Below are 72089 nucleotides of genomic sequence, written 5' to 3'. Positions count from 1 at the left end.
CGAAGTCTCTGAAGAACCATACGGACATGCTGGCGGTGTTCTTCTAGATTGGCAGAAAAAATTAGGATATCGTCCAGATATACAACAACACAGGAGTATAACAGATCACGAAAAATTTCATTGACAAAGTCTTGGAAGACGGCAGGGGCATTGCACAGTCCAAAGGGCATGACCAGATACTCAAAGTGTCCATCTCTGGTGTTAAATGCCGTTTTCCACTCGTCCCCCTCTCTGATGCGGATGAGGTTATAGGCGCCTCTTAAGTCCAATTTAGTGAAGATGTGGGCACCTTGGAGGCGATCAAAGAGTTCAGAGATGAGGGGTAAGGGGTAGCGGTTCTTAACCGTGATTTTATTAAGACCGCGGTAGTCAATGCAAGGACGTAGGGAGCCATCTTTTTTGGACACAAAGAAAAATCCGGCTCCGGCAGGAGAGGAGGATTTACGGATAAAGCCCTTTTTTAGATTCTCCTGGACGTATTCGGACATGGCAAGAGTCTCTGGGGCAGAGAGAGGATAAATTCTGCCCCGGGGTGGAGTAGTACCCGGGAGGAGGTCGATAGGGCAATCATAAGGCCTGTGAGGAGGTAGAGTCTCAGCTTGTTTTTTGCAGAAAACATCCGCGAAGTCCATATAGGCCTTAGGGAGACCGGTTACTGGAGGAACCACAGAGTTACGGCAAGGGTTACTGGGAACCGGTTTTAGACAGTTCTTGGAACAAGAGGACCCCCAACTCTTGATCTCCCCAGTGGACCAATCCAGGGTTGGGGAATGAAGTTGAAGCCAGGGAAGTCCAAGGAGAATCTCCGAGGTGCAATTGGGGAGGACCAAAAGTTCAATCCTCTCATGATGAGATCCGATGCTCATAAGAAGGGGCTCCGTGCGGAAACGTATGGTACAGTCCAATCTTTCATTATTTACACAATTGATGTAGAGGGGTCTGGCGAGACTGGTCACCGGGATGTTGAACCTGTTGACGAGAGAGGCCAAAATAAAATTTCCTGCAGATCCAGAGTCCAAGAAGGCCACTGTAGAGAAGGAGAAGGCAGAGGCAGACATCCGCACAGGCACAGTAAGACGTGGAGAAGCAGAGTAGACATCAAGGACTGTCTCACCTTTGTGCGGAGTCAGCGTACGTCTTTCCAGGCGGGGAGGACGGATAGGACAATCCCTCAGGAAGTGTTCGGTACTAGCACAGTACAGGCAGAGGTTCTCCATACGGCGTCGTGTCCTCTCTTGAGGTGTCAGGCGAGACCGGTCGACCTGCATAGCCTCCACGGCGGGAGGCACAGGAACAGATTGCAGGGGACCAGAGGAGAGAGGAGCCGAGGAGACGAAACGCCTCGTGCGAACAGAGTCCATATCTTGGCGGAGTTCCTGACGCCTTTCAGAAAAACGCATGTCAATGCGAGTGGCTAGGTGAATAAGTTCATGTAGATTAGCAGGAATTTCTCGTGCGGCCAGAACATCTTTAATGTTGCTGGATAGGCCTTTTTTGAAGGTCGCGCAGAGGGCCTCATTATTCCAGGACAATTCTGAAGCAAGTGTACGGAATTGTACGGCATACTCGCCAACGGAAGAATTACCCTGGACCAGGTTCAACAGGGCAGTCTCAGCAGAAGAGGCTCGGGCAGGTTCCTCAAAGACACTTCGGATTTCCGAGAAGAAGGAGTGTACAGAGGCAGTGACGGGGTCATTGCGGTCCCAGAGCGGTGTGGCCCATGACAGGGCTTTTCCGGACAGAAGACTGACTACGAAAGCCACCTTAGACCTTTCAGTGGGAAACAGGTCCGACATCATCTCCAGATGCAGGGAACATTGGGAAAGAAAGCCACGGCAAAACTTAGAGTCCCCATCAAATTTATCCGGCAAGGATAAGCGTATCCCAGGAGCGGCCACTCGCTGCGGAGGAGGTGCAGGAGCTGGCGGAGGAGATGACTGCTGAAGCTGTGGTAGCAACTGTTGTAGCATAACGGTCAGTTGAGACAGCTGTTGGCCTTGTTGCGCTATCTGTTGTGACTGCTGGGCGACCACCGTGGTGAGGTCAGCGACAACTGGCAGAGGAACTTCAGCGGGATCCATGGCCGGATCTACTGTCACGATGCCGGCTGGCAGGTAGTGGACCCTCTGTGCCAGAGAGGGATTGGCGTGGACCGTGCTAGTGGACCGGTTCTAAGCCACTACTGGTTTTCACCAGAGCCCGCCGCAAAGCGGGATGGTCTTGCTGCGGCGGTAGTGACCAGGTCGTATCCACTAGCAACGGCTCACCTCTCTGGCTGCTGAAGATAGGCGCGGTACAAGGGAGTAGGCAGAAGCAAGGTCGGACGTAGCAGAAGGTCGGGGCAGGCAGCAAGGATCGTAGTCAGGGGCAACGGCAGAAGGTCTGGAAACACAGGCAAGGAACACACAAGGAACGCTTTCACTGGCACTAAGGCAACAAGATCCGGCAAGGGAGTGCAAGGGAAGTGAGGTAATATAGGGAAGTGCACAGGTGAAAACCCTAATTGGAACCACTGCGCCAATCAGCGGCGCAGTGGCCCTTTAAATCGCAGAGACCCGGCGCGCGCGCGCCCTAGGGAGCGGGGCCGCGCGCGCCGGGACAGAACAGACGGGGAGCGAGTCAGGTAGGGGAGCCGGGGTGCGCATCGCGAGCGGGCGCTACCCGCATCGCGAATCGCATCCCGGCTGGCAGCGGGATCGCAGCGCCCCGGGTCAGAGGACGTGACCGGAGCGCTGCAGCGGAGGGAGTGAAGCGAGCGCTCCGGGGAGGAGCGGGGACCCGGAGCGCTCGGCGTAACAGCTGGTACTGCCTTCTTCGCAAAGAAATGACGGCTTGGGACTCTCCACCTCGGCTCGGCACAAGCCATCAGTTCTCTGAAAGGTGCAGAGTCCACCACTTGAAAAGGGAGGGACTGCAGCACCAGCAACATGGACAGGAGAACATTCAGCTTCTGCGCCATTGGATGAGTGGGCGAATACTGGGATCTCTTGGACATGGCTTCGCCGATGGATTGTTGATGGAATGACTGACTTGAAGTAGGAGGAGCAGGAGCATCTGGAGCGACAGAAGATGGGTACAACACACAGCTCCCTCCAGCTGAGGTGGTGGAGCCTTGGCTGGCTGAAACAGGGAGCAGCGTGCCACTGGATGATGCAGCAGACTGGACCACCACATCAGAGTCACGGTTCTCCCAGGCCGCTTTATGGTGGCGCATCATATGTTGACGTAGGGCTGTGGTGCCAACATTGGGACCCTGGCCACGCTTCACCTTCTGCCGACACATCTTGCATGTGGCAAGGTTAACATCCTCCGGATGATTGATGAAAAACTGCCACATCGCCGAGTAGCTGATCTGCCACCAACAGTTGTCACTGATTGACTGCTACTGCCGCCAACTACAGGAACCCCTGTTTCACTACCTCCTGTGAGGGTAGGCTGCCAGCTGGCTCAGCTGCTTCCTCACAAGCAACCTGAAACCCTCTTCTACTGATGATGATAAAGCCCCTTCTGCACTCGGCTCCCAAGTGCGATCGGCTTCATCATCATCGAGTTGACATCATCACGCCACTGATGTCCTCCTCAGCAGTGTCTGCTTCAGGAGCCTGAACGTTCACAACACCAATTCCCACGTCACTCTCCTCATCACTACTTATTTAACAACCGCCTAGTGGAGGAAGTGGCAGATATTTCCTCCACTTCTTGGCTGTGAAGTAGCTGCTGACTGTCCTCTAGATCGTCCTCAGTGAATAGTGGAGCTGAACCCAAAGCATAAGATACTTCTGTGGGGGAGGGAACAGCATAGGACAGAGGCAATGGGAGGACAGGGACTGCTTCCGGGCCATGACAACTGAGGGTTGTGTCTGAGGAACCCACCGACTGTTGACTGGGGGTATCAGATGTCACTTGTAATTAAGTGAATGACCGTGTTAACCAATTGATGACGGAAGATGGGTTGCTGGTCGAGACATGACCACTAGCTGATATCGGGAGCTCAGGCCTCTCGCTGCAACTCCTGCTGACACTCGCCCCCAGTCTGCTGCGACCTCTGCCTGATGAATTTAGGCCCATGCCACTCCTCTGCGCAAGTCCTGGCACTTCTCTGCCTGACATACTTAGTGCGTATATGAGGGGAGTACAATACGCTCTACTATGCTTAAAACAGTATTTGTGTACAACACCAGCAGGTGTGTACTTTTGGCTGGCCTTTCACAGTATCTAGGCCCTTATGACTTTAACAGGAACAAAATGGTACACCACTTAGATGTACGTATGTGGTATGCACTTATGAGGGGAGTACAATACGCTCCACTATGTTTAATCCCTTAAGGACTCAGCCCATTTTGGCCTTAAGGACTCATATAATTTTATTTTTATGTTTTCGTTTTCCTCCTCGCCTTCAAAAAACCAAAACTCTTTTATATTTTCATCCACAGGCTAGTATGAGAGCTTGTTCTTTTGTGTGACCAGTTGTCCGTTGTAATGCCATCAGTCACTTTACCATAAAATGTATGGCGCAACCAAAAAAATACTATTTGTGTGGGAAAATTAAAAAGAAAACCGTTCACTCCGTTCACCGTACAGTATAATTATGATATTTATGCATGCGGCGATACCAAATATGTTTATTACATTATTTATTTACACTTTTTGGGAGAGAAATGGGGAAAATGGGACAATTTACATTTTTATTGGGGGAGGGGATTTTTCATATTTTTTTAAACTTTTTTTTAAAACTATTTTTACTTTTATTTTTACACTTTAATAGTCCCTATAGGGGACTATTTATAGCAATCATTCAATTGCTAATACTGTTCAGTGCTATGCATAGGGCATAGCACTGATCAGTGTTATCAGTAATCTTCTGCTCTGGTCTGCTTGATCTCAGACCAGAGCAGAAGACCCATGGAAGCCAGCAGAGGCAGGTGAGGGGACCTCCATCTGCCGTTCTGGATGATCAGATCTCCGCGTCAGCGCTGCGGGCGATCCGATCATCCATTTTAGTGACCGCAGCGCTGCAGATGCCATGATGTGTATTGATCACGGCATCTGAGGGGTTAATGGCGGACATCCGCATGATTGCGGATGTTGGCCATTACGGCAGGTCCCTGGCTGCTGTCAGCAGCAGGGACCAGCCGCGCATGATCCGAGCATCACTCCTATGCTCGCGGTCATGTATAGGACGTAAATGTATGTCCTGGTGCGTTAAGTACCACTGCTCCAGGACGTACATTTACGTCCTGCATTGCAAAGGGGTTAAAACGGTATTTGTGTACAACACCAGCAGGTGTGTACTTTTGGTTGGCCTTTCACAGTATCTATGCCCTTAACATTTTAACAGGAACAAAGTAGTACGTGTCACGATGCCGGCTGGCAGAAGGTGGATCCTCTGTGCCAGAGAGGGATTGGCGTGGACCGTGCTAGTGGACCGGTTCTAAGTCACTACTGGTGTTCACCAGAGCCCGCCGCAAAGCGGGATGGTCTTGCTGCGGCGGTAGTGACCAGGTCGTATCCACTAGCAACGGCTCAACCTCTCTGACTGCTGAAGATAGGCGCGGTACAAGGGAGTAGACAGAAGCAAGGTCGGACGTAGCAGAAGGTCGGGGCAGGCAGCAAGGATCGTAGTCAGGGGCAACGGCAGGAGGTCTGGAACACAGGCTAGGAACACACAAAGAAACGATTTCACTGGCACTATGGCAACAAGATCCGGCGAGGGAGTGCAGGGGAAGTGAGGTATACATAGGGAGTGCACAGGTGAACACACTGATTAGAACCACTGCGCCAATCAGCGGCGCAGTGGCCCTTTAAATCGCAGAGACCCGGCGCGCGCGCGCCCTAGGGAGCGGGGCCGCGCGCCGGGACAGGACCGACGGAGAGCGAGTCAGGTACGGAAGCCGGGGTGTGCATCGCGATCGGGCGCCACCCGCATCGCGAATCGCATCCCGGCTGGAGGCAGGATCGCAGCGCACCGGGTCAGTGGATCTGACCGGAGCGCTGCGATAGCGAGAGTGTAGCGAGAGTGTAGCGAGCGCTCCGGGGAGGAGCGGGGACCCGGAGCGCTCGGCGTAACAGTACCCCCCCCCCCCTTGGGTCTCCCCCTCTTCTTGGAGCCTGAGAACCTGAGGACCAGACTTTTGTCTAGGATATTGTCCTCAGGTTCCCAGGATCTCTCTTCAGGACCACAGCCCTCCCAATCGACCAAAATAAAGGTTTTCCCTCTGACCTTCTTGGAGGCCAGTATCTCCTTTACGGAGAAGATGTCCGAGGAGCCGGAAACAGGAGTGGGAGAAACAAGTTTGGGAGAGAAACGGTTGATGATGAGTGGTTTAAGAAGAGAAACGTGAAAGGCATTAGGAATACGAAGAGAAGGAGGAAGAAGAAGTTTGTAAGAGACAGGATTAATCTGGCACAAAATTTTGAAAGGACCAAGATAGCGTGGTCCCAATTTGTAGCTGGGAACACGGAAGCGGACATATTTAGCGGAGAGCCATACCTTGTCTCCGGGAGAAAAAATGGGGGGAGCTCTTCTTTTCTTATCAGCAAACTTCTTCATGCGTGATGAAGCCTGTAAGAGAGAATTTTGGGTCTCTTTCCATATGGTGGAAAGATCACGAGTTATTTCATCCACAGCGGGCAAACCAGAGGGCAAGGGAGTAGGGAGGGGGGGAAGAGGGTGACGGCCGTACACCACGAAAAATGGGGATTTGGAAGAAGACTCAGAGACTCTGAAGTTATACGAGAATTCGGCCCATGGTAGAAGATCTGCCCAGTCATCCTGGCGGGAGGAAACAAAATGCCGTAAATAATCACCCAGGACCTGGTTAACTCTTTCTACTTGCCCATTGGACTGAGGATGATAAGCAGAAGAAAAGTTTAATTTAATCTTGAGTTGTTTACAGAGAGCCCTCCAGAATTTTGACACGAATTGGACGCCTCTATCCGAGACGATCTGCGTGGGCAACCCGTGAAGACGAAAAATGTGTACAAAAAATTGTTTTTCCAACTGAGGCGCTGAAGGAAGACCAGGAAGAGGAATAAAATGTGCCATCTTGGAAAATCGATCAACAACCACCCAAACAACAGTGTTGCCACGGGATGGAGGTAAGTCTGTAATAAAGTCCATACCAATCAGAGACCAAGGCTGTTCGGGGACAGGCAGAGGATGAAGAAGACCAGCGGGCTTCTGGCGAGGAATCTTATCCCGGGCACAGACAGTGCAGGCCCGCACAAAATCAACAACATCCGTCTCCAGAGTCGGCCACCAATAGAAACGAGAGATGAGTTGCACGGATTTCTTGATGCCCGCATGGCCTGCGAGATGGGAGGAGTGACCCCATTTGAGGATTCCGAGGCGTTGGCGTGGAGAGACGAAGGTCTTCCCTGGAGGAGTTTGCCTGATGGAGGCTGGAGAAGTGGAGATCAGTCAGTCAGGAGGAATGATGTGTTGCGGAGAGAGCTCTACTTCCGAGGCGTCCGAGGAACGAGAGAGAGCATCGGCCCTAATGTTCTTATCGGCAGGGCGAAAGTGAATTTCAAAATTAAACCGGGCAAAGAACAGAGACCACCTGGCCTGGCGAGGATTCAGCCGTTGGGCAGACTGGAGATAGGAGAGATTCTTGTGATCGGTGTAAATAATAACTGGAAATTTTGATCCCTCCAGCAGATGCCTCCATTCCTCAAGTGCTAATTTAATGGCCAGTAGCTCTCGATCCCCAATGGAGTAGTTCCTCTCCGCCGGAGAGAAGGTCCTAGAAAAAAAACACAAGTAACAGCATGCCCGGAAGAATTTTTTTGTAGAAGAACCGCTCCAGCTCCTACTGAGGAGGCATCAACCTCCAATAGGAAGGGTTTAGATGGGTCAGGTCTGGAGAGCACGGGAGCAGAAGAAAAGGCAGCCTTGAGCCGTTTAAAGGCGTCTTCCGCTTGAGGAGGCCATGACTTAGGATTGGCATTCTTTTTGGTTAAAGCCACGATAGGGGCCACAATGGTGGAAAAATGAGGAATAAATTGTCTGTAATAATTGGCGAACCCCAAAAAACGTTGGATAGCACGGAGTCCGGAGGGGCGTGGCCAATCTAAGACGGCAGAGAGTTTGTCTGGATCCATTTGTAGTCCCCGGCCAGAGACCAAGTATCTTAGGAAAGGAAGAGATTGACATTCAAACAGACATTTCTCCATTTTGGCATAAAGTTGATTGTCACGAAGTCTCTGAAGAACCATGCGGACATGTTGGCGGTGTTCTTCTAGGTTGGCAGAAAAAATCAGAATATCGTCCAGATACACAACAACACAGGAATATAAGAGATCACGAAAAATTTCATTAACAAAGTCTTGGAAGACGGCAGGGGCGTTGCACAGGCCAAAGGGCATGACCAGATACTCAAAGTGTCCATCTCTAGTGTTAAATGCCGTTTTCCATTCATCCCCCTCCCTGATGCGGATGAGATTATAAGCACCTCTTAAGTCCAGTTTGGTAAAGATGTGGGCACCTTGGAGGCGATCAAAGAGTTCAGAGATAAGAGGTAGAGGATAGCGGTTCTTTACCGTGATTTTATTAAGACCGCGGTAGTCAATGCAAGGACGTAGGGAGCCATCTTTTTTGGACACAAAGAAAAATCCAGCTCCGGCAGGAGAGGAGGATTTGTGGATAAAGCCCTTTTTTAAATTTTCCTGGATGTACTCAGACATAGCAAGAGTCTCTGGGGCGGACAGAGGATAAATTCTGCCCCGGGGTGGAGTAGTGCCCGGGAGGAGGTCAATAGGACAGTCATAAGGCCTGTGAGGAGGTAGAGTCTCAGCTTGTTTTTTGCAAAATACATCAGCAAAGTCCATATAGGCCTTAGGGAGACCGGTTACAGGGGGAACCACAGGGTCACGGCAGGGAGTACTGGGAACCGGTTTAAGGCAGTCCTTGAAACAAGAGGTACCCCAACTCTTGATCTCCCCTGTGGACCAATCCAGGGTTGGGGAATGGTGTTGAAGCCAGGGTAGTCCAAGGAGAATTTCAGAAGTGCAATTGGGGAGGACCAAAAACTCAATTTTTTCGTGATGAGGTCCGATGCACATTAGGAGGGGCTCCGTGCGAAAACGTATGGTACAGTCCAATCTTTCATTGTTAACACAATTGATGTAGAGGGGTCTGGCGAGACTGGTCACCGGGATGTTGAACCTGTTGATGAGAGAGGCCAAGATAAAATTTCCTGCAGATCCGGAATCCAAGAAGGCCATAGTAGAGAAGGAGAAGGTAGAGGCAGATATCCGCACAGGCACAGTAAGACGTGGAGAAGCAGAGTTGACATCAAGGACTGTCTCACCTTTGTGCGGAGTCAGCGTACGTCTTTCCAGGCGGGGAGGACGGATAGGACAATCCTTCAGGAAGTGTTCGGTACCGGCACAGTACAGGCAGAGATTCTCCATGCGGCGTCGTGTCCTCTCTTGAGGTGTCAGGCGAGACCGGTCAACTTGCATAGCCTCCACGGCGGGAGGCACAGGAACGGATTGCAGGGGACCAGAGGAGAGAGGAGCCGGGGAGAAAAAACGCCTCGTGCGAACAAAGTCCATATCCTGGCGGAGCTCCTGACGCCTTTCGGAAAAACGCATGTCAATGCGAGTGGCTAGATGAATGAGTTCATGTAGGTTAGCAGGGATTTCTCGTGCGGCCAGAACATCTTTAATGTTGCTGGATAGGCCTTTTTTAAAGGTCGCGCAGAGGGCCTCATTATTCCAGGATAGTTCTGAAGCAAGAGTACGGAATTGTACGGCGTACTCGCCAACGGAAGAATTACCCTGGACCAGGTTCAACAGGGCAGTCTCAGCAGAAGAGGCTCGGGCAGGTTCCTCAAAGACACTTCGAATTTCCGAGAAGAAGGAGTGTACGGAGGCAGTGACGGGGTCATTGCGGTCCCAGAGCGGTGTGGCCCATGACAGAGCTTTTCCGGACAGAAGGCTGACTACGAAAGCCACCTTAGACCTTTCAGTAGGAAACTGGTCCGACATCATCTCCAAGTGCAGGGAACATTGAGAAAGAAAGCCACGGCAAAATTTAGAGTCCCCATCAAATTTATCCGGCAAGGATAGTCGTAGGCCTGAAGCGGCCACTCGCTGCGGAGGAGGTGCAGGAGCTGGCGGAGGAGATGATTGCTGAAGCTGAGGTAGTAGCTGCTGTAGCATCACGGTCAGTTGAGACAGCTGGTGGCCTTGTTGCGCTATCTGTTGTGACTGCTGGGCAACCACCGTGGTGAGGTCGGTGACAACTGGCAGAGGAACTTCAGCGGGATCCATGGCCGGATCTACTGTCACGATGCCGGCTGGCAGAAGGTGGATCCTCTGTGCCAGAGAGGGATTGGCGTGGACCGTGCTAGTGGACCGGTTCTAAGTCACTACTGGTGTTCACCAGAGCCCGCCGCAAAGCGGGATGGTCTTGCTGCGGCGGTAGTGACCAGGTCGTATCCACTAGCAACGGCTCAACCACTCTGACTGCTGAAGATAGGCGCGGTACAAGGGAGTAGACAGAAGCAAGGTCGGACGTAGCAGAAGGTCGGGGCAGGCAGCAAGGATCGTAGTCAGGGGCAACGGCAGGAGGTCTGGAACACAGGCTAGGAACACACAAGGAAACGCTTTCACTGGCACTATGGCAACAAGATCCGGCGAGGGAGTGCAGGGGAAGTGAGGTATACATAGGGAGTGCACAGGTGAACACACTGATTAGAACCACTGCGCCAATCAACGGCGCAGTGGCCCTTTAAATCGCAGAGACCCGGCGCGCGCGCGCCCTAGGGAGCGGGGCCGCGCGCGCCGGGACAGGACCGACGGAGAGCGAGTCAGGTACGGAAGCCAGGGTGCGCATCGCGATCGGGCGCCACCCGCATCGCGAATCGCATCCCGGCTGGAGGCAGGATCGCAGCGCACCGGGTCAGTGGATCTGACCGGAGCGCTGCGATTGCGAGAGTGTAGCGAGCGCTCCGGGGAGGAGCGGGGACCCGGAGCGCTCGGCGTAACAGTATGCCACTTAGATGTACATATTTGGTATGCCCTTATGAGGGGAGGACAATGTGCTCCTGTACATTTAAAACAGTATTTGTGCACAAGACCAGCAGGTACGTACTTTTGGCTGGCCTTTCACAGTTTCTAGACCCTTAAGACTTTAACAGGAGCAAAATAGTACACCACTTAGATGTACGTATGTGGTATGCACTTATGAGGGGAGAAAAATGCGCTCCAATATACTTAAACCAGTATTTGTGTACACCAGCAGTACACACAAGTGCAGCAGCACACAGTCACTGTGTACTACACCCAAAATTGTACTTCCTCTCAATCTCAATCTCACTCTGTTCCCTATCAGTGCTTCTAGGCAGGATTTGGGCTTGAGGTGAATCACTGCTGTTCTGTGCAACACACTGTGCAATACACTGCTCTCTGTCCCTCTCTGTAATAGAACGCTGATGTGACTGGTAGGTGAATCGCTGCTCAAAAAATACTTTTCTGTGCAACAGACAGCACTGTCTGTCCCTCTCTATCTCTCTGCTACAAAAGGCTGAAGTGACTGGCTGCAAGATGGCTACCGATTATATATTAACCCTATGTAATATCTAATACGGGAGGGGGGACAGTTAAAAAAAAAAAACCCTCTCTAAAATTCATCGCTTTTACACTGCCACTGAAATGACGGAATTCTGTTCCTGAAATCTGGCACTTTTGTTTAGGTGACGTGACGTCACATGGCCAGCCATCCAATCAGGGCCTGAGGCTGGACATTGCTTCGGACTGAAATTGAATAAGCAGCTGTGGGAGATCAGGTAACCTAACCCAGAAGTGCTGGACACTGGGAACTGAGAGAGGGTTGCTTTCATGTTTATTTTTTTTACTGTTTTCCCCAAGTGGATTTTACATAGCGTGGTAGGAAGGATGAAAACTCCAGCACTGCGGGACTAAGCTGGGCAAGTGGAGGTGGACATATGGCAACTGAATTATGTCCTGGTAGCCTGTAGCGGTGGTGCTCAGCCTTAACACGGGAGTACAGTGTAGCAAAAAGATAAGAGACAACAGACTGCACTCACCATGCAGGTAACTTCTTTATTCAGCCACGCATCGGGTGTAATACACAGGCGGGGGAGGAATGGGGAAGGGAGGACGCCGGGACAATTGTTTTGTGCACCTTGCGCACTTCCTCAAATCCGGTTTGAGAAAGTGCGCAAGGCACACAAAACAATTCCGCTACAGGCTACATATACAATAATACAACATCAAGCAGGATTAGAAGCAGTAAGATATTTTTTAACAAATGACAATATGCCACTTGAACAAATAGATTTCATCATAAATTCCATTTCTTTTATTTTGACCCATAATTATTTTTATTCTGAAGGCAAATTTTATCTACAACGGACGGGTACCGCCATGGGCACCATATTCGCGCCTAGCTATGCCAATCTGTTTATGGCAGCCTGGGAGGACTATACCATCGCCCCAAGGATAGGCGCGGATATCATGCTCTGGCGACGATACATTGATGATATTTTATTTATATGGAAGGGACCTAGGGATGTTTTAGAAGATTTTATCAAAGACTTAAACACGAATTCACTTAATTTAAAATTTACACCACACATTAGTACAAATTCTTTGGTATATCTAGATCTCTGGGTGTCCATACAACCACCAAAACTAATATGCAGTACCTATCATAAGCCGGTATCTAAAAATAGTTTCATTCGTTTCAACAGCTGTCACTTACCCAGATGGCTCCTGAATGTACCAACCAGTCAGTTTCGGAGACTGAAAAGGAATTGTACTTTAGAATCTCAATTTGAGAAAGAGGCACATCTCCTAACTAATCAATTCCTAGAAAAAGGCTATCCGCAATCAGCGCTGACTAATTCTATGAATAAAATAAGGACACTTGATAGACAATGTTTTTTTATGGACACCGAGAGAACAGAAACCATTGAACAAGATCCCAAACTTATTATACCATTCAACAAAGATCACAAACAATTAGAGAAAATGTTTAAGAAACACTGGCACCTTATAAAAATGACAGAACAATAGGACAATGCCTTCCCAATAATCCACCTATAGTCTATTCTAAAGCACCTAATTTAAACATTCAAATAGCACCATCAATAAAGTCACCTCTTAACCCACCAACCAGTTGGTTATCCACAAAAAGGTTCCATAGGTGTGGAACCTGCATTGGTTGTAGAACTACCAAGTTTCCCAAAAAAAAACACAGAAGTTATTTCCACATCCAATCATTTTTCTTTTAAAATAAAAGAATGTATGCAATCCTTGAACAACAGTTTGAGGGTGCATATTGTTGTGCGAGATGTGTGCTAGTTGTCCGTTTGGAAGCCCAGATCCTGCATCTAGAGGGGCGACTGGCAACAATGAGAAGCATTAACAACATGGAGAAGAGTCTCGTGCTCACTGAGCAGGCACTCTCGGGAATAGAGGTGGGGGAGGACAGTGGGACGGAGTTGCAGGACAGTCAGGCAGTTAGCTGGGTTACAGTTAGAAAGAGGGGTAGGGGAAAAAGTGTCAGGGATGCTAGTCCTGAACTGGCACACCCCAACAAGTTTGCCCGCTTGGCAGATGAGGGGGATGCCATTACAGAGCTAGCAGAACTGCAGCAGGATACCGCCTCTGACCGCCAGGGGGGTGTCTGCTCCAGTAAGGAGGGAGGGAGGAGTACAGGGCAGGCCAGACAGGTACTAGTGGTGGGGGACTCAATTATTAGGGGGACAGACAGGGCAATCTGTCACAAAGACCGGGATCGCCGAACAATGTGTTGTCTGCCTGGCGCACGAGTTCGGCACATCGCGGATCAGGTTGACAGGTTGCTGGGCGGGGCTGGAGAGGACCCAGCAGTCATGGTACATATTGGCACCAATGACAAAGTAAGAGGTAGGTGGAGTGTCCTTAAAAATGATTTAAGGGACTTAGGCCGCAAGCTTAAGGCAAGGACCTCCAAGGTAGTATTTTCTGAAATACTACCAGTACCACGAGCCACACCAGAGAGGCAGCGGGAGATCAGGGAGGTAAACAAGTGGCTCAGAAGCTGGTGTAGGAAGGAAGGGTTTGGGTTCATGCAGAACTGGGCTGACTTCGCTTTCGGTTACCGGCTCTACCGTAGGGACGGGCTGCACCTCAATGGGGAGGGTGCAGCTTTGCTTGGGGAGAAGATGGCTAGAAGGGTGGAGGAGTGTTTAAACTAGGGACTTGGGGGGAGGGAACCTACAGCAAAGAGGGGGAAGATAGTGTAGATAGAGAGGTGGGAATTATAATTGTACCTGGGGGTGGAGCGGAGGGAGGGGTTAGAATAGTTAATAGGAATAGGCTTCATAGGAAAATAAAACTTACACCCTTGAATCCCATAAACCCCAATAACATGAAGGATGGAAATGTAAAGTGTATGTTCACAAATGCCAGAAGCCTAGCAAATAAAATGGGGGAGCTTGAGGCCTTGATACTGGAGGAACATATTGATATAGTTGGGATCACTGAGACATGGCTGGACTCCTCGCATGACTGGGCTGTCAATCTGCAGGGGTTTACATTGTTTCGCAAGCATAGAATGAACAGAAAAGGTCTGTCTGTATGTAAGAAGTGGTATGAAAGTCAGTGTGAACGATGCCATAGTGTGTGATGATTTTGAGGAGGTGGAAACACTGTGGGTAGAATTACAAAAGGAGGGAAATACTGAAAAAATTATATTTGGGGTAATCTACAGACCCCCTAATATCACTGAAGAGATAGAAGTTCGGCTTCATAAACAAATAGAGAGGGCCGCCCGGGCAGGTACAGTAGTAATAATGGGAGATTTTAACTATCCAGATATAGATTGGGGTCCGGGGGTGGCTAAAACTACAAAGGGGCGTCAATTCCTAAATTTATTGCAGGATAATTTTATGGGCCAGTTTGTGGAGGACCCAACAAGAAGTGATGCCTTGTTGGATCTGATCATTTCCAGCAACGCAGAGCTGGTTGGTAATGTAACTGTGCGGGAAAACCTTGGTAATAGCGACCACAATATAGTTACTTTTGACTTAAAATGTAGAAAACAAAGACAGGCGGGGAAGGCAAAAGCATATAACTTTAAAAAGGCAAACTTCCCTGGGCTGAGGGCTGCACTACAGGACATAGACTGGGGGGAGGTGTTGTCAAATACTGATACAGAAGGTAAATGGGACATCTTTAAATCAACTCTAAATAACTATACAGCTAAATATATACCAAAGGGGAACAAATATAAACGATTAAAACTAAATCCTACATGGCTGACAAATGATGTTAAAAGAGCAATAAACAACAAAAAAAATAGCCTTCAAAAAATACAAATCTGATGGGTCAGCGATAACATTTAAACAGTACAAAGAGCTTAATAAAATCTGTAAAAATGTAATAAAAACAGCAAAAATTCAAAACGAGGGACAGGTGGCCAAAGAAAGCAAAACTAATCCTAAATATTTTTTTAGATATATAAATGCAAAAAAACCAAGGACAGAGCATGTAGGACCCCTTAATAATGATAATGGGGAGGTTGTCACAGGCGATCAAGAGAAGGCGGAGCTACTGAATGGGTTCTTTAGTTCTGTATACACTATGGAAAAAGGAGCTGACATTGGCCAGGTCAGTGCTGGTAACACATCATGTAATGTACTGAACTGGCTTAATGTAGAGATGGTACAAGGTAAGTTTAGTGATATAAATGTAAGCAAATCTCCAGAGCCAGATGGATTGCACCCAAGAGTTCTTAGAGAGGTAAGTTCAGTAATATCTGTACCCCTGTTCATGATATTTAGAGATTCTCTGGTGTCTGGTATTGTGCCAAGGGACTGGCGCAAGGCGAATGTGGTGCCAATCTTCAAAAAGGGCTCTAGGTCTTCCCCAGGAAACTATAGACCGGTAAGTTTAACGTGCATTGTGGGTAAATTGTTTGAAGGACTTATAAGGGATTACATACAGGAATACATAGGGGATAATAGTATTATAAGTGATAGCCAGCATGGGTTTACTAAGGATAGAAGTTGTCAAACCAATCTAATTTGCTTTTATGAAGAGGTGAGTAGAAGCCTTGACAGAGGAATGGCTGTGGATATAGAGGGGGGCTCTGTATATAGAGGAATGGCTGTGGATATAGTGTTTCTGGATTTTGCTAAAGCATTTGATACTGTCCCTCATAGACGTCTGACAGGTAAGTTAAGGTCTTTGGGTTTGGAAATTTTAGTTTGTAACTGGATTGAACACTGGCTCATGGATCGTACCCAGAGAGTGGTGGTCAATGATTCGTACTCTGATTGGTCCCCGGTTATTAGTTGTGTACCCCAAGGTTCAGTACTGGGCCCACTGTTGTTTAATTTATTTATCAATGATATAGAGGATCGTATTAACAGCTCTGTTTCTATCTTTGCAGATGACACCAAGCTTTGTAGCACAGTACAGTCTATAGAGGATGTGTATAGGTTACAGGATGACTTGGATAGACTAAGTGTCTGGGCATCCACTTGGCAAATGAGGTTCAATGTGGATAAATGTAAAGTTATACATCTGGGTACTAATAACCTGCATGCATCGTATGTCTTAGGGGGGATTAAACTGGCAGAGTCACTGGTAGAGAAGGATCTGGGTGTACTTGTAGATCACAGACTACAGAATAGCATGCAATGTCAGGCTGCTGCTTCCAAAGCCGGCAGGATATTGTCATGTATCAAAAGAGGCATGGACTCGAGCGACAGGGACATAATACTCCCCCTTTATAAAGCATTGGTACGGCCTCACCTGGAATATGCTGTTCAGTTTTGGGCACCTGTCCATAAAAGGGACACTGCGGAGTTGGAAAGGGTGCAGAGACGCGCGACTAAACTAATATGGGGCATGGAACATCTTAGCTATGAGGAGCGATTAAAGGAGTTACAATTGTTTAGTCTTGAGAAGAGACGTTTAAGGGGGGATATGATAAACGTATATAAGTATATTAATGGCCCATACAAAAAATATAGAGAAAAACTGTTCCAGGTTAAACCCCCCCAAAGGACGAGGGGGCACTCCCTCCGTCTGGAGAAGAAAAAGTTTAGTCTCAAGGGGCGACACGCCTTCTTTACCGTGAGGACTGTGAATTTATGGAACGGTCTACCTCAGGAACTGATCACAGCAGGAAAAATTAACAGCTTTAAAACAGGATTAGATACATTCCTGGAACAAAATAACATTAATGCTTATGAAGAAATATAAAATCCCATCCCTTCCCCAATATCGCGCCACACCCCTACCCCTTAATTCCCTGGTTGAACTTGATGGACATATGCCTTTTTTCGACCGTACTAACTATGTAACTATGTAACTATGTAACGTGCCATACCAAAGGTGTCATCTATCTAATACAGTGTCAGTGTGGAAAACAGTATATTGGCCGGACGAAAAGCCAATTTAAGATCCGTATATCTAAACATATTTATAATATTAAAAAAAGGTATGAAAACACACCCCTTATCCCTCCATTTTAACAAAGTCCACAACAACAACCCATCTGACCTTACATTTAAGGCTCTACATACAGTCAAGAGATGTTGGCGAGGTAGTGTTTATATCACTCTTATGTCTCGAGCAGAGGCACGCAAAATCTTTGAATTTGATTCTATAACCCCTAAGGGCCTTAATGCAGAATTGGAGCTTTTTGAATTTCTCTGAAGTTCGCATCATCGGGGTTCTCTTCCACGAGGCGTCACTGGCTGGCCATATTATTGACCCAGTGACAGCTCCCGGGATCAGATCCCGATCATGCCTTATCTATATGACCAAGAACCATTATATTTCTTTTTCACATTTATTTTCATCCATATTTATTTTTATTTATATCTCCATTATTAATTTTATTTTCATATGTTTTCAATTCTCATTATCATTTATTTTCATTTTTATGTTTATTTTCATTTTATTTCAATCATGTTTATTTTTTATTTTTATTTAAAATTTTTAATTATTATTATTTTTATTTTTATATTTATTTTTATTACTACCATGTTCATTTTTACTTTGAATTTCATTCTATTTCATCTTTATCATTTTCATTTTTTGTTATTTTTTGTCGTTTTCTATTATCAATTTTTTATTAATTTTTTTTGTCTATTGTCCATTACCATCTTGACCACCATATTCATATACAACCCACATTCATTTTTTTCATATACAATTTTATATTCTTATACACTTTACTGCTACCTAACTATTATTTATTGTTTATTTTTTATAATTCCTACTACAAACTTTCTTACTATATTTCTCACAACAAATTTGCAATATATATATATATATATATGTATGTATATATATATATATATATATATATATATATATATATATAATTTCATTGCGATGTATATCACACTACTACACATCGCTATCTCTTACTACTATTTTTGGATATATTCTTTATATACATATATTTGTATAATTTTCTTTTTCATTTTATATATATATCCTATTTAGTAATGCATACTCTGTCTCTTTTTTCATGAAGTTATCTTTTTCTCTGTCTCTTTTCCCCTATTTTCTATATATGTATCTATGGATCAGTTTTCCAGGTTTTTTGTCCCTCCTAGAACTGTGACATCACAACCCTTGCACTATTTAAACCCGAATTTTGTGTTGGCTTACCATTATGCAATTCTGGCTACTGAAGAATGAGACCATTGTCTTGAAACGCGTATAGCCCTGTTTGCCATCCTCATCTACTTCTATCAGCACCTTTATTATTATCGGATACCCACGATACAGCCCTCTGCAGCGCTGCAGTACCCTCATCTTGGATTACTATTGGGATCGCGCGCGCGATCCAGCACGAGGACGCCAGCTCACTTACCTGTTTATACCATCCAGCAAACGCTACGACCGGACGCAGATCCGTGCCCACCTGTACCCCGCCGGGACCGCTGGAGCAACCACCTCTGGGCCAGACGCAGCTCTGTGCCAGCTCCGAGTGTCATCACTACCACAAGACAGCGTGAACTATATCCCGTTGCGGACTACAGGTACCACACTGTATGTACAGCATTTTCTAAAACTCCTTTATAACATTGTGAACAAGTCTGGCACTCTATATACCATTACCTGCTGCACGGACATCACTTTATCATAGACTATTTATCTAGCAAATTGACATTCATTTAAAGGTGGCTGATCGTGAAATATAATTTTGCATATTATCAATCTATATATACATTTTTTATTAGTATATGTTTTTTAACAGTTGTAATACATCTCGTGAAAGGGCCCTGCACTGATGTATATTACATTATGAATTAATGTGTTATATCTTTTTCATGTTTCCAACTTTAATTCGGGGCTATTAAGGAATATGTCACGATGCCGGCTGGCAGGAGGTGGATCCTCTGTGCCAGAGAGGGATTGGCGTGGACCGTGCTAGTGGACCGGTTCTAAGTTACTACTGGTGTTCACCAGAGCCCGCCGCAAAGCGGGATGGTCTTGCTGCGGCGGTAGTAACCAGGTCGTATCCACTAGCAACGGCTCAACCTCTCTGACTGCTGAAGATAGGCGCGGTACAAGGGAGTAGACAAAAGCAAGGTCGGACGTAGCAGAAGGTCGGGGCAGGCAGCAAGGATCGTAGTCAGGGGCAACGGCAGGAGGTCTGGAACACAGGCTAGGAACACACAAGGGAACGCTTTCACTAGGCACAAGGGCAACAAGATCCGGCGAGGGAGTGCAGGGGAAGTGAGGTATACATAGGGAGTGCACAGGTGAAGACACTAATTGGAACCACTGCGCCAATCAGTGGCGCAGTGGCCCTTTAAATCGCAGAGACCCGGCGCGCGCGCGCCCTAGGGAGCGGGGCCGCGCGCGCCGGGACAGGACCGAGGGAGAGCGAGTCAGGTACGGAAGCCGGGGTGCGCATCGCGAGCGGGCGCCACCCGCATCGCGGATCGCATCCCGGCAGGAGGCGGTATCGCAGCGCACCCGGTCAGTGGATCTGACCGGGGCGCTGCCGTAGCGAGGATGTTGCGAGCGCTCCGGGGAGGAGCGGGGACCCGGAGCGCTCGGCGTAACAGTACCCCCTCCCTTGGGTCTCCCCCTCTTCTTAGAGCCTGAGAACCTGAGGACCAGACTTTTATCTAGGATATTGTCCTCAGGTTCCCAGGATCTCTCTTCAGGACCACAGCCCTCCCAGTCCACTAAAAAAAAAGTTTTTCCTCTGACCTTTTTGGAGGCCAGTATCTCCTTTACGGAGAAGATGTCGGAAGAACCGGAGACAGGAGTAGGAGAAATAAGTTTGGGAGAGAAACGGTTGATGATGAGTGGTTTAAGAAGAGAGACATGAAAGGCATTAGGAATACGAAGAGAAGGAGGAAGAAGAAGTTTGTAAGAGACAGGATTAATTTGGCACAAGATTTTGAAAGGACCAAGATAGCGTGGTCCCAATTTGTAGCTGGGAACACGGAAGCGGACATATTTAGCTGTTACGCCGAGCGCTCCGGGTCCCCGCTCCTCCCCGGAGCGCTCGCTTCACTCTCTCCGCTGCAGCGCTCCGGTCACGTCCTCTGACCCGGGGCGCTGCGATCCCGCTGCCAGCCGGGATGCGATTCGCGATGCGGGTAGCGCCCGCTCGCGATGCGCACCCCGGCTCCCCTACCTGACTCGCTCCCCGTCTGTTCTGTCCCGGCGCGCGCGGCCCCGCTCCCTAGGGCGCGCGCGCGCCGGGTCTCTGCGATTTAAAGGGCCACTGCGCCGCTGATTGGCGCAGTGGTTCCAATTAGGGTAATCACCTGTGCACTTCCCTATATTACCTCACTTCCCTTGCACTCCCTTGCCGGATCTTGTTGCCTTAGTGCCAGTGAAAGCGTTCCTTGTGTGTTCCTTGCCTGTGTTTCCAGACCTTCTGCCGTTGCCCCTGACTACGATCCTTGCTGCCTGCCCCGACCTTCTGCTACGTCCGACCTTGCTTCTGCCTACTCCCCTGTACCGCGCCTATCTTCAGCAGCCAGAGAGGTGAGCCGTTGCTAGTGGATACGACCTGGTCACTACCGCCGCAGCAAGACCATCCCGCTTTGCGGCGGGCTCTGGTGAAAACCAGTAGTGGCTTAGAACCGGTCCACTAGCACGGTCCACGCCAATCCCTCTCTGGCACAGAGGGTCCACTACCTGCCAGCCGGCATCGTGACAGTAGATCCGGCCATGGATCCCGCTGAAGTTCCTCTGCCAGTTGTCGCTGACCTCACCACGGTGGTCGCCCAGCAGTCACAACAGATAGCGCAACAAGGCCAACAGCTGTCTCAACTGACCGTTATGCTACAACAGTTACTACCACAGCTTCAGCAGTCATCTCCTCCGCCAGCTCCTGCACCTCCTCCGCAGCGAGTGGCCGCTCCTGGGATACGCTTATCCTTACCGGATAAATTTGATGGGGACTCTAAGTTTTGCCGTGGCTTTCTTTCCCAATGTTCCCTGCATCTGGAGATGATGTCGGACCTGTTTCCCACTGAAAGGTCTAAGGTGGCTTTCGTAGTCAGTCTTCTGTCCGGAAAAGCCCTGTCATGGGCCACACCGCTCTGGGACCGCAATGACCCCGTCACTGCCTCTGTACACTCCTTCTTCTCGGAAATCCGAAGTGTCTTTGAGGAACCTGCCCGAGCCTCTTCTGCTGAGACTGCCCTGTTGAACCTGGTCCAGGGTAATTCTTCCGTTGGCGAGTATGCCGTACAGTTCCGTACACTTGCTTCAGAATTGTCCTGGAATAATGAGGCCCTCTGCGCGACCTTCAAAAAAGGCCTATCCAGCAACATTAAAGATGTTCTGGCCGCACGAGAAATTCCTGCTAATCTACATGAACTTATTCACCTAGCCACTCGCATTGACATGCGTTTTTCTGAAAGGCGTCAGGAACTCCGCCAAGATATGGACTCTGTTCGCACGAGGCGTTTCGTCTCCTCGGCTCCTCTCTCCTCTGGTCCCCTGCAATCTGTTCCTGTGCCTCCCGCCGTGGAGGCTATGCAGGTCGACCGGTCTCGCCTGACACCTCAAGAGAGGACACGACGCCGTATGGAGAACCTCTGCCTGTACTGTGCTAGTACCGAACACTTCCTGAGGGATTGTCCTATCCGTCCTCCCCGCCTGGAAAGACGTACGCTGACTCCGCACAAAGGTGAGACAGTCCTTGATGTCTTCTCTGCTTCTCCACGTCTTACTGTGCCTGTGCGGATGTCTGCCTCTGCCTTCTCCTTCTCTACGGTGGCCTTCTTGGACTCTGGATCTGCAGGAAATTTTATTTTGGCCTCTCTCGTCTACAGGTTCAACATCCCGGTGACCAGTCTCGCCAGACCCCTCTACATCAATTGTGTAAATAATGAAAGATTGGACTGTACCATACGTTTCTGCACGGAGCCCCTTCTTATGAGCATCGGATCTCATCATGAGAGGATTGAACTTTTGGTCCTCCCCAATTGCACCTCAGAAATTCTCCTTGGACTTCCCTGGCTTCAACTTCATTCCCCAACCCTGGATTGGTCCACTGGGGAGATCAAGAGTTGGGGGTCCTCTTGTTCCAAGAACTGTCTAAAACCGGTTCCCAGTAACCCTTGCCGTAACTCTGTGGTTCCTCCAGTAACCGGTCTCCCTAAGGCCTATATGGACTTCGCGGATGTTTTCTGCAAAAAACAAGCTGAGACTCTACCTCCTCACAGGCCTTATGATTGCCCTATCGACCTCCTCCCGGGCACTACTCCACCCCGGGGCAGAATTTATCCTCTCTCTGCCCCAGAGACTCTTGCCATGTCCGAATACGTCCAGGAGAATCTAAAAAAGGGCTTTATCCGTAAATCCTCCTCTCCTGCCGGAGCCGGATTTTTCTTTGTGTCCAAAAAAGATGGCTCCCTACGTCCTTGCATTGACTACCGCGGTCTTAATAAAATCACGGTTAAGAACCGCTACCCCTTACCCCTCATCTCTGAACTCTTTGATCGCCTCCAAGGTGCCCACATCTTCACTAAATTGGACTTAAGAGGCGCCTATAACCTCATCCGTATCAGAGAGGGGGACGAGTGGAAAACGGCATTTAACACCAGAGATGGACACTTTGAGTATCTGGTCATGCCCTTTGGACTGTGCAATGCCCCTGCCGTCTTCCAAGACTTTGTCAATGAAATTTTTCGTGATCTGTTATACTCCTGTGTTATTGTATATCTGGACGATATCCTAATTTTTTCTGCCAATCTAGAAGAACACCGCCAGCATGTCCGTATGGTTCTTCAGAGACTTCGTGACAACCAACTCTATGCCAAAATTGAGAAATGTCTGTTTGAATGCCAATCTCTTCCTTTTCTAGGATATTTGGTCTCTGGCCAGGGACTACAGATGGATCCAGACAAACTCTCTGCCGTCTTAGATTGGCCACGCCCCTCCGGACTCCGTGCTATCCAACGCTTTTTGGGGTTCGCCAATTATTACAGGCAATTTATTCCACATTTTTCTACCATTGTGGCTCCTATCGTGGCTTTAACCAAAAAAAATGCTGATCCCAAGTCCTGGCCTCCTCAAGCAGAAGACGCCTTTAAACGACTCAAGTCTGCCTTTTCTTCGGCTCCCGTGCTCTCCAGACCTGACCCTTCCAAACCCTTCCTATTGGAGGTTGATGCCTCCTCAGTGGGAGCTGGAGCTGTTCTTCTACAAAAAAATTCTTCCGGGCATGTTGTCACTTGTGGTTTTTTCTCTAGGACCTTCTCTCCAGCGGAGAGGAACTACTCCATCGGGGATCGAGAGCTTCTAGCCATTAAATTAGCACTTGAGGAATGGAGGCATCTGCTGGAGGGATCAAGATTTCCTGTTATTATCTACACCGACCACAAGAACCTCTCCTACCTCCAGTCTGCCCAACGGCTGAATCCTCGCCAGGCCCGGTGGTCTCTGTTCTTTGCCCGATTTAATTTTGAGATTCACTTTCGTCCTGCCGATAAGAACATTAGGGCCGATGCTCTCTCTCGTTCCTCGGATGCCTCAGAAGTTGATCTCCCTCCGCAACACATCATTCCACCTGACTGCCTGATCTCCACTTCTCCTGCCTCCATCAGGCAGACTCCTCCAGGAAAGACCTTTGTTTCTCCACGCCAACGCCTCGGAATCCTCAAATGGGGTCACTCCTCCCATCTCGCAGGTCATGCGGGCATCAAGAAATCTGTGCAACTCATCTCCCGCTTCTATTGGTGGCCGACTCTGGAGACGGATGTTGTGGACTTTGTGCGAGCCTGCACTATCTGTGCCCGGGATAAGACTCCTCGCCAGAAGCCCGCTGGTTTTCTTCATCCTCTGCCTGTCCCCGAACAGCCTTGGTCTCTGATTGGTATGGATTTTATTACTGATTTACCCCCTTCCCGTGGCAACACTGTTATTTGGGTGGTCGTTGATCGATTCTCCAAAATGGCACATTTCATCCCTCTTCCTGGTCTTCCTTCTGCGCCTCAGTTGGCTAAACAATTTTTTGTACACATTTTTCGTCTTCACGGGTTGCCTACGCAGATTGTCTCGGATAGAGGTGTCCAATTCGTGTCTAAATTCTGGAGGGCTCTCTGTAAACAACTCAAGATTAAATTAAATTTTTCCTCTGCATATCATCCCCAGTCCAATGGACAAGTAGAAAGAATTAACCAGATCTTGGGTGATTATTTGCGACATTTTGTTTCCTCCCGCCAGGATGACTGGGCAGATCTCCTTCCATGGGCCGAATTCTCGTATAACTTCAGGGTCTCTGAGTCTTCCTCCAAATCCCCATTTTTCGTGGTGTACGGCCGTCACCCTCTTCCCCCCTCCCTACCCCCTTGCCCTCTGGTCTGCCCGCTGTGGATGAAATTTCTCGTGACCTTTCCATTATATGGAGAGAGACCCAAAATTCTCTCTTACAGGCTTCTTCACGCATGAAGAGGTTCGCGGATAAGAAAAGAAGAGCTCCCCCCGTTTTTTCCCCTGGAGACAAGGTATGGCTCTCCGCTAAATATGTCCGCTTCCGTGTCCCTAGCTACAAGTTGGGACCACGCTATCTTGGTCCTTTCAAAATTTTGTGTCAAATTAATCCTGTCTCTTATAAACTTCTTCTTCCTCCTTCTCTTCGTATCCCTAATGCCTTTCACGTCTCTCTTCTCAAACCACTCATCCTCAACCGTTTTTCTCCCAAATCTGTTCCTCCCACTCCTGTTTCCGGCTCCTCGGACGTCTTCTCGGTCAAGGAAATTTTGGCTGCCAAAAAGGTCAGAGGGAAAAATTTTTTTTTAGTAGACTGGGAGGGTTGTGGTCCTGAAGAGAGATCCTGGGAACCTGAGGACAACATCCTTGACAAAAGTCTGCTCCTCAGGTTCTCAGGCTCCAAGAAGAGGGGGAGACCCAAGGGGGGGGGTACTGTTACGCCGAGCGCTCCGGGTCCCCGCTCCTCCCCGGAGCGCTCGCTTCACTCTCTCCGCTGCAGCGCTCCGGTCACGTCCTCTGACCCGGGGCGCTGCGATCCCGCTGCCAGCCGGGATGCGATTCGCGATGCGGGTAGCGCCCGCTCGCGATGCGCACCCCGGCTCCCCTACCTGACTCGCTCCCCGTCTGTTCTGTCCCGGCGCGCGCGGCCCCGCTCCCTAGGGCGCGCGCGCGCCGGGTCTCTGCGATTTAAAGGGCCACTGCGCCGCTGATTGGCGCAGTGGTTCCAATTAGGGTAATCACCTGTGCACTTCCCTATATTACCTCACTTCCCTTGCACTCCCTTGCCGGATCTTGTTGCCTTAGTGCCAGTGAAAGCGTTCCTTGTGTGTTCCTTGCCTGTGTTTCCAGACCTTCTGCCGTTGCCCCTGACTACGATCCTTGCTGCCTGCCCCGACCTTCTGCTACGTCCGACCTTGCTTCTGCCTACTCCCCTGTACCGCGCCTATCTTCAGCAGCCAGAGAGGTGAGCCGTTGCTAGTGGATACGACCTGGTCACTACCGCCGCAGCAAGACCATCCCGCTTTGCGGCGGGCTCTGGTGAAAACCAGTAGTGGCTTAGAACCGGTCCACTAGCACGGTCCACGCCAATCCCTCTCTGGCACAGAGGGTCCACTACCTGCCAGCCGGCATCGTGACATTAGCGGAGAGCCATACCTTGTCTACGGGAGAAAAAATGGGGGGAGCTCTTCTTTTCTTATCAGCAAACTTCTTCATGCGTGATGAAGCCTGTAAGAGAGAATTTTGGGTCTCTTTCCATATGGTGGAAAGATCACGAGTTATTTCATCCACAGCGGGCAACCCAGAGGGCAAGGGAGTAGGGAGGGGGGGGAAGAGGGTGACGGCCGTACACCACGAAAAATGGGGATTTGGAAGAAGATTCAGAGACTCTGAAGTTGTACGAGAATTCGGCCCATGGAAGAAGACCAGCAGGCTTCTGGCGAGGAGTCTTATCCCGGGCACAGACAGTGCAGGCCCGCACAAAATCAACAACATCCGTTTCCAGAGTCGGCCACCAATAGAAACGAGAGATGAGTTGCAAGGATTTCTTGATGCCCGCATGGCCTGCGAGATGGGAGGAGTGACCCCATTTGAGGATTCCGAGGCGTTGGCGTGGAGAAACGAAGGTCTTCCCTGGAGGAGTTTGCCTGATGGAGGCTGGAGAAGTGGAGATCAGGCAGTCAGGAGGAATGATGTGTTGCGGAGAGAGCTCTACTTCCGACGCATCCGAGGAACGAGAGAGAGCATCGGCCCTAATGTTCTTATCGGCAGGGCGAAAGTGAATTTCAAAATTAAACCGGGCAAAGAACAGAGACCACCTGGCCTGGCGAGGGTTCAGCCGTTGGGCAGACTGGAGATAGGAGAGATTCTTGTGATCGGTGTAAATAATAACTGGAAATTTTGATCCCTCCAGCAGATGCCTCCATTCCTCAAGTGCTAATTTAATGGCCAGTAGCTCTCGATCCCCGATGGAGTAGTTCCTCTCCGCCGGAGAGAAGGTCCTAGAAAAAAACCCACAAGTAACAGCATGCCCAGAAGAATTTTTTTGTAGAAGAACCGCTCCAGCTCCTACTGAGGAGGCATCAACCTCCAATAGGAAGGGTTTAGATGGGTCAGGTCTGGAGAGCACGGGAGCAGAAGAAAAGGCAGACTTGAGCTGTTTAAAGGCGTCTTCCGCTTGAGGAGGCCATGACTTAGGATTGGCGTTCTTCTTGGTTAAAGCCACGATAGGAGCCACAATGGTTGAAAAATGTGGAATAAATTGTCTGTAATAATTGGCGAACCCCAAAAAACGTTGGATAGCACGGAGTCCGGAGGGGCGTGGCCAATCTAAGACGGCAGAGAGTTTGTCTGGGTCCATTTGTAGTCCCTGGCCAGAGACCAAGTATCCTAGGAAAGGAAGAGATTGACATTCAAACAGACATTTCTCCATTTTGGCATAAAGTTGATTGTCTCGAAGTCTCTGAAGAACCATGCGGACATGCTGGCGGTGTTCTTCTAGGTTGGCAGAAAAAATCAGAATATCGTCCAGATACACAACAACACAGGAATATAAGAGATCACGAAAAATTTCATTAACAAAGTCTTGGAAGACGGCAGGGGCGTTGCACAGGCCAAAGGGCATGACCAGATACTCAAAGTGTCCATCTCTAGTGTTAAATGCCGTTTTCCATTCGTCCCCCTCCCTGATGCGGATGAGATTATAAGCACCTCTTAAGTCCAGTTTGGTAAAGATGTGGGCACCTTGGAGGCGATCAAAGAGTTCAGAGATAAGAGGTAGAGGGTAGCGGTTCTTTACCGTGATTTTATTAAGTCCGGGGTAGTCAATGCAAGGACGTAGGGAGCCATCTTTTTTGGACACAAAGAAAAATCCAGCTCCGGCAGGAGAGGAGGATTTGCGGATGAACCCCTTTTTTAAATTTTCCTGGATGTACTCAGACATAGCAAGAGTCTCTGGGGCGGACAGAGGATAAAATCTGCCCCGGGGTGGAGTAGTGCCCGGGAGGAGGTCAATAGGACAGTCATAAGGCCTGTGAGGAGGTAGAGTCTCAGCTTGTTTCTTGCAAAATACGTCAGCATAGTCCATATAGGCCTTAGGGAGACCGGTTACAGGGGGAACCACAGGGTCACGGCAGGGAGTACTGGGAACCGGTTTAAGGCAGTCCTTGAAACAAGAGGTACCCCAGCTCTTGATCTCCCCTGTGGACCAATCCAGGGTTGGGGAATGGCGTTGAAGCCATGGTAGTCCAAGGAGAATTTCGGAAGTGCAATTGGGGAGGACCAAAAACTCAATTTTTTCATGATGAGGTCCGATGCACATTAGGAGGGGCTCCGTGCGGTAACGTATGGTACAGTCCAATCTTTCATTGTTAACACAATTGATGTAGAGGGGTCTGGCGAGACTGGTTACCGGGATGTTGAACCTGTTGATGAGAGAGGCCAAAATAAAGTCTCCTGCAGATCCGGAATCCAAGAAGGCCATAGTAGAGAAGGAGAAGGTAGATGCAGATATCCGCACAGGCACAGTAAGACGTGGAGAAGCAGAGTTGACATCAAGGACTGTCTCACCTTTGTGGGGAGTCAGCGTGCGTCTTTCCAGGCGGGGAGGACGGATAGGACAATTCTTTAGGAAGTGTTCGGTACCGGCACAGTACAGGCAGAGATTCTCCATGCGGCGTCGTGTCCTCTCTTGAGGTGTCAGGCGAGACCGGTCAACTTGCATAGCCTCCACGGCGGGAGGCACAGGAACGGATTGCAGAGGACCAGAGGAGAGAGGAGCCGGGGAGAAAAAACGCCTCGTGCGAACAAAGTCCATATCCTGGCGGAGCTCCTGACGCCTTTCGGAAAAACGCATGTCAATGCGAGTGGCAAGATGAATGAGTTCATGTAGATTAGCAGGAATTTCTCGTGCGGCCAGAACATCTTTAATGTTGCTGGATAGGCCTTTTTTAAAGGTCGCGCAGAGAGCCTCATTATTCCAGGATAGTTCAGAAGCAAGAGTACGGAATTGTATGGCGTACTCGCCAACGGAAGAATTACCCTGGACCAGGTTCAGCAGGGCAGTCTCAGCAGAAGAGGCTCGGGCAGGTTCCTCAAAGACACTACGAATTTCCGAGAAGAAGGAGTGTACAGAGGCAGTGACGGGGTCATTGTGGTCCCAGAGCGGTGTGGCCCATGACAGAGCTTTTCCAGACAGAAGGCTGACTACGAAAGCCACCTTAGACCTTTCAGTAGGAAACTGGTCCGACTGTCACGATTCGGCTTCCAGGTAGTGGATCCTCTGTGCCAGAGAGGGATTGGCGTGGACCGTGCTAGTGGACCGGTTCTAAGCCACTACTGGTTTTCACCAGAGCCCGCCGCAAAGCGGGATGGTCTTGCTGCGGCGGTAGTGACCAGGTCGTATCCACTAGCAACGGCTCACCTCTCTGGCTGCTGAAGATAGGCGCGGTACAAGGGAGTAGGCAGAAGCAAGGTCAGACGTAGCAGAAGGTCGGGGGCAGGCGGCAAGGTTCGTAGTCAGGATGGGTAGCAGAAGTTCAGGTACACAGGCTTTGGACACACTAAACGCTTTCACTGGCACAAGGCAACAAGATCCGGCAAGGGAGTGCAAGGGAGGAGACTAGATAAAGGCAGGGAGCAGGTGGGAGCCAATTAAGCTAATTGGGCCAGGCACCAATCATTGGTGCACTGGCCCTTTAAGTCTCAGAGAGCTGGCGCGCGCGCGCCCTAGAGAGCGGAGCCGCGCGCGCCAGCACATGACAGCAGGGGACCGGGACGGGTAAGTGACCTGGGATGCGATTCGCGAGCGGGCGCGTCCCGCTGTGCGAATCGCATCCCCAACGGCCAACACAGTGCAGCGCTCCCGGTCAGCAGGACTGACCGGGGCGCTGCAGGGAGAAAGACGCCGTGAGCGCTCCGGGGAGGAGCGGGGACCCGGAGCGCTAGGCGTAACAGTACCCCCCCCCTTAGGTCTCCCCTTCTCTTTGTCCGGTAACTGCCTCCCCTGGGATGAGGACACCTGGAAAGAATGGAAGGTTTCCTCAACGGCAGGCAGTACAGCCGGAGTGGGAATGGGGAGGGAGGGCAGAGGGCGAGGCCTGGTACGGGGCAGTGTGACACCAGGACGGGGACCATGGGGAGGCACAGAGGCTTGCCTGACGGGACTGGGAGGGGGGGAGAGGCACTTCCTGTGGCAGGCAGAGTCCCAGTTCCTGATCTCCCCGGTGGTCCAATCAATGGTGGGGGAATGAAGCCGGAGCCAAGGCAGACCGAGGAGGACCTCAGAGGTACAGTTGGGGAGAATGAAGAATTCAATCCTCTCAAGGTGGGGTCCAATAGACATGAGGAGGGGCTCTGTGCGGTAACGCACGGTGCAGTCCAATCTGGCTCCGTTGACCGCGGATATGTAGAGCGGCTTGACGAGACGGGTCACCGGGATGCTGAATTTATTAACAAATGACTCCAAAATAAAATTTCCAGAGGCACCGGAGTCCAAGCAGGCCACGGCTGAGAGGGAGGAGTTGGCTGAAGAAGAAATCCGCACGGGTACCGTGAGACGTGGATGAGCAGATTTGGAACCAAGAGACGCCACACCCACGTGAGCTGGGTGCGTGCGTGCGTTTCCCAGGCGTGGAGGACGGATAGGGCAATCCACCAAGAAATGCTCAGTACTGGCACAGTACAGACAGAGATTTTCTTCTCTACGGCGATTCCTCTCTTCCTGGGTCAGGCGAGACCGATCCACTTGCATGGCCTCCTCGGCGGGAGGCCCAGGCGAAGACTGCAAAGGATGCTGTGGGAGAGGTGCCAAGAGATCTAAGTCTTTTTCCTGGCGGAGCTCTTGGTGTCGCTCAGAAAAACGCATGTCAATGCGGGTAGCCAAATGGATGAGTTCTTGGAGGTTGGCAGGAATCTCTCGTGCGGCCAGCACATCCTTGATGCGACTGGATAGGCCTTTTTTAAAGGTCGCGCAGAGAGCCTCATTATTCCAGGATAGTTCAGAAGCAAAAGTACGGAATTGTATGGCGTACTCGCCAACGGAAGAATTACCCTGGACCAGGTTCAGCAAGGCAGTCTCAGCAGAAGAGGCTCGGGCAGGTTCCTCAAAGACACTTCGGACTTCAGCAAAGAAGGACTGGACTGTGGCTGTGGCAGGATCATTGCGGTCCCAGAGCGGTGTGGCCCAAGACAAGGCCTTTCCTGAAAGAAGACTTACTACGAACGCCACCTTAGACCGTTCTGTAGGAAACAAGTCTGACAACATCTCCATATGCAGGGAACACTGAGACAAAAATCCACGGCAGAGTCTGGAGTCCCCATCAAATTTGTCCGGCAGGGACAAGCGGAGGTTAGGAGCGGCCACTCGCTGCGGAGGAGGTGCAGGAGCTGGCGGAGGAGATGGTTGTTGCTGTAGCAGAGGCAGAATTTGCTGTAACATGGCGGTCAACTGCGACAGCTGCTGTCCTTGTTGGGCAATCTGCTGCGATTGCTGAGCGACCACCGTGGGAAGATCAGCGAGACTTGGCAGCGGCACCTCAGCGGGATCCATGGCCGGATCTACTGTCACGATTCGGCTTCCAGGTAGTGGATCCTCTGTGCCAGAGAGGGATTGGCGTGGACCGTGCTAGTGGACCGGTTCTAAGCCACTACTGGTTTTCACCAGAGCCCGCCGCAAAGCGGGATGGTCTTGCTGCGGCGGTAGTGACCAGGTCGTATCCACTAGCAACGGCTCACCTCTCTGGCTGCTGAAGATAGGCGCGGTACAAGGGAGTAGGCAGAAGCAAGGTCAGACGTAGCAGAAGGTCGGGGGCAGGCGGCAAGGTTCGTAGTCAGGATGGGTAGCAGAAGTTCAGGTACACAGGCTTTGGACACACTAAACGCTTTCACTGGCACAAGGCAACAAGATCCGGCAAGGGAGTGCAAGGGAGGAGACTAGATAAAGGCAGGGAGCAGGTGGGAGCCAATTAAGCTAATTGGGCCAGGCACCAATCATTGGTGCACTGGCCCTTTAAGTCTCAGAGAGCTGGCGCGCGCGCGCGCCCTAGAGAGCGGAGCCGCGCGCGCCAGCACATGACAGCAGGGGACCGGGACGGGTAAGTGACCTGGGATGCGATTCGCGAGCGGGCGCGTCCCGCTGTGCGAATCGCATCCCCAACGGCCAACACAGTGCAGCGCTCCCGGTCAGCAGGACTGACCGGGGCGCTGCAGGGAGAAAGACGCCGTGAGCGCTCCGGGGAGGAGCGGGGACCCGGAGCGCTAGGCGTAACACCGACATCATCTCCAAGTGCAGGGAACATTGTGAAAGAAAGCCACGGCAAAACTTAGAGTCCCCATCAAATTTATCCGGCAAGGATAGTCGTAGGCCTGAAGCGGCCACTCGCTGCGGAGGAGGTGCAGGAGCTGGCGGAGGAGATGATTGCTGAAGCTGTGGTAGTAGCTGCTGTAGCATCACGGTCAGTTGAGACAGCTGGTGGCCTTGTTGCGCTATCTGTTGTGACTGCTGGGCGACCACCGTGGTGAGGTCGGCGACAACTGGCAGAGGTACTTCAGCGGGATCCATGGCCGGATCTACTGTCACGATGCCGGCTGGCAGGAGGTGGATCCTCTGTGCCAGAGAGGGATTGGCGTGGACCGTGCTAGTGGACCGGTTCTAAGTTACTACTGGTGTTCACCAGAGCCCGCCGCAAAGCGGGATGGTCTTGCTGCGGCGGTAGTAACCAGTTCGTATCCACTAGCAACGGCTCAACCTCTCTGACTGCTGAAGATAGGCGCGGTACAAGGGAGTAGACAAAAGCAAGGTCGGACGTAGCAGAAGGTCGGGGCAGGCAGCAAGGATCGTAGTCAGGGGCAACGGCAGGAGGTCTGGAACACAGGCTAGGAACACACAAGGGAACGCTTTCACTAGGCACAAGGGCAACAAGATCCGGCGAGGGAGTGCAGGGGAAGTGAGGTATACATAGGGAGTGCACAGGTGAAGACACTAATTGGAACCACTGCGGCAATCAGTGGCGCAGTGGCCCTTTAAATCGCAGAGACCCGGCGCCCGCGCGCCCTAGGGAGCGGGGCCACGCGCGCCGGGACAGGACCGAGGGAGAGCGAGTCAGGTACGGAAGCCGGGGTGCGCATCGCGAGCGGGCGCCACCCGCATCGCGGATCGCATCCCGGCTGGAGGCGGTATCGCAGCGCACCCGGTCAGTGGATCTGACCGGGGCGCTGCCGTAGCGAGGATGTTGCGAGCGCTCCGGGGAGGAGCGGGGACCCGGAGCGCTCGGCGTAACAGAATATATATCCAATTTTCATCTTTTAATTCACTATAGTATTATTTTTATTATTTTTAGAATTTTTTATTTCAATTTTTTATTTCATTTTTTATTTCATTCATTTTATTTCTTTTCTATTTTCTTTCCTATTTTCTCATTTCTTATTTCTACTGGCTCTAGAGGACTGGTTCTAGTACACACTTGTTATACATCCTTTTTCTATATATACCTTTAGGTCTGTGGGGTATAGACCTACCCAGTTAACCTCGAGTCAGCCCCGGCTGAGTGAGCTACACAATTCTTGTTGTATTATTTTCATTGCTCCATGATTATATTATACTTTTTAGAAAGATGGTGGTCAAAGTATATTTTAAATGTTCATATTAAAATCTATTCCATTCTATGTATATGTAGGGGAATGGGTTGTTAAATTACATACAATGGAGTCCCATTGGGATAATATATCTATATGTAAATATAATACAGACAATCGAACCACTACATTGTTCGGTGTGTGGATAATGTAGATATTTTAATGTTTACGTGGAGTATATCCTCTGTTGGTGTATTGATTTGGCACTACGTTTCTGCGCATGCCCAGGAAGGTTTTGTTTACCACATCAGTGTTGAAGTCCCTTTGGTGCGCAGCATGTCATTCAACATGTGGCATGTCAAACAGTGCAATACAATGAGTGCAGTAACACCTTGTGACATTCTATTGGCTGCCATTCTATCCTAACCATTGGCTGATCCATACGTCCATTAGGGAAATCCATCGTTTTGATTGATCCTCCATGTTTAACCATATTCTCCACCCTTTATAGTTTTTTTTCTCAAGATGATGTCACCAAGGGAGGTTATACTGTGTAAACCCCCACCACCACCACCACCACTGCCTCTTGACAAAGCCACAGCATGTGGGGAAACATGTTGATGGGGGTTGTGTATTAGGTTTTAATAGACTGTGTGTTTATTTACTAACATGATCCAGACTCTTTTTTTTTCGGGTTTTGTGCCCAAATTGTGTCGCACGTTCCATGCGACACAATTCGCAACCAAAAAAAACAAAGCCCTCCAAAAAAAGGGGGGGCGTGACCACAGTAGAAAGTGGGCGTGGTCCCGACAAAAGGGGCATGTCCCCGACAGTTTTGAAAAATCACAACATATTTACTAAGGTTTCCACAGAAAATGTGGTGGATTTGAGCTGAGGAAAACCCCACACATCAGAACAGTTGTAAAAAAAAAAAGGCAAAACGTAGGGAAAAGTGGAAAATGTAGGGAAACCTTAGTAATTTCTTTGGGAAAATACGTGTCGGAAATCAAAACCCACAAAGAAACCTACACTCCACTCTTAGTAAATTAACCCCAGTGTGTGTAGCCTCTGGAATATATGTCAGACATAGACTGCAGATATGTCCTAACAAACACGTACAGTTCTTAACTGGACTGGCTGCAAGGCCAGCTGGTATTATCTGTATATTGTATACATTAAGACAAGAGACACACTACAATAACTTAAAGGGGTACTCTGGTGGAAAAATCAACTGGTGCCAGGAAGTTAAACAGATTTGTAAATTACTTCTATTACAAAATCTTTACCCTTCCAGTACTTTTTAGCAGCTGTATGCTACAGAGAAATTTATTTTCTTTTAGAATTTGTTTTGTCTTGTCCACAGTGCTCTCTGCTGACACCTCTGTCTGTGTCAGGAACTGTCCAGAGCAGGATAGGTTTGCTATGGGGATTTTCTCTTGCTCTAGACAGTTCCTGATACGGGCATCAGGTGTCAGCACAGAGCACTGTGGGCAAGACAAAAAAGAAATTCAAAAAGAAAAGAATTCCCCCTGTAGCATAGAGCTGCTAAAAAGTACTGGAAGGGTAAAGATTTTTTAATAGAAGTAATTCTGTTTAAATCTGTTTAACTTTCTGACACCAGTTGATAAAAAAAAAAAAAAAATATATATATATATATATATATATATATATATACTAGCTGAATACCCGGCTTTGCCCGGTTTTTCCTTCCTAATCCTTGTTGGGGAGGAAAATAAACAAAGAAGGAAGCTTTTGACTTCATATCCCATCCCCATATATTGTTGTCATATCCCAACCCCATATCCTGTCCTCATGTCCAGACCTCCTATCTCGTCATCATATCCCAACCTCATATGCCATCCTCATATCTCGTCCTCATATCCCGACCTCCTATCCCGAACTCTTATCCCAACCTCCTATTCTGTCCTCCTATCCTGTCCTCCTATCTCGACCTCCTATCCCATCCTCCTATCCCATCCTCCTATCTCGACCTCCTATTCCGACCTCCTATCCCGACCTCCTATCTCAACCTCCTATCCTGTCCTCCTATCCCGTCCCCCTATCCCGTCCTCCTATCTCCACCTCTTATCCCGACCTCCTATGCCGACCTCCTATCCCGACCTCCTATCTCAACCTCCTATCCCGTCCTCCTATCCTGACCTCCTATCCCGACCTCCAATCCCGTCTTCCTATCTCAACCCCCTATCACGTCCTCCTATCTCCACCTCTTATCCCGACCTCATATCCCGTCCTCATATCCCGACCTCTTATCCCAACCTCCTAACTCGACCTCCTATTCCGTCCTCCTATTTTGACCTCCTATCTTGACCTCCTATCTCGACCTCCCATCCCATCCTGCGATTCTCCAGCAGTTGCTAGTCTTGGTCAAACACATAACCTGACCTTATATTACCACAATTTGTAATTGTTTTGCTTCCTAATGTATATTCATACTGTATATTATATGTAAGTGCTGTTTCTGTTCCTGTACTTTGATTTTCAAGTTTGGATTGTTACTCCTCCCATGTGTTTTTGGCGCCCATTTTTGGGCTATATAAACCTGCTATTGTTGTACTGTCCTTATCCTGATCTGAGGAAGGGAGGGATCCTCCCGAAACGCGTAATCTTGTCCATTTTATTGTTTTTTTAATAAAATGTCCTGCTGAGGACTTTCCTATTACCTTTGGCATCCGCCTCATCTGTCTACAAGAGTCTGCAGCGCCATACCTGAGGGTTTTTTCCTGCTCTACTTCTAATATTGACCTCCTATTCCGTCCTCCTATTTTGACCTCCTATCTTGACCTCCTATCTCGACCTCCCATCCCATCCTCATATCCCGACCTGTAATATGTGTACCAGGTAATGAAATATCTCCAGCCATACTGAAGTTATGTGAGAGCATATATATCCCAAATGGGGGTAGTAAAGGGTTAAATTAACTATCCTATATTTTAAGTGGACATATAAGTAACATGTGACCAAGTATTATCGAAATATCTCAAGCCATTTGGAAGTTATGCAGTAACATATATTTCCCATTGACTTGCATGGGACTTTAAACATAAGCCCCACCCCTGGCAAATGGGGGTGAGTAAGGGTTAAATCACCTATCCTATGTTTGTTGTTGACATATAAGTAACATGTGGCCAAGTTTCATGTTAATATCTTTAGCCGTTTGTAAGTTTTTGTGGAACATACACACATACATATATAAATACACACATACATACATACATACATACACATACAGTTTTATATATATATATATATATATATATATATACATATATATATATATATTTATATATATATATATATATATACATATATATATATATATATATATATATATATATATATATACATATATATGTGTGTGTGTGTTTTACACCGGAGTACCCCTTTAACTTTTGTGTAAAAAAATTTGATAACGTTTATTTTTGTTATTTTTGCAAAGGTTTAGTTAGTGATTGGGAAAAAGGAGATCCTAGTGACCATCTCAGGTTTTTTTTTGTGTATTGCTTGCAGGGAAATTGAACATTTATTACAGGATTCTACCACATATTACATCTGATTGCGATCCCTGCAACAGGACCTTGTGATCACTAGAGATGAGCGAACTTACAGTAAATTCGATTCGTCACGAACTTCTCGGCTTGGCAGTTGTTGGCTTTTCCTGCATAAATTAGTTCAGCTTTCCGGTGCTCCGGTGGGCTGGAAAAGGTGGATACAGTCCTAGGAGACTCTTTCCTAGGAATGTATCCACCTTTATCAGCCCACCGGAGCACCTGAAGATTGAACTAATTTACGCAGGAAAAGTCATCAACTGCCGAGCCGAGAAGTTCGTGACGAATCGTACCTCATACTCTTGAAAAAGCCAGGTCCAACTAGCGAAACGTTGAGCCAGAGGAGGAGATTTTAGCTCAGTCCCATTGTTATAAAATGGATGGATCACGGTGCGCAGTGACACAATGTCTGTAGACGGTGTCAGAGCAGAGCGCTGCAAACTGAGCACCGTGATCAAGATCATCCTGCATAGAATGCACTAAAAAACATTATTAATAGGGACTGTAATTTTAAGCACATATTGCCACCTAGTGGAAATTTTTGAGCACCTTTAATATTAATTTGGAATTATTAAAAGCTAAGTTTTAGACCGTAGAGGGTCTCTATTCAGGGTTTCCCTGAGGGGACATATATCCCCAAGGTTGTTGTTTAATATATAAGTGCCCGTAGACCCTCTAGGGGGTATTTGTTAATTTACTTCTTTAATAACAAAGACACAAATTAGAATGTAAAATTATTTATTTAGTAAAATACAGTTGTAAGAATACAGATGTGTAGACATCCATCCGAAACATGAGAGAAGATGTGAATGACCATACAGTCCTAATCCAACATTAATCACAGAGCTTATGGGTAATTACTCAGATCACTGCTTAATGTACACACTTGTAAATACCATAATGTTTTTAATAAGGGTCACTTGCCTCATAGTAAATAGGGCTTCACCAAATTGGTCATTTGTGCAGTGTCCCAGTGCAGAGTTATTCTAACTATGTCTTCTTGGTTGTAGGATATTGCCCTCTGCATTTTGGAAACTGTGAAGTATAATGCCTTTACTGCAAAATTTTTTGATGATACTGTATTATAATGTTTTCTATACCTTTTTTTGCTGTATTCTACTTCCTTCTACTCGAGAATAATAATAGAAAAAGATGGATCAGGCATTTAGTTACAGTACCTATAATATGCAGTGCTCCCAATCTACGTATATTAATATTAAAGGGGAGTGATATTAAAACTTAACTTTTAATAGTGTTATAAATAAAACACACAAGATAGTGAGTGTTCTATTAGTAATAGGTTACCATCAATTTGACGCAAAATGTAGAAACAACTGTGAAATATAGTAGCAAATTCTCATTTATCTTATATATACAAAAATAGTCACTATTCCAATGAACACGACTCCAAATGCTGCCCTTTGGGCAGCATTTGGAGACGTGTTCATTGGGATAGTGACTATTGTTGTATATATATATATATATATATATATATATATATATATATATGATAAATGAGAATTTGCTACTATATTTAACAGTTGTCTCTACATTTTGCGTCAAATTGATGGTAACCTATTACCAATAGATAAAAAGTTACGTTTTAATATCACTCTTCTACTGGAGAATGTTAGGTCAGCTGTCAGTAGTGGCCCTTTGCGCTACACTATCCCATTAACTTGGGATAGTCGTGGAAGGTGGGAGGAGCCTAACTGGCCAAGCCTCACTTTCTTATGAGACAAGAAGTTGATCCCAGTCTGAGAGAGTATAGCCTAGAGTGTTCAGAGTCTCCTTCTCTTCCATAGAGTTAGTTTTGTGGTCTCTTCAGCAAAAAAAAATTGAATGACAAGCAACAAATACTTAGCATAGGATCATGCGGGTGAAGCAAGAAGCTCTTGCTAAGTAAGAAGTAAATACCAGAGCATCATTGCAACTCAACCACTGAATCAACATCTTTCAGAGGGCATTTTTAGCATACCTATTAAACATCCCTTCCTTCTGGGCTAGAAACATATCTTAAAAGGCTAGAGAATTCAGGACCCCTACAGATTGGCCCATCCCCACAGGCATCCTAGTGTGTGGTGGGATTCTACACCTTACCCATTAAGGCACCCCACTTAACAAACCGCCTTACACCAAATCAGGTCCTTCCTGGGGAACATTACCATACCAATACCATATATAGTACTTAATGTGTGGGCCTCTAAGCAATCGGCCCATCCTAAAAATTGTGAGATTGACATGCCCAAGCGTTCTAGCCATTCTTATTATAAAGAGTAATCTGTTGTGGCACCAAAAGGCCCAACCAGCCCATAGGCTCTGTCCCCTACACAGAACTTCCCTCCATGCTCTTCCCACTGCTTTTGGACACAGTGCTGTCTCTATTTACCTCTCAGTCTGCCTATACTTTCCTATATCCACCATAAGTGGAGGCAGAGCACGTAAATGTATTCAGTTTCTAGTATTATGGTGTATGATGGTCTAAAGACCTGATCAACAAAATCTGGAAGAGCAACATCCTATGCATAGACTTGACAACGCAAAGTTGTTAAAGTATCTGGCCCATGGAGCCCCTATGGAACCAATCAAGTTAGGATTCTAACGCCACTGCACAGAACCATTTATAAACCCACTGGCTGGTCGCTCCTTAATTCTTTCTTCCTGTCCCTTATGTCCTGGTTGCCTACTACTGGTTTCCTAATATTGCTCCAGTAGTAAAGGGGCCATGCCAAAGACCTATTATTGGAGTATTTGCTTAATCCATAGGAAAAGAAGATTGGCCTAGTTTGGCCCTCATTTTTTACAAGCCCCAAAGTTATGGTAAGGGTTTCCTCTGTAGAATACAATGTATGTCCTCTAGTCAAACTTTTGGTCATAAAATTGAGTAACTTGTTCTAACAAAATGCATTGCACAAACCCGCAGGTTAAATAAAAATACACCTGAACATGAACAGTGAGTCTACTTCACCCAAACTCATAGTGATTATTATAATCTTAATATTATAACTTGCTCGATCCCATTTTACAGAAAAAAAATGTAAGTTCAAAATAAGTATAGAAGCACCATTCATCTTTGAGGAAGTCTTTCATCCTGGTCGATCTTCTGAGGGCATCTAACTTGTAAAACCATGGTGTAACACTGTTAACAAAGAAAGTCTTTATAAGTGGGCACAAGATGACAAAGAAAAACTCTTTGAAACATAAAAAATATAAGCTAACCATATTCTTACACAATATTTATAGATCAGTAGGACCCTTACTGATCGAACAGTGGTGACCTTTATCACTTGGAAATGGTATAACAATGGTTCTGGTTTACTCAGATATTCTTTTTTTTTTTCTTTTTTCTCAAATGCCACATTGTAGACCATTAAAGTGTACCTGTCCTCAACAAGCAGGGCTCTGTGCAGTGAGGACAAGCAGGGCTCTGTACACTAAGGACAAGCAGGGCTCTTTACACTAAGGAAAAGCAGGGCTCTGTACACTGAGGACAAGCAGGGCTCTGTACACTGAGGACCAGCAGGGTTCTGTACACTGAGGACCAGCAGGGTTCTGTACACTGAAGACAAGCAGGGCTCTGTACACTGAGGACAAGCAGGGCTCTGTACACTGAGGACAAGCAGGGCTCTGTACACTGAGGACAAGCAGGGCTCTGTACACTGAGGACAAGCAGGGCTCTGTACACTGAGGACAAGTCGGACTCTGTACACTGAGGACAAGCAGGGCTCTGTACACTGAGGACAAGCAGGGCTCTGTACACTGAGGACCAGCAGGGTTCTGTACACTGAGGGCCAGCAGGGTTCTGTACACTGAGGACAAACAGGGCTCTGTACACTGAGGACAAGCAGGGCTCTGTACACTGAGGACAAGCAGGGCTCTGTACACTGAGGACAAGCAGGGCTCTGTACACTGAGGACAAGCAGGGCTCTGTACACTGAGGACAAGCAGGGCTCTGTACACTGAGGACAAGCAGGGCTCTGTACACTGAGGACAAGCAGGGCTCTGTACACTGAGGACAAGCAGGGCTCTGTACACTGAGGACAAGCAGGGCTCTGTACACTGAGGACAAGTCGGACTCTGTACACTGAGGACAAGCAGGGCTCTGTACACTGAGGACAAGCAGGGCTCTGTACACTGAGGACAAGCAGGGCTCTGTACACTGAGGACATGTCGGACTCTGTACACTGAGGACAAGCAGGGCTTTGTGACTTGCTACATGTTCACACATCAGAATGATTGACAAGCCAGCAGCCTGCACAGAGCCCGGCTTGTCCTACCCTCACTTCCTGTATTTGGACTCCTCAAAGAGACACACAGGCAATTGCTGCAGGGATAGAACTTCTTTACCCAAAAATAAACACATTTTTTAACCAATGTATATTGCAAATATACATACAGTATAATGGTATTATCTACATTATATAAAAAGTATTTGTTGACGACAGGTACACTTTAAAGGGGTACTTTGCCTCTAGACAGCTTATCCCCTATCCAAGGGATCAGGGATAAGATGTCTGATCCTGGGGGACACCTGCGATCTCCCTTTTGCACCTGGCATTCGTTTAGAGCATTGGGTGCAGCGCCGGAGGCTCTTGACATCACGGCCACGCTACGCTTGTGATGCCATGGCCACGCCCCTTCCTATAGACTTGCATTGAGGGGGCGTTGCTGTGACATCATGAGCGGGCGTGGCCGTGACACCACGAGACACCGCCCTGCATTGCCAGTTATCTGGCAGGGAGCAAAGTTCGCTCTGTGCACCAGATGTCTGGGGTGCCACAGCCGAGATCATGGGTGTCCCCAGTGGCGGATAGGGAATATGATGTCTAGGGCCGGAGTACCCCTTTAAAGGGGTAATCTCATTCCATAGTGATGGCATAACACTAAAATATGCTATCACTTTATAATCAGTGGGAGTCCAAACTTTGGTTTGTTCCTGGCACTTACATTGGGAATATCCATTAGAAAGTGTCCCTAAGATGAGACACAAATAAACCAATAAACCTTAAATCCAGTAATAAAAGGAAGACATTTTGTGACCCTCATCTCTTTCATGTTATTTTAGAAATAAAAAAAGAAATTATCTTACCATCTTTATTCAATGAAATGTAGAGAGATGAGAACCTGGAAATGTATTAAAATATGACATTAATGCTATTTTACTATAGTTATCAGTTATCAAAGAAATTAAAGTGGTTTTCTGACATGCAAATCCTATCCATATGACCCAAGGACATCATAGGAGGGGATCCCCAATTAAGGACCAACTTCTAAGAGCCAGACTAAAGAGCTGGCAGCAAAGACCAACTCTTGCTTATGTGGACCCAACCCGTGAATGGTTAACCCCTTCATGACCCAGCCCATTTTCACCTTCAGGACCTGGGCATTTTTTGAAAATCTGACGACTGTTACTTTAAACATTAATAACTCTGGAATGCTTTTACTTATCATTCTGATTCCGAGATTGTTTTTTCGTGACATGTTCTACTTTATGTTATTGGTAAAATTTCACTGATATTTGCATCCTTTCTTGGTAAAAAAAATCAAAAAATTTCATGAAAATTTAGAAAATTTTGCATTTTTCTAACTCTGAAAGTCTCTGCTTGTAAGGAAAATGGATATTCCAAATAAATTACATATTATTTCACATATACAATATGTCTACTTTATGTTTGCATCCAAAAATTTACAAGTTTTTACTTTTGGAAGACACCAGAGGGCTTCAAAGTACAGCAGCAATTTTCCAATTTTTCTCAAGATTTTCAAAATCTTACTTTTTCAGGGACCAGTTCAGGTTGGAAGTGGATTTTAAGGGTCTTCATATTAGAAATACCATATAAATTACCCCATTATAAAAACTGCACCCCTGAAAGTATTCAAAACGACATTCAGTAAGTGTTTTAACCCTTTAGGTGTTTCACAGGAATAGCAGCAAAGTGAAGGAGAAAATTCTAAATCTTCATTTTTTACACCCGCATGTTCTTGTAGACCCAATTTTTAAATTTTTACAAGGGGTAAAAAGAGAGAAATCACCCTAAAATTTGTAACTCAATTTCTCTCGAGTAAGGAAATACCTCATATGTGTATGTCAAGTGTTCGACGGGCGCAGTAGAGGGCTCAGAAGGGAAGGAGCGACAATGGGATTTTGGAGAGTGAGTTTTTCTGAAAGGGTTTTTGGGGGGCATGTCCCATTTAGGAAGCCCCTATGGTGCCATAATAGTGGACCCCCCACATGTGACCCCATTTTGGAAACTGCACCCCTCATGGAATTTAATAAGGGGTGCAGTGAGCATTTACACCCCACTGGCGTTTGACAGATATTTGAAACAGTGGACTGTGCAAATGAAAAATGTTATTTTTCATTTTCACAGAACACTGTTCCAAAAATCTATCATACACCAGTGGGGTGTAAATGCTCACTGCACCCCTTATTACATTCCGTGAGGGGTGTAGTTTCCAAAATGGGGTCACATATGGATATTTATTGTTTTGCGTATATGTCAGAACTGCTGTAACAATCAGCCACCCCTGTGCAAATCACCTCAAATGTACATGGTGCACTCTCCCTTCTGGGCCTTGTTGTGCGCCCCCAGAGCACTTTGCGCCCACATATGGGGTATCTCCGTAGTCGGGAGAAATTGCGTTACAAATTTTGAGGGTCTTTTTTCCCTTTTATCTCTTGTGAAAATGAAAAGAATAGGGCAACACCAGCATGTCAGTTTAAAAAATTTAATTTGTATACACTAACATGCTGGTGTAGACCCCAACTTCACCTTTTCATAAGGTGTTAAAGAAGAAAAAGCCCCCCAAAATTTGTAAGGCAATTTACGACAGGGCTCCAAAGTGAGAGAGCGCCATGCGCATTTGAGGCCTAAATTAGGGATTTGCATAGGGGTATTCTATGCCAATGATTCCCAAACAGGGTGCCTCCAGCTGTTGCAAAACTCCCAGCATGCCTGGACAGTCAATGGCTGTCCGGCAATACTGGAAGTTGTTGTTTTGCAACAGCTGGAGGCTCCATTTTGGAAACAGTAGCGTACCAGACGTTTTTCATTTTTTGGGGGGAGGGGGGCTGTGTAGGGGTATGTGTTTATGTAGTGTTTTTTACTTTTTATTTTAGGTTAGTGTCAATGTAGTGTAGTGTTTTTAGGGTACAGTCACATGGGCAGAGGTTCACAGCTTGCCGCTGGGAGTTTGAGCTGCAGCGCAAAATTTGCGCCATCTCAAACTTGCAGCACTCACTGTAAACCTCCGCCCATGTGAGTGTACCCTGTACATTCACATTGGGGGGAGGGGGTAAACATCCAGCTTTTGCAAACTCCGAGCATGCCCTTTGGCTGTCCGTGCATGCTGGGAGTTATAGTTTTGCAACAGCTGGAGGCACACTGGTTTGGAAACACTAAGTTAAGTAATAAACTTTCAAGTGTTTTGCAACCAAACTTAGTGTTTCCAAACCAGTGTGCCTCCAGCTGTTGCAAAACTACAACTCCCCACTGGTGTGTCAGTGCATGCTGGGAGTTATAGTTTTGCAACAATTGCAACAGCTGGAGGCACTGAGGTAGGAAACGGACAATGTTTCCCAACTAGTGTGCCTCCAGTTGTTGCAAAACTACAACTCCCAGCATGCCCAGACTGCCCAGGCATGCTGGAAGTTGTAGTTCGGCAATATCTGAAGGATCAGATGTTGCCGAACTACAACTTCCAGCATGCTTGGGTAGTCTGGTATGCTGGGAGTTGTAGTTTTGCAACATCTGGAGGTCCACAGTTTGGAGACCACTGTATAATGGTCTCCAATCTGTGCTCTTCCAGATGTTACAGAACTACAACTCCCAGCATGCCTGGACAGACTGAGCATGCTGAGATTTGTAGTTTTGCAACATCTGGAAGAGCACAGATTGGAGACCATTATACAGTGGTCTCCAAACTGTGGACCTCCAGATGTTGCAAAACTACAACTCCCAGCATGCACAGAAAGCCAAAGTCTGTCTGGGCATGCTGTGAGTTGCAGTTTTGAAACTCCCAAAGGCAGCAGTGAGATCGCTTTACGGCGATCTCACTGCTGCCAATGAAGATGCTGCACTGCTGCCGGAAACTCACCTCCGTGACGCAACGCCGCCGGGACCGCCTGGAGGACGCCGCTCGCGCCGGGACCGCTCGGGACACCGCATGGCCGGGTAAGTGACGCCGGGGGACAGGTAAGGGACACTTAGCAGAGCGGTGTGTGTCCCGATCCCCGTGATCCGGACTCACACACCGCGCTGCTAAGTATTCTCATAGCGAAACGCTGCTATCAGCTAGTCAGATTTGACCAGCTGATAGCAGCGATCGCTGGGGGGGGGGATGAAACCCCCCGTGGTCGCATGGTAAGATGGCTGGCTATCAGTGATAGCCACCATCTTACCGGGCGCTGTGGGATGCCGCGAGTAGCGGCAAAAATGTTCATGACGTACCTGGTACGTCATGGGTCGGGAACACCTTCCCACTCATGACATACAGGTATGTCATAGGTCGGGAAGGGGTTTATAGACTGACAACTATATCTCCGATTTATTTATGCACTCAGGAAGAGTTGAGACAGAACTGGCATGAGAGTTGGCTGGTTCTACCGAAATCACAAACTTTTTTCTAATGTGTATTAACCCCTTCCTGCTATTGGACATATGCATACATCCCAGCTGCAAACATGTTCATGCAACTGGGCATATGCCTATGTCCATCTGATCTCCTGCTCTGGTCAGTACTGACCACGGCATCTATAGGATTGACAGGGGAAGGGGGCTCCCCTGCCCCCCATTGGAGACCCTGCAATGCCATTGTGGCGTCCCGATGGTTGTCATGGCAGCAGGAGGACAGCTGAAGTACGGCAGCCTGTGAGGTCCAGCCATGAACTGAATCGCACAGGCTTAATGTCAGTGTAGTACTCACTGTTATGCTGGGCTGTAGTACAGATGTACTGCAGCATAGTATAACAGAAAACAGCAATATATAGAAATAGTAGAAATAAATAAAGAGTAAAAAAATTAAAATGCTGCTTTTCCAAAAAAGCTCTGTATTATCATGAAAAAAATGCAAACCTATAAATAAAAGGTAAGAATCGCTAATTGTGGTCCAAAATAGATGGGGAAAAAAAGAGATAGCATGAATCAAAAGATGGTACCAATAAAAATTACAGCTTGTCCCGCAAAATAGAAGCCCTCACACAATGACTGAAAAATAAAGTTATGACTTTTGGAACAATATGTACAATATGTCACGAAAAACAATCTCTAAATCGTTTCGCTCAGTAAAAGCATTCCAAAATTAATACCACTTAAAGACATATGCCAGATCTGAAAAAAGGGGATTGGTCATTAGGGAAAAACAGGCAGCGCCCTTAAGGGGTTAAGACTACTGTACGTAGTCAGCTAAATAGCCAGCAAAACCTTTCCTTAGTAATTACACCTAATTGAGGAGGTTTCTTCTTCACAAATCAGTCTCCTAAAACATGAAATGTATAACTCTAGAAGCATGCACCACGAGCTTAAAAACAATTCCACCCACATAATTCTAAACTGTCCATCTATAAAATTTACATCTAGCTTGTATTTACTGTTAGTACAGAATAAAGACTTACTTGGCATCAGGACCATCTAGAAGCTGCTTATAGGTAGCAATCTCCATCTTCAGGAGAGACTTGTGGTCCATGAGTTGCTGGTAGTTAGAAATGTGTCTATTTAGGTCTGATTGGATTTGTGACATCTGTTTTTCTAAATTATCGATCAGGCCTTGTATCCGAGCAAGCTGGGATCCATATGTGTCCTGGACTTCCATCAATGTACCCTCCAATGCTGATTTCTAAAATAAAGAAAATTAATTTATGATTTTGAATACAATTTTAGTTTCCTCATATGTCGGAGGAGTTGTTTGTGTTTAAAGAGAGAAATGTGGCTCACCCTCAGATACTGCCTCCCCTGATGCACTTTTCTACAGCAGCCTTCAATTTTCCCACGCACCCCACCCCGATAACATAACAAACGGGGCCTGGAGTTATCGAAGAACTTGTTCTTCACCCCAACTCTATCTCCTACCTTCTTTGCCCTCCCTTCTTTCGAATTACACTCTGTCTGCATCTACTCCCCCGCTAACCTTCAAGTGGCCATCATCTATGGACCTCCAGGCCTTGTAACTAACTTCATCGACCACTTCACTATCTGGCTTCAACATTTTCTCTCTTTGGACATCTTTAGTATCATCATTGGTGACTTCAACATCTCCATCAACACGCCCCAGTCAGCCACCTCTAAACACCTATCACTCACTTTCTTCTTTGGCTTCTTACAGTGGTCCTCCACAGCCACACACAATGAGAAGCACAAACTAGACCTCTGTTCCATATCTAACCCCTTAAACACACCTTTCCAAGTTTCTGACCATAGCCTCTTCCATTTTCTTCTCTCTTATCTTCAACTGTCCCCTATGCCCTTTTCCAGATCCCAGCCCATCCCTGTAGGAACCTTGGATATCTCAACACTGACACACTTTCAGCCTTTCTTCTACCACTCTCCACCTTTACCTTTTTTTGCGATGCAGACACAGCCACTACATTTTATTACACCCAGGTCACCTCAGCTCTCAACTCAGTGGACGCTCTCTCACACAACAGAACCGAACATATTGATGGACAAATAGCCAATTGAGACTAACTCCACAGAAGACTTCTCAACATACAGACATGAACTCCTCACTTTCAAGGACTTCTTCACTTTTGTCATCTCTACCTTATCCCAAAACCCCAGGCAACTCTTTAACACCTTTAAAGGGGTACTCCGGTGCTTAGACATCTCATCCCCTATCCAAAGGATAGGGGATAAGATGCCTGATCACAGGAGTCCCGCCGCTGGGGACCCCCGGGATCATGCACGCGGCACCCTGTTTGTAATCAGTCCCCGGAGCGTGTTCACTCCGGGACTGATTACCAGCGACTACAGGGCGGGTGGCATGTGACATCACGCCCCCGTTCCCGTGTGATGTCACGCTCCGCCCCTCAATGCAAGCATACGGGAGGGGACGTGACAGCTATGAACCTTCACTATGGAAAACCACAATATTGCTCAGGCAATAAAGGCAGGGCAGAGCACCCTTAAATAGGTAAGGCTGATCAGGGATTGGAGATGGAGTGGAATCAGAGGCACACATGAACCCTTAAAGAGACAGGCATTTTGCGGCCCCTACTAGATGCACCAGTAACATTCTGGAGCTTGCAGCGCGTAGGAGGAGCTGTGCGAGCTGTTCGGCCAAGGTAGGCTGAAGTAAGTGGTACACAATGGCGATTGCCAACCGCCATCGTTACAGACACTCAAATCTACCTCTCTAGTCTAGATGCCACCTCGCTTCTATCCAGGATCCCATTGTGTCTGTTATATTTTCAGATGCTGCCCTGGTGTGATTCGAACCCAAAACCCCTGTGCTCCAAGGAAAAAGAGCTAACCACTAAGCCACCAAAAGAGTCCTGTATTTCTCTGCCGAGGGGTGGGGTAGGTGGAGCAACAGTCAGACAGGAGGATGTGGGGCAGGAGGCTTAACTGTGACCCAGAGCACACATCAGAAAAGCAGCAACAGAGGATTCCCAAAGGCACTGAGACAAAAAAAATGTTGGAGGAAACTACAAGGGGAAACAGAGAGATTATGACAAAAGAAAATAGGGTTAGGCAATCCCTTCCACTAAATATTTTATCTACTTATCTCAACAATATTGTAAACCAAGGCTCCTACCAATTTCAGTTGACTTTTTAACTCAATCTCCAGGGTCTGCACAGAATGTTTGAGATTTACGACCTCATTCTTGAATGACACAATTTGCATGGTCCCAGATGGCATCTCACTGTTTAGTTCTGCACTCTGAAAAGAGAATCAGTTATTTATTTAGTTATGTGAAGCTATAATAAAATGTACCAGGGGTCTAGCTCTAGGAGATGCTGAGGGAGCAGTTGCACATGGGCCCATTATTAGAAGCTCAAAAACCGCTCATTCAAAAGCAACCAGTATTATAAATAGACAAGGAGCCCTAGGTATTGCAGTCAACAAATACTAACTATATAACCAAATGACCTTGGTAATTGAACTTGTCAAAACATAACAAGACTACCACATACATAAGAATAAAATAACATTATTGCAATACCCTATTGAGAAAGATGCTTTCCACTTCCTTCAGGTTCCTGGCCATAAGGTTCTCATATTGCTCTTGAATTTCAGACAATGCTTGGGTCAGATCGACCGATGGCGCAGCATTCAGGGCCACATTGACCCGAGATCCCAATTGTGATTGTAGATAACTTACTTCCTGTATTTAAAAAGCAACAAATCCTTTATTTTTGTTATTGCACCCGCAACATACCGTATATACTCGAGTATAAGCCGACCCGAGTATAAGCCGAGACCCCTAATTTCAACCCAAAATCCCAGGAAAAGTTATTGACTCGAGTATAAGCCTAGGGTGGGAAATACATCATCCCCCCTGTCATCATCCAGACCCATCATTAACATCCTCATCATCATCACCGCCTGTCATCATCCAGACCCTCATCATCATCACCTGTCATCATCCCCTTGTCATCATCCCACACCCCCCCCTTCATCATCCCCTTGTCATCATCCCCACCCCCCTTCATCATCCCCTTGTAATCATCCCACACCCCCCCTTCATCATCCCCTTGTCATCATCCCCACCCCCCTTCATCATCCCCTTGTAATCATCCCACACACCCCCCTTCATCATCCCCTTGTCATCATCCCCACCCCCCTTCATCATCCCACACCCCCCCCCTTCATCATCCTCTTGTCATCATCCCACACCCCCCCTTCATCATCCTCTTGTCATCATCCCACACCCCCCCTTCATCATCCTCTTGTCATCATCCGCCCTCAGTGGTCTTCAACCTGCGGACCTCCAGAGGTTTCAAAACTACAACTCCCAGCAAGCCCGGGCAGCCATCGGCTGTCCGGGCTTGCTGGGAGTTGTAGTTTTGAAACCTCCGGAGGTCCGCAGGTTGAAGACCACTGCGCCCTTCGACATCATCCAGCCCCCTCTCACCCCCTTTAGTTCTGTACAGTACTCGCCTCCGCTCGGCGCTGGTCCGGTGCTGCAGGGCTGTCCGGAGAGGAGGTCGTCCGATGGGATAGTGGTTCCGGACTGCTATCTTCACTGGGGGCGCCTCTTCTCCGCGCTTCGGGCCCAGAATAGAGGCGTTGCCTTGACGATGACGCAGAAGTACGTTGGCAATGAACGTACCTCTGCGTCGTTGTCAAGGCAAAGTGACTATTCTGGGGCCGGGCCCGAAGGGCTTAGAAGAGGCCTCCCCGGTGAAGATAGCAGCCCGGAACCACTATCCCACCGGACGACCTCCTCTCCGGACCGTCCTGCAGCACTGGACCAGCGCCGAGCGGAGGCGAGTACTGTACAGAACTAAAGGGGGTGAGAGGGGGCTGGATGATGTCGAAGGCCGCAGTGGTCTTCAACCTGCGGACCTCCGGAGGTTTCAAAACTACAACTCCCAGCAAGCCCGGACAGCCGATGGCTGCCCGGGCTTGCTGGGAGTTGTAGTTTTGAAACCTCTGGAGGTCCGCAGGTTGAAGACCACTGCAGGTGGAGAGTACACTTGAGTATAAGCCGAGGGGGGTGTTTTCAGCACGAAAAATCGTGCTGAAAAACTTGGCTTATACTCGAGTATATACGGTAGCTAATATTGTCATAATAGTTTTTTACTGGAATTCCCCTTTAAGATAAAATTTCATTAATCATATCCATTAAAGCAAAAATTTTTACTTAACCTCTTCATGCTGGTTGTCAATTTGGATAATATCTTCCTGGAGACACTGAACTTCAGTTTCCAAGTATTGTTTTTGCTTGTTGAGTTCCTTAAGGACTCTTCTAAGCAAAGCAATATCTGCCTCAACGCTACTTCTTAAGTTATGTTCCATTTCATACCTAGGTAAAGAAAAGCAAGTCATTCATTTAGGTGAATCTTATTCTAATTCGTATGTCTTTTTTTTTTTTTCACCTTAAAGGGGTACTCCACCCCTAGACATCTTATCCACTATCTAAAGGATAGGAGATAAGATGTCTGATCGTGAGGGTCCCGCCGCTGGGGACCCCCGTGACCTCTTTTGCAGCACCACTGTCATCTGGTGCATGGAGCGAGCTTTGCTCTGTGCTTGGAGACTGGCGATACAGGGGCCAGAGGATCGTGATGTCACGCCCCTCAATGCAAGTCTATGGGAGGGGGCATAATGATAGGGGATATGATGCCTAGGGGCGGAGTACCCCTTTAAGGACAAAAGGCATACTGTGTTACCGGTGTTTGAAGATGCTCACGAGCTTCATACCCGGTGGATCCCGGTTGCTATCAGTAGCCAGGACCCACGGTTAATGCCGAGCATTGCTATGCAGGTCGATTTTTGTTTTTGCACTTTAGTTTTTTCTCCTCGCCTTCTTAGCCATGAACCATAACAATTTCAATTGTACTTTGTACTGACATTGCTCATTTTCCTACAAAATCTACGGTGAAACGAAAAAAAATTTGGGGGAGCAACATTTAAATAAAAAAAAAAACCACCATTTAGCAATTTTGGGGGCTTTTGTTTCTTCATAATTCACTTTTCGGTAAAAGTGACACATTATCTTTATTCTGTAGGCCCATACGATTGAAGTGATACCCAATTTATATAGGTTATGCTTTATTTTACTACTTTAAAAAAAATTATGACTTTTTGTACGAAAATAAGTATGCTTAACATTGTCCTCTTCTCACCCCTATAACTTTAAAAATTTTCCATACACTAGGATTCATGAGGGCTCATTTTTTGTAATGTGATTAAAATAAAATAAAACCTACATAAATTGTTTATCCTTGTAACCGTATGGACCTACAGAACAAAGATAAGGTGTAATTTTTACCGAAAACTGTACTGCGCAGAAACGGAAGCCCCCAAATTTACAAAATTGAATTTTTTTCTTATTTCACCACACAAATAATGTTTTTTTTTTTTTTTGTCGCAAATTTTTGTATAAAATAAAATGATGTCATTACAAAGTACAATTGTTGACACAAAAAACAAGCCCTTATATGGGTCTGTAGGTGCAAAATTAAAGGTGTTATGACTTTTAGAAGGGGAGGAGGGAAAAAAAAAGTGAAAACACAAAAATTGCTCCTTAAAGAGGTACTCTGCCCCTAGACATCTTATCCCCTATCCATAGAATAGGGGACAAGATGTCTGATTGCGGGGGTCCCGCCATAGGATGGCGTTCATTTAGAGCATCGGGTGCAGCACTGGAGGCTCGTGATGTCAAGGCTGCACCCCGCTCATGACGTCACAGTCATGCCCCATCCCATAGACTTGCATTGAGGGGGCGTGGCTGTGACGTCATGAGTGGGGCGCGGCCGTGACGTCACAAGCCTCCATCCTGCGTCTTCAGTCATCCGGCACGGAGCGAAGTTCAGGGTGCCTCAGATGAGATTGCGGGGGTCCCCAGCAGCGGAACCCCCGTGATCGGACATCGTATCCCCTATGCTTTAAGGCCAAAATGGGCTTGGTGCTTATTGGGTTAAGAACATGCAGCTTACTTGGTCCCTAAGTCATCTGTAGCCAGTTTGGCATTGCTTATGTGATTAAAAATCCGAGCATTCTGCAAAGTAGTTGAGGAGACCTGCAAATAATGGAAATCAACATAACTTTTCAATTCCTTAAAATATATAATCATAGAGCTAAGAGATAAAGACTTCTCAGGCTCTTTACCTGATTCTGTAGCTCTTGAATGGTTCTAAAATAATGGCTGGAATCTGGTAGTGATTTGGGGGCGTTGTTTTCATGCCACTCACAGATCTTCCTCTCCAGGTCTGCGTTCTCCTGTTCCAGAGAGTTCACCTTCTCCAGATATGTTGACAGGCGCTGGTTGAGATGTTGCATGGTTTCCTTCTCATTAATACTGAACAAACCGGTGTTCTTCTTAATACTGTGGTCTCGCGATACTAAGTGCCTTCCATAGCTTTGACCATCCAGTTTTATCTCTTGTCCTTGACCAGTAGAAGACTGCATGGAGAAAGTAACTCTCTTGCTTCGGTGAACTTTAGGATCTTTGTAGTAGCCTCCATTATGTATATTATAGGATTTATGAAAATTTCCATGAAATGAAGTAAAATGGCTCCGTTCCTTAAGATAATAACCAATGCCCGGGATGACCTTACAAGAGGAATTTTTAATATTGTAACTCATGGTTCTCCTAGAAGTTCCTTCTAAGAAGATCTAGAGTTTGGTTCAATTCTAGAAGGTCAGAATGATTCTCTTTGACTCTCTCCTACTTTTAAATGGAGAAGAGCTCATAAAATATAATTTTTTCAGCATGTTGCTCATATCATTACATCATAATAAATCTGTAGTATACAAGCATTACTAACAATCCACGGGTTGAATTAGTATTACAAATGGCTGCGGATGTTCCAATAGGCTCATAAAATTACTAATCATCACGAGTGACCAATGGTTGCACCCAATGTGTAGTATATTTTCCATAATGTTAATCATACTTATATAACCCTCATAAATGATACATTTCCAAACAGAAGTTGAATAATATCAATTCTGGACAGTTAATATACACATTCAATGAGTTATTGCTTGATATAGTTAGTTATTTCTTTGTTCGTTGTCATCTCATCATGAGTTAGTATAAGTGAGATAAGCAATGAAATTTATGTAACAAATGAACACGTCAAACAGTGAACTTTGTTTATTGGTTAAAAGTGAGTTTATGAGGTTCCTCTATTGTAGTCCAGCTGGGAAAAACTATGTAGGTGGGAATTTTAAAGGGATCCTCCCCCCCCCTCTTTATGATCTTGAAATTCAGCGTGATAGTTATTTGATGGATAATCATGAACTTAACCCCTTAAGAACCTAGGATATTTTTATTTTTGCACTTTAGTTTTTTTTTTCTCCTCACCTCCTTAGCCATAAACCATAACAACTTCAATTGTACTTTGTACTAACATTGCTCATTTTATCACAAAATCTACATTGAAACAAAAAAAAATATGTGGAGTCAAAATAAAGTAAAAAAAAACACCATTTTGAAACTTTGGGGGCTTTCATTTGTACAAAATGCACTTTTGGGTAAAAGTGACACATTGGCCCTGATTTACTATTGCAAACCTGACATGTTTTGTTTGGTTGTGCGCCAGAAATTCTGTCTGAGCCAGAATCTGCGCCAGATTTCCATTTTACTGAGAAAACCCAAAAAAGGGGCATGACCGCAGTGAAAAGGGGCGTGTCCCACGACATTTTCACAAAAACCCTACATATTTACTAAGGTTTTCATAGAAAATGTGGTGGATTTGAGCTGAGGTTAACCTGACAGATCAGATCATGTGTAAAAAAAAAAAGCAAAGTGTAGGGAAAAGTGCAAAATGTAAGGAAACCTTAGTAAATACCGTGGAAAAAAAATTGTAGGGAAAAAAAACCCACAAAGAAACCTACACAACACTCTTAGTAAATCAGGGCCATTATGTTCATTCTGTAGGCCCATACGATTAAAATGATACCCAATTTATACAGGTTTTGCTTTATTTTCCTACTTTAAAAAAAAATTTGTATGAAAAAAGTATGCTTAACCCCTTAAGAACTCAGGGTTTTTCCGTTTTTGCACTTTCGTTTTTTCCTCCTTACCTTTTAAAAATCATAACCCTTTCAATTTTCCACCTAAAAATCCGTATTATGGCTTATTTTTTGCATCACTAATTCTACTTTGCAGTGACATCAGTCCTTTTTAACCAAAAATTCATGACGAAACGGAAAAAAAATCATTGTGCGACAAAATCGAAGAAAAAACGCCATTTTGTAACTTTTGGGGGCTTCCGTTTCTACGCAGTGCATATTTCAGTAAAAATGACACCATATCATTATTCTGTAGGTCCATAAGGTTAAAATGATATCCTACTTATATAGGTTTGATTTTGTCGCACTTCTGGAAAAAATCCTAAATACGTTTAAAAATGTCATTTCTGACCCCTATAACTTTTTTATTTTTCCACGTACAGTTGGTATGAGGGCTCATTTTTTGCGCCGTGATCTGAAGTTTTTATCAGTACAATTTTTGTTTTGATCTGACTTTTTGATCACTTTTCATTCATTTTTTAATGGTATAAAAAGTGACCAAAATACGCTTTTTTGGACTTTGGAATTTTGTTGCGCGTACGCCATTGACCTTGCGGTTTAATTAATGATATATTTTTATAGTTCGGACATTTACGCACGCGGCGATACCACATATGTTTATTTTTATTTTTATTTACATTTTTTTTATTTTTTTTTTATGGGAAAAGGGGGGGATTCAAACTTTTATTAGGAAAGGGGTTAAATGACCTTTATTAACACTTTTTTTTTAACTTTTTTTGCAGTGTTATAGGTCCCATAGGGACCTATAACACTGCACACACTGATCTCCTATGCTGATCATTGGCGTGTATTAACACGCCTGTGATCAGCATTATCGGCGCTTGACTGCTCCTGCCTGGATCTCAGGCACGGAGCAGTCATTCGTCGATCGGACACCGAGGAGGCAGGTAAGGGCCCTCCCGGTGTCCTACAAGCTGTTCAGGATGCCGCGATTTCACCGCGGCGGTCCCGAACAGCCCGACTGACACTTTGACTTTCACTTTAGAAGCGGCGGTAAGCTTTGACCACCGCTTCTAAAGGGTTAATACCGCACATTGCCGCAATCGGCGATGTGTGGTATTAGCCGCGGGTCCCGGCCGTTGATGAGCGCTGGGACCGACGCGATGTGATGCTTCATATCGCGGGAGCCGGCGCAGGACGTAAATATACGTCCTGCGTCGTTAAGGGGTTAAAGGGCTTATCCAGGAAAAAACTTTTTTTAAATATACATATATATATATCAATTGGCTTCAGAAAGTTAAACAGATATGTATATTACTTCTATTAAAAAATCTTAATCCTTTCAGTACTTATGAGCTGCTGAAGTTGAGTTGTTTTTTTCTGCTCTCTGATGACACCTGTCTCGGGAACTGTCCAGAGTAGAAGCAAATCCCCATAGCAAACCTCTTCTGCTCTATGCAGTTCCCAAGACAAGCAGAGATGTCAACAGAGAGCACTGTTGCCAGACAGATAAGATCAACTCAACTTAAGTAGCTGATAATTATTGGAAGGATTAAGATTTTTTATTAGAAGTCATTTACAAATCTGTTTAAATTTCTGGAGCAAGTTGATATCAAGTTGATATCAGGGGTTAAAGGGGTTTTTCCTGAAAAACCCCTTTAACCCCTTAAGGACGCAGGTTTTTTTTTGTTTTTGCACTTTCGTTTTTTCCTCCTCACCTTTTAAAAATCATAACTCTTTCAATTTTGCATCAAAAAAATCCATATTATGGCTTATTTTTTGCGCCACCAATTCTACTTTGTAGTGACATCAGTCATTTTACCCAAAAATCTACGGCAAAACGGAAAAGAAAATAATTGTGTGACGAAATTGAAGAAAGAACGCCATTTTGTAACTTTTGGGGGCTTCCGTTTCTACGCAGTACATTTTTTGGTAAAAATGATTCCTGATATTTATTCTGTAGGTCCATGCGGTTAAAATGATTCCCTACTTATAAAGGTTTGATTTTGTTGTACTTCTGTAAAAAATCATAACTGCATGCAGAAAAATGTATACGTTTAAAATTGTCATCTTCTGACCCCTATAACTTTTTTATTTTTCTGCATATTGGGCGGTATGAGGACTCATTTTTTGCACCGTGATCTGAAGTTTTTAGCGGTACCATTTTTGCATTGATCAGACTTTTTGATCGCTTTTTATTCATTTTTTCATGATATAAAAAGCGACCAAAAATAAGTTATTTTGGACTATGGTATTTTTTTGCGCGTACGTCATTGACCATGCGGTTTAATTAAGGATATATTTTTATAGTTCGGACATTTACGCACGCGACGATACCACATATGTTTATTTTTATATACATGGTGTTTTTTTATGGGAAAAGGGGAGTGATTTGAACTTTTATTAAGGAAAGGGTTAAATCACATTTATTAACTTTTTTTTACACTTTTTTTTGCAGTGTTATAGCACCCATAGGGACCTATAACACTGCACACACTGATTGCCAGCACTGTTCACTGCAAAGCAATAGCTTTGCAATGATCAGTGTTATCGGCGATCGATTGTTAAAGCCTGAATCTCAGGCTTGGAGCAATCAATCGCCGAGGGGACACGCCGGAGGCAGGTAAGAGGACCTCCGCCTGCGTCCCAGCTGATCGGGACACCGCATTTTCACAGCCGGGCAGCTTTTACTTTCGGTTTAGACACGGCGTTTAACTTAGAACGCCGTGTCTAAAGGCTTAATAGCGCGCGGCACCGTGATCGCTGCCGCGCGCTATTAGCCCCGGGTCCCGGCATCAGATACATGCCGGGACCGACCCGCGTGACCCCGCGTTATATCGCGGGAGCTGGCCAAGGACGTAAATATACGTCCTTGGTTGTTAAGAGGTTAAATTGTCCTTTTCTGACCCATATATTTTCCATATACTAGAATTCATAAGGACTAATTTTTTGCAATGTGATGTGATTTTTTTAATTTATTTTTTTATCCGTATCATCCCCTTTGGATAGGGGATAAATTGTCCTAAGCGACAATATTCCTTTAACTGCTGCTCCATTTACTTTCCAAACATAATTATAGCTCATAGGGTAATTGGAGTGGTGGCCCACTGCTGCTTCATTTACTTGGGAGAATTTAAAATTGCTCTTGTAATCAGCAACTTTAAAGGGGTTATCCTACAAAAGGGGACTTTACTAATTACCTGTCAGTCAGAAATGACCATGCTTACCAAGAATCAGTGCTTGGTTTGGTGGTAAATGGCCATGCCCTAGGTCCCCCTTCATGCTGCTGGATTGTTTGTGTGAACTATTTCCTATTTCTGTGCCCTCCCTCCAACTACACTCCCCAGGATCCCTTGTTTCTAGGTGGGTGGTGACTTATCTCTAGTGTTGAGCGTGAATATTAAAAATGCTAATTTTTACCGCGAATATCGCCACTTCTTGATTTTGTGAATATTTAGAATATAGGGATATATATTCGAAATTACGAATATTCTTTTTCTTGTTGTTGTTTATTTATTTTTATTTTTTTTGGGGGGGGGGGGGGATATGTGAATATGTACGAATATGCAAATATTGGGTTGTGCTCAAAACCACAATTCCCTGCAGCCCTGTGGGGAGTGATTTTCTTCCTACCTAGCGCACGATCACTCCACACATTTCTACACCTGAAAAATGAACATTCGTGGCAAAGATCACACAAGAATTGCGAGACCAGCCGCTAGATATAGGTACAGACACTATATTATGAATTACACTAACTTAACATTCCCTGTAGCATAGTCATAGTAAAAGAGATAAGTGTATGATTGCGGTCTGAGTGCTGGGCCCTGCCACACTCTCCTTTAAGGGACCCAGCTCTCGTCCCTCAATGTACCATACTCCTGAGCTCTCGGGCCCCCTCCTTATGAGACAAGCACGAGTGACTGCCAACTCACCCAATCATTGGCTGAGCAATCAGGGTGCTTTGAAGACTGGTGAGTAGCTGGGCCTCAAAGAGATCACAGATAGTCTCAGGGGTTTGACCCCCATGATCAGACACTTATCCCCTATCCTGTGTTCCCTGGAGTACCCCTTTAAATCTTGAGCTAACTCCTATAAAGTTGTGTATTTATGAACTATAGAACAAAGCAGGACCATATCTATGTGGTACCTGTGGTAAAGTAGAAAAAAAGAGACAGGCGAGGGGGGGGGGGGGTTGCCTAGTGCTTTACCTCAAGAACTCAGACCCCCTTAGAATGTCAAGGGAGAGGAGAAAATGCAAGTGCGTAAGAGGATGGGCAAGCGTGCCCGTAAGTAGGAGCCTTTTACCTTAAGCGAGTGATATAACTCACATATCACCCCACTGAATTGGGGATATCAGGAGTCTACAGCTGCTGGCCTTGAGGTGCCAGAATATGGTGAAACCAAACCCGCGAAGCAGAGTGGAGAAGAATTAAGAAAAAGGATCTCACTTGGTAGGCGCTGCTATGGTTGCCAGGAGAGATGGTATCCAAACTTGGAAACGTTGTGTAGTAAACCAAGAGGTTTTATTGAAGATAGTAGCAGTTTAAAATACTAAATAATAAAAGTAGCTGCAGAGTAGGATGAAGAACTTCGCCCACGGCTTCTCACTGGCCAAATAGAGTCATGTGATTCCCTGCCTGGCAACGCGTCCTAACGACGGCTTCGGCTGAGCCGTGGCCGCCACACATTCATAATGTGGCCAGCGATCGGTCCCACCTCTGGCCACCACCAGCCACTGTAAATATTATTCATATTATTAAAAAAGCAATCTCTTTCAACTCTCTATTCAAAATGATGATGCCTTATACACTTTGTTATGGATTATGTGTATTTTTTTAAAAAACATATTTTTAAATGTGCCAAGTCTCCTCCCGACAGCATTGGTGCCATTTTACTCCTTATATATACCTGCACTGTTTGTCACTGTACCATACTGATCTGAGGAAGGAGGAAGGCATTCCTTCGAAACGTGTGATCCTACTCTGCAGCTACTTTTATTGTTTTGTATTTTAAACTGCTACTATCTTCAATAAAACCTCTTGGTTTACTACACCACGTTTCCAAGTTTGGATTCCATCTGTTCCGGCAACCATACAGCAGTGCCTACCAAGTGAGATCCTTTTTCTTCGTTCTTCTCCATATCTATGTGGTAATTTAAATATACAGTGTATTTAAATGTTCATCCAGCAACGTAAAAAGCTGGGCATTTTTCCCCCTAGGAAAATGCCCAGTTTTCTACCCCTTATGCTTTACTGTAATAGCTTTAGGAAAAAATTTTTAAAGTTTCATTCTCCAGACTTGTCATACTTTCACAAAATGTTTGGTTTAACACTACCTAACACCTCTACAGCCCTGTATAACACTGCTAGGAATGTATTCAAGTACTTTTAAAGTGTTTTTAAGTCTTAGTTTAGGCGACATGCTGTTACCCATGGTAACTAACAGCTTATTTTATTTCGCCAGCAGATTTTTTAGGCCTATTTACACTAAAACAAAACTGCATAAAATGTCTGTCACGATGCCGGCTGGCAGGTAGTGGATCCTCTGTGCCAGAGAGGGATTGGCGTGGACCGTGCTAGTGGATCGGTTCTAAGTCACTACTGGTTTTCACCAGAGCCCGCCGCAAAGCGGGATGGTCTTGCTGCGGCGGTAGTGACCAGGTCGTATCCACTAGCAACGGCTCAACCTCTCTGGCTGCTGAAGATAGGCGCGGTACAAGGGAGTAGACAGAAGCAAGGTCGGACGTAGCAGAAGGTCGGGGCAGGCAGCAAGGATCGTAGTCAGGGGCAACGGCAGGAGGTCTGGAACACAGGCTAGGAACATACAAGGAACGCTTTCACTGGCACAATGGCAACAAGATCCGGCAGGGAAGTGCAGGGGAAGTGAGGTGATATAGGGAAGTGCACAGGTGAAGACACTAATTGGAATCACTGCGCCAATCAGCGGCGCAGTGGCCCTTTAAATCGCAAAGACCCGGCGCGCGCGCGCCCTAGGGAGCGGGGCCGCGCGCGCCGGGACAGGACCGAGGGAGAGCGAGTCAGGTACGGGAGCCGGGGTGCGCATCGCGAGCGGGCGCTACCCGCATCGCGAATCGCATCCCGGCTGGCAGCAGAATCGCAGCGCCCCGGGTCAGTGGATCTGACCGGAGCGCTGCAGCGGAGAGAGTGTAGCGAGCGCTCCGGGGAGGAGCGGGGACCCGGAGCGCTCGGCGTAACAGTACCCCCCCCCTTGGGTCTCCCCCTCTTTTTAGGGCCTGAGAACCTGAGGAGCAGACTTTTATCTAGGATGTTGTCCTCAGGTTCCCAGGATCTCTCTTCAGGACCACAACCCTCCCAGTCCACTAAAAAAAAAGTTTTCCCTCTGACCTTTTTAGAGGCTAAGATCTCTTTGACAGAGAAGATGTCCGAGGAGCCGGAAACAGGAGTCGGAGGAACAGATTTGGGAGAAAAACGGTTGAGGATGAGTGGTTTAAGAAGAGAGACGTGAAAGGCATTAGGGATACGAAGAGAAGGAGGAAGAAGAAGTTTGTAAGAGACAGGATTAATTTGACACAAAATTTTGAAAGGACCAAGATAGCGTGGTCCCAACTTGTAGCTAGGGACACGGAAGCGGACATATTTAGCGGAGAGCCATACCTTGTCTCCAGGGGAAAAAACGGGAGGAGCTCTTCTTTTCTTATCCGCGAACCTCTTCATGCGTGAAGAAGCCTGTAAGAGAGAATTTTGGGTCTCTCTCCATATAATGGAAAGGTCACGAGAAATTTCATCCACAGCGGGCAGACCAGAGGGCAAGGGGGTAGGGAGGGGGGGAAGAGGGTGACGGCCGTACACCACGAAAAATGGGGATTTGGAGGAAGATTCAGAGACTCTGAAGTTATACGAGAATTCGGCCCATGGAAGGAGATCTGCCCAGTCATCCTGGCGGGAGGAAACAAAATGTCGCAAATAATCACCCAAGACTTGGTTAATTCTTTCTACTTGTCCATTGGACTGGGGATGATATGCAGAAGAAAAATTTAATTTAATCTTGAGTTGTTTACAGAGAGCCCTCCAGAATTTAGACACGAATTGGACGCCTCTATCCGAGACGATCTGCGTAGGCAACCCGTGAAGACGAAAAATGTGTACAAAAAATTGTTTAGCCAACTGAGGCGCTGAAGGAAGACCAGGAAGAGGGATGAAATGTGCCATTTTGGAGAATCGATCAACGACCACCCAAATAACAGTGTTGCCACGGGAAGGGGGTAAATCAGTAATAAAATCCATACCAATCAGAGACCAAGGCTGTTCGGGGACAGGCAGGGGATGAAGAAAACCAGCGGGCTTCTGGCGAGGAGTCTTATCCCGGGCACAGATAGTGCAGGCTCGCACAAAGTCCACAACATCCGTCTCCAGAGTCGGCCACCAATAGAAGCGGGAGATGAGTTGCACAGATTTCTTGATGCCCCCATGACCAGCGAGATGGGAGGAGTGACCCCATTTGAGGATTCCGAGGCGTTGGCGTGGAGAAACAAAGGTCTTTCCTGGAGGAGTTTGCCTGATGGAGGCAGGAGAAGTGGAGATCAGGCAGTCAGGTGGAATGATGTGTTGCGGAGAGAGTTCAACTTCTGAGGCATCCGAGGAACGAGAGAGAGCATCGGCCCTAATGTTCTTATCGGCAGGACGAAAGTGAATCTCAAAATTAAATCGGGCAAAGAACAGAGACCACCGGGCCTGGCGAGGATTCAGCCGTTGGGCAGACTGGAGGTAGGAGAGGTTCTTGTGGTCGGTGTAAATAATAACTGGACATCTTGATCCCTCCAGCAGATGCCTCCATTCCTCAAGTGCTAATTTAATGGCTAGAAGCTCTCGATCCCCGATGGAGTAGTTCCTCTCCGCCGGAGAGAAGGTCCTAGAAAAAAAACCACAAGTGACAGCATGCCCGGAAGATTTTTTTTGTAAAAGAACAGCTCCAGCTCCCACTGAGGAGGCATCAACCTCCAATAGGAAGGGTTTGGAAGGGTCAGGTCTGGAGAGCACGGGAGCCGAAGAAAAGGCAGACTTGAGTCGTTTAAAGGCGTCTTCCGCTTGAGGAGGCCACGACTTGGGATCGGCATTTTTTTTGGTTAAAGCCACGATAGGGGCCACAACGGTAGAAAAATGTGGAATAAATTGCCTGTAATAATTGGCGAACCCCAAAAAGCGTTGGATAGCACGGAGTCCGGAGGGGCGTGGCCAATCTAAGACGGCAGAGAGTTTGTCTGGATCCATTTGTAGTCCCTGGCCAGAGACCAAATATCCTAGAAAAGGAAGAGATTGGCATTCAAACAGATATTTCTCAATTTTGGCATAGAGTTGATTGTCACGAAGTCTCTGAAGAACCATACGGACATGCTGGCGGTGTTCTTCTAGATTGGCAGAAAAAATTAGGATATCGTCCAGATATACAACAACACAGGAGTATAACAGATCTCGAAAAATTTCATTGACAAAGTCTTGGAAGACAGCAGGGGCGTTGCACAGGCCAAAGGGCATGACCAGATACTCAAAGTGTCCATCTCTGGTGTTAAACGCCGTTTTCCACTCATCCCCCTCTCTGATGCGGATGAGGTTATAGGCGCCTCTTAAGTCCAATTTAGTAAAGATGTGGGCACCTTGGAGGCGATCAAAGAGTTCAGAGATGAGGGGTAGGGGGTAGCGGTTCTTAACCGTGATTTTATTAAGACCGCGGTAGTCAATGCAAGGACGTAGGGAGCCATCTTTTTTGGACACAAAGAAAAATCCAGCTCCGGCAGGAGAGGAGGATTTACGGATAAAGCCCTTTTTTAAATTTTCCTGAACATACTCAGACATGGCAAGAGTCTCTGGGGCAGAGAGAGGATAAATTCTGCCCCGGGGTGGAGTAGTACCCGGGAGGAGGTCGATAGGGCAATCATAAGGCCTGTGAGGAGGTAGAGTCTCAGCTTGTTTTTTGCAGAAAACATCCGCGAAGTCCATATAGGCCTTAGGGAGACTGGTTACTGAGGGAACCACAGAGTCACGGCAAGGGTTACTGGGAACCGGTCTTAGACAGTCCTTGGAACAAGAGGGCCCCCAACTCTTGATCTCCCCAGTGGACCAATCCAGGGTTGGGGAATGAAGTTGAAGCCAGGGAAGTCCAAGGAGAATTTCCGAGGTGCAATTGGGGAGGACCAAAAGTTCAATCCTCTCGTGATGAGATCCGATGCTCATTAGAAGGGGCTCCGTGCGGAAGCGTATGGTACAGTCCAATCTTTCATTGTTTACACAATTGATGTAAAGGGGTCTGGCGAGACTGGTCACTGGGATGTTGAACCTGTTGACGAGAGAGGCCAAAATAAAATTTCCTGCAGATCCAGAGTCCAAGAAGGCCACGGTAGAGAAGGAGAAGGCAGAGGCAGACATCCGCACAGGCACAGTAAGACGTGGAGAAGCAGAGTAGACATCAAGGACTGTCTCTCCTTTGTGCGGAGTCAGCGGACGTCTTTCCAGGCGGGGAGGACGGATAGGACAATCCCTCAGGAAGTGTTCGGTACTAGCACAGTACAGGCAGAGGTTCTCCATGCGGCGTCGTGTCCTCTCTTGAGGTGTCAGGCGAGACCGGTCGACCTGCATAGCCTCCACGGCGGGAGGCACAGGAACAGATTGCAGGGGACCAGAGGAGAGAGGAGCCGAGGAGAAGAAACGCCTCGTGCGAACAGAGTCCATATCTTGGCGGAGCTCCTGACGCCTTTCGGAAAAACGCATGTCAATGCGAGTGGCTAGGTGAATAAGTTCATGTAGATTAGCAGGAATTTCTCGTGCGGCCAGAACATCTTTAATGTTGCTGGATAGGCCTTTTTTAAAGGTCGCGCAGAGGGCCTCATTATTCCAGGACAATTCTGAAGCAAGAGTACGGAATTGTACGGCATACTCGCCAACGGAAGAATTACCCTGGACCAGGTTCAACAGGGCAGTCTCAGCAGAAGAGGCTCGGGCAGGTTCCTCAAAGACACTTCGGACTTCCGAGAAGAAGGAGTGTACAGAGGCAGTGACAGGGTCATTGCGGTCCCAGAGCGGTGTGGCCCATGACAGGGCTTTTCCGGACAGAAGGCTGACTACGAAAGCCACCTTAGACCTTTCAGTGGGAAACAGGTCCGACATCATCTCCAGATGCAGGGAACATTGGGAAAGAAAGCCACGGCAAAACTTAGAGTCCCCATCAAATTTATCCGGCAAGGATAGGCGTAGCCCAGGAGCGGCCACTCGCTGCGGAGGAGGTGCAGGAGCTGGCGGAGGAGATGACTGCTGAAGCTGTGGTAGTAACTGTTGTAGCATAACGGTCAGTTGAGACAGCTGTTGGCCTTGTTGCGCTATCTGTTGTGACTGCTGGGCGACCACCGTGGTGAGGTCAGCGACAACTGGCAGAGGAACTTCAGCGGGATCCATGGCCGGATCTACTGTCACGATGCCGGCTGGCAGGTAGTGGATCCTCTGTGCCAGAGAGGGATTGGCGTGGACCGTGCTAGTGGATCGGTTCTAAGTCACTACTGGTTTTCACCAGAGCCCGCCGCAAAGCGGGATGGTCTTGCTGCGGCGGTAGTGACCAGGTCGTATCCACTAGCAACGGCTCAACCTCTCTGGCTGCTGAAGATAGGCGCGGTACAAGGGAGTAGACAGAAGCAAGGTCGGACGTAGCAGAAGGTCGGGGCAGGCAGCAAGGATCGTAGTCAGGGGCAACGGCAGGAGGTCTGGAACACAGGCTAGGAACATACAAGGAACGCTTTCACTGGCACAATGGCAACAAGATCCGGCAGGGAAGTGCAGGGGAAGTGAGGTGATATAGGGAAGTGCACAGGTGAAGACACTAATTGGAATCACTGCGCCAATCAGCGGCGCAGTGGCCCTTTAAATCGCAAAGACCCGGCGCGCGCGCGCCCTAGGGAGCGGGGCCGCGCGCGCCGGGACAGGACCGAGGGAGAGCGAGTCAGGTACGGGAGCCGGGGTGCGCATCGCGAGCGGGCGCTACCCGCATCGCGAATCGCATCCCGGCTGGCAGCAGAATCGCAGCGCCCCGGGTCAGTGGATCTGACCGGAGCGCTGCAGCGGAGAGAGTGTAGCGAGCGCTCCGGGGAGGAGCGGGGACCCGGAGCGCTCGGCGTAACAATGTCCCTAGTTGTTGGAAGATGCCTGCTGGTGTTAACATGCACACTGAGATATTGGAGACGCAGTGGCTTTTTCTAGACATTTTAAAAATTATCCCTTTTTGGGAGTAGCAACAGGTTTTGAGTATGGAAAATTAAAAAACAGCATGGATTTTTCCAAGTGTTCCAAAAATCATCCCTTTTTGGGAGTAGCAACAGATTTGAATCTGGCAGGTAAAGAAGATAGCATGGATTTTTCCATGCATTCCAAAAATCATTTCTTTTTGGGTGTATCAACAGAATTGGTGTTCCAAAATAGTGAAGTAGAATTATCTTTTGTATAAAAATCTGATTTTTTTTTTTTAAGGGATCATGGGTTGTGTATGTATAAGCCTGTTTGAAAGTAGCAGTAGCAAGGGTGATGGTGGACTGGTGGGACTTGAAGTATCCAGCATACAGCAGGAAGTTTAAAAACTGAGGTTTTTCAATTATATCAAGGCCTAGTTGAAGGTAGCAGCAGCAAGGTTGATAACGGACTTGAGAGGCCAGTAGTAGCCAGTGTACAGCAAGAGGTAAAAAAAAAATGTAGGTTTTCAAATTTTTCAAGACCTGGCTTGAATTAGCAGCAGCAAGCTTTTTTTTTTAATTTTGCACAACATGTACTGTGCTGCAAACAGACAACTGCATGAAGTGGCCCATCCTCTACACCACATGATTGTGCACAGAGGTGACTAATGATAGCTATAACCAATAGACAGCAGGCATTGATGGACTAGTGATACTGGTAGCAAGGCCTTGTGATGCCTCTCCATGTTCATATGTAGAGGATCAGACCAACAGGCCTGCTGACATTTTCATTTTCAAACTCTCTTCCTCATCATCCCCATAATTTCTACTAGTAAGAACTTCTGATGTCTGATCATGGTCTCCTTGTTCCCCCTCAGCATATCCCCCATGATGCCTTACAGTATCCCCCACGCACCTTCCACCACCAGTCCTACTAATGCTATGCTTGCCCACTGCATCCCATCTCAGCAACATCCCGTCTCAGCAAAGGCTGACCATTACACAACTCCCCCTCGGGGCTTGTGCTTTCCTCCTGCTTAGCAGTAGGTGGAGGGGGGAGCAAAGACAGAGATGAAATAGATCATCAAAGACAGACATTTCCACCCCACCATGTAACTCTAGTTGATGAGGAATCCACTGACAGCTGGCTCACCATCATATCAACTTTTCTTTCTCCTCCTGTGAAGAACTTTAATGAGTTAACCAGCCCACAATGGCCATACTACCCTGTGAAACCACACAAACCCTGTCAAACAGTGATAACTTTAGATGGCTTACATGGCGGCTACTACTACCACCAGACATCTGGCTGCTGCTTCTACCTGTACTGGTGCTTGTACTGCGACCAACATTCTTATTGGCAGAGGACATGTCAGGGGTGTTCTGTTCTCTACCTTGCCCAACAATTCTTTTACCAGACAATTTTTTTTAGGTTATTTTGATCCTTTGAGGGTGATTTTTCACTCACCTACAAGTCAACTTCAACTTTTAACAATTTAAACTGTTTTGTTATTTTACAACCAGGTAGACATACTAATGCGTTTGATTAAACCAATAATATATACGTACAGGTGCATTAGAAGGCTAATGCCGTTAAATGTATGTACATTTATTGTGCTGTTAGCTTACAACTGGGTAAATGTAACATGTGTTTGATTAAACCAAGAATATGTACGTAAAGCGCTTTAGAAAGCCAATGCACATTATATGTAGACTCCTTTTTTTTGCGCTGTTAGCTTACAACCAGTGAAATATAACATGTGTCTGATTAAACCAAGAATATTTTTGTAAAGTGCTTTAGAGGGCTTATGCACATTATATGTCGATTATTTTAATTGTGCTGTTAGCTTACAACCAGGTAAATATAACATTTGTTTGATTTAACTAAGAATATGTACATAAAGCACTCTAGAAGGCTAATGCATGTTAAAGGTATGCACTTTTATTGTGCTATTAGCTTACAACTGGTAGATTAATTTGGTTTAAACATAGATGTAAGTAAGGCGTCTGAGATGGATATGCTGCATTCTCAGTGATTAAAATAAGTATTGATATCTTACAGGTCAGCCAACCGCTTTGCTCAGTTGTCCAGATATTTGTGTGTGCCTGGAACAATGATGGCTGAGATTTGTAGTGTAGTAGGGGACAGGAGGTCCCTAAGATCGGCCCACAGATCAAAGTTGTGCTCACTTTGCTGTGGAATTGTATAACCTAGGGTTTGTGCTAAGCCAGCTGTACAGATTCTTGTGATATGAGAAAGCTTTTTTTTGCTTTTTGGGATTCTGCAGGATCGCTCTGCTCTGGCTCATGCTCATACTGTCTGTCTGTCTGTCTCTCTCTCTCTCTAGAATGTGACAGCAGCGTGCTACATGCTTTTACAACTGTGTAAAATTCCCTACCACCTTTGCTGTCTCCTTTAACTCTAGGAGCTGATTGACACAGACACCAGCAAATCATTGTAAATCTGGGGTCATCATGTGATAGTTGCAATTAATGCTGGTCAAATTGACATAATTTTACTGCCCATGTGCTTCCTGCTTCCTCTGGGTGCTAAAACGCCATGTGTTCCTCATCCTTCATGTTAATGATTTTGCACATTTATAAATGTGCAAAAGTTCTGAGAGCCATGAAACCTCCCAGCTCTACCCGCTACACATTTATGTTTACCCTGTGCTGTCTCAGCAATACTTAATAGCAGCCAGCAAGGGTACTGTAATTAGCGGCCTACAAGGGTACTGTACTTGCCAAAAACAGGTCATGGATGGCAAAAATGCCACAGGCGAACTGAAACCTATCCCTGAGGAAATAACACCTATCCATTGTCCTGGACTAATGACCCTTTATTTGTAAAATATCTCCATTTATAATAATACATAAAGATAGTTTGCATTTAATAAAGACATTTATTTAGTGACACAAAGAAAATGTGAACAGAATGAAAGAAGTTAAGAAATTATGACCATACAGTCCAAATCCATTTTTACACTAAATGTGGGAATATTCATAATACTTCTAAGATGAAAGCATGTTATAAAGACAGATATTAATCCTCTTAATGTACCTCAATGGCTACAAAGTACAGAGTGATATAGAAGGGCTATTTCATTGTAACATAAACCCTCAAAAACCCCAACCAACCCAATTTTTCATGGAAAAATTTTGAATTCATGTCCAGTGATCAATTTTAGTCTTTGATTGTAACCTGATGGAGAAAGTTTGGATGGTTCGGTGGAGTTTTGTTATTCAGCTGACATTCAGGAAGGTAACATATTCACTTGCCAAATACACTCATAATTAAGTCTATAAACTTGCCTTATTACTATTACCCTTATACTCTTTTTAGTACTTCTTGAGATAGTCACCTCTAGAACTTTGTCTACTGATAAGCTATTCCCCACCTACTTATAGGTTTAGAAATATCAAGTTTTTTATGAGGGCTGATATGAGGAATGTCATGGTGGGACACTTTGGTCAAATCACTGAAAAAAACGACATGCTTGTACAATGACTTGTCAGAAGTTGCCTCGTTGACACAACTAATACATTTCCACTGGTTACATTAGTTTTTTCATTAGTGGGATAGCACAATATCCACCATTGAACAATTTTCTTATGCCATCCATCCAGATTTTAATATTGTAGTTAACAGGATGACAAAAACATGGATGATGTTCTGATCCATCCTTAGAACCCAGATCATGTTTTGGACCATAAATCAGATAACAGATGTAATTCCTGAGGGTCAGGAGACATTTACATGGAACATTATCTTCTCAGTCTAAAAGAGTCTTCATCATTAAGATCAATAGGGTTAGATAGGAGATATAGACAATAGCAAAAGCACAAAGATGGTTTTAAGCTGTTCATGCACATGAGATAGTGGGCAAAAATCAGCCAATGGTGGATTGTTGTTTGCGAAAAGTATGATCTGTCAGGTAGGATTTTGTAAGCTGACCATCCATAAAGGGCTTTGGTCACAATGTGGCTTATTTATTGTTCATGGGATCGTTCATAAAAACATGCCAGATTAAGCTACAGTCAGCTTGCACAAACAAAAACTACAGTCAGCTTGCACAAACAAAAACTACAGTCAGCTTGCACAAACAAATTTAACCAAATATGCCATGGACTTCTCCAAGAATGTCAGTCATATTCTCAGCGATCATAAATGTTCATTGGTGTGGTCAGCTTTAGACTATGGTCGGTTAAAAAATACAAGTGTATGGTAATATATGCACAATTTGGCCAATCATTTGCCACTATGCACAAGCCCACTGTATGTTTTTTTTATTTCCTCTGATCTGCAAGTTCTAGTCTTGCATGTTGCTGGGGGGGGGGGGATTCATTATAGGAACAATCCCACAGACAATTGATTGGCAATAGTCCATCTGAACAAAGTCTTGTATATGAGCAACTTCATACCAATCCTACCACCAACAGGTCAATATATCTATGTATAATATTGAGATAACTACCTTCAGTTTTTACAGTATATGGTATTCCCATTGGGTAAATAACCTGCTATGTACCATATTTGAAAGAAAAGATTGTGATTAATACAAAAGGTCAAGTCAGATTAAAACAAAAGGTCAAGTCAGAGATCAGAGCAGTGTGAAGGTCTTCATTCTTCGTTTTTTCGTTCTGAAGTTTCATACCAGATTTCATAGGAACCATGTTTTTAGTCTAACACTTCATATGGTGATGAGTAACTGGACAAGAAGTAAACATTTGTGAGTAACAATAGAAAAAATATTTCACAGAACTCAACACAATTGATTGGATTATAAATCATAACTGCACTTACCATGTTTGGCTTCTGAAAAATGATGAGTTGGGATACTGTGTAGAGAAAGAAATGACAGATGAATTTTGATACAAATATGAAAATCACTGTATATAGATATCAAAGCTTCATACTAGATATCAAAGCTTCATGTGACAATTTCAAGGTCTTTCTGATTGTTACATTGATGGAACATGCACTGGATACAACACCGATTTGTGATCCATGGGAATCTCAAGTCTTGGACCTCCACTGATTGTACTACAGCTTGATATATTTATGAGGCATTGAATAATCATAAGTCATAAATCATAATTCATAAGTAACATTCCTTTAGTAAGTTGTGTTTATATTGTTTTAACTATATCTATTCACATACTGAATGTCAAGGCCTTCTAGAAGATGTTTGTATCTGGAAATCTCCATTTCCAAGTGGTTCTTCTGGTCCATTAGACGTTGATACTGATAGTTCTGTTCCTCTAGACGGGATCGGATTTCCGCATGTTGGTTTTCAATATTGTCAATCATGCATTGAAGTTGAGAAAGTTGAGCACCAAACGTAGCATTTATTTCAGCCAAAGTGGATTCCAAAGTGTTATTCTAAAAAAACACAAAACACAAATACAATAATGAGAAACATTCAAACTGTAGTTAGGTTTTGGAGGACCAGAGGTGTAGAAGTAAAACTCACTAACTGACACAAAGGTAGTAGTGTCTAAGGGGACACAAAGGTTCTTCTATCACATCATAAGTCTCTGGTATTATAAAAGGCACATGATATGGGGATCCTTTACAGATTTTGTACTGGATCACTGTAGATTCTAGGTACACCTCTGTGTCTTACCGTGTGTACTGGTATGAACTGATGTAAACTTAGGCAGGGTTCACATATCCTTTCTATGGGGATCAGATTTTTTGTAAAAAAAAAACAGACATCAACTGAAGCAAAAATGCACCAATTGTCAATAAGCGTTTTTTTCCCTATTTTGTACTACGAGACTTTCAGAACCAGATAGAAAGACATTGCAGCAAACAGTTTCCTATCTGGCTGAATGCCTTGAACGATCCCATTAAAAACAATTGGATAAGTTCTGGCAGTTCATTGTTAAAGGGGTACTCTGCCCCTAGACATCTTATCCCCTATCCACAACACAGCACCAAGGAAAATCTCTGAGCGTGATGATGGGGCGATACAGGGGCTGGAGCACCGTGACATCACGGCTCCGGCCCCTCCTGACCTCACGTCCCGCCCAACTAATTTAAGTCTATGGGAGGGGACGTGATGGCCACCACACCCCCTCCCATAGACTTGTATTGAGGGGCGGGACGTGATGGCATGAGGGGCCCCTGTATCACCCCATCATTACGCACAGACATT

The 72089-nt window shown here is 46.4% G+C and overlaps 2 protein-coding genes across 2 annotated transcripts in view; both read right to left on the bottom strand.

Moving 5' to 3' along the window:
* Positions 1 to 40161: 40161 nt before the first annotated feature.
* LOC130296275 (keratin, type I cytoskeletal 19-like) lies at positions 40162 to 53345 on the bottom strand. Its single transcript, XM_056547666.1, has 10 exons — positions 52869 to 53345; positions 52697 to 52779; positions 50904 to 51060; positions 49255 to 49416; positions 48846 to 48971; positions 46708 to 46928; positions 42184 to 42218; positions 42042 to 42068; positions 40325 to 40380; positions 40162 to 40233 (listed from the first exon to the last, which is right to left on the bottom strand). Exons 1-10 carry the CDS (start codon positions 53343 to 53345, stop codon positions 40162 to 40164), a joined length of 1416 nt encoding a protein of 471 aa, XP_056403641.1.
* Positions 53346 to 70611: 17266 nt separating this feature from the next.
* Positions 70612 to 72089, bottom strand: part of LOC130296274 (keratin, type I cytoskeletal 42-like) — a 5518-nt gene continuing 4040 nt past the window's right edge. The window contains exons 6-8 of the mRNA XM_056547665.1: positions 71091 to 71311; positions 70733 to 70767; positions 70612 to 70637 (exon numbers count right to left, since the gene is read on the bottom strand). Coding sequence (XP_056403640.1) covers positions 70612 to 70637; positions 70733 to 70767; positions 71091 to 71311 — 282 coding nt within the window. The remainder of the gene's footprint in view (positions 70638 to 70732; positions 70768 to 71090; positions 71312 to 72089) is intronic.

This window comes from Hyla sarda, chromosome 12 (assembly GCF_029499605.1).
Source record: "Hyla sarda isolate aHylSar1 chromosome 12, aHylSar1.hap1, whole genome shotgun sequence".
Taxonomy (NCBI): domain Eukaryota; kingdom Metazoa; phylum Chordata; class Amphibia; order Anura; family Hylidae; genus Hyla; species Hyla sarda.
The sequence above is the reverse complement of the archived record's forward strand: the minus strand, read 5'-3'. Positions and strand labels throughout refer to the sequence as shown.

Bases quoted from the DNA above. Each gene is read 5' to 3' on its own strand.
- LOC130296275 (XM_056547666.1), bottom strand. From the start codon at position 53,345: ATGAGTTACAATATTAAAAATTCCTCTTGTAAGGTCATCCCGGGCATT. The intron at 52,780-52,868 runs GTAAAGAGCCTG...CATTATTTGCAG, and splicing joins TTCAAGAGCTACAGAATCAG to GTCTCCTCAACTACTTTGCA. The intron at 49,417-50,903 runs GTTAAGTAAAAA...TTTTAAATACAG, and splicing joins TTGACAACCAGCATGAAGAG to GAAGTAAGTTATCTACAATC.